This window comes from Notechis scutatus, chromosome 3 (genome assembly GCF_049901735.1).
Source record: "Notechis scutatus isolate UNSWTSFEM ecotype Mainland chromosome 3, rNotScu1.2, whole genome shotgun sequence".
NCBI classification, from domain to species: Eukaryota; Metazoa; Chordata; class Lepidosauria; order Squamata; family Elapidae; genus Notechis; species Notechis scutatus.
The window spans coordinates 184,254,308-184,326,396 of NC_142011.1; the positions used below are offsets into that span (position 1 = coordinate 184,254,308).

The 72,089-nt window shown below is 41.0% G+C and overlaps 1 protein-coding gene across 1 annotated transcript; it reads right to left on the reverse strand.

The window, feature by feature from the left end:
• Positions 1–26,310: 26,310 nt before the first annotated feature.
• On the reverse strand, positions 26,311–54,317 carry GDF6 (growth differentiation factor 6). Its single transcript, XM_026690667.2, has 2 exons — positions 53,827–54,317; positions 26,311–29,605 (listed from the first exon to the last, which is right to left on the reverse strand). Exons 1-2 carry the CDS (start codon positions 54,179–54,181, stop codon positions 28,644–28,646), a joined length of 1,317 nt encoding a protein of 438 aa, XP_026546452.2. The 5' UTR covers positions 54,182–54,317; the 3' UTR covers positions 26,311–28,643.
• Between the last annotated feature and the right edge of the window lie 17,772 nt (positions 54,318–72,089).

The following is a 72,089-nucleotide window of genomic DNA, read 5'->3' on the forward strand; positions in this document are numbered from 1 at the left end:
TGGTAAAAATGTGGTTTCCAAATTTTACTTGCGTCTGCCTTGTTTAAGTGTATTTTTTATTGAGTCTGATTGTTTGGAAAATGCACCACACAGGAAGTGTTTGGATCCCTTGTCATCCCATTAGAAAGCTCCAAGTGACCTTATGCACTTCAGGTACGGTCCTCCAACCCACAGGGGAAAAAAAGAGAGAGAGAGACAATAGAGTACTGTACAGTGTAATAGAAAACAACAGCTAACCTTTCACGGAATCAAGCTATTTTGGGATCTGATGCTGATAATCAATTTGAGGTGCAGTCTGGCGAGTATCCGATGCAAATGTATCCAGCATTTTTTCACCAACTGGGAGCAGTCAAGAAATGCAGATAAGTTAAAGTGCACTATCAATGAACCATTCATGAACTCAGATAGTACCCTGCTTGTGTACAAAGTAGTCACAGGCAAACCTTTCTGCTTGTCATTCTGGATTCTTTTTTTAATTAGCAGTTGTGAATCACCCTTATGCAGTGTGTCAGATAGCGGGAAGAGAGCACTGTGCCTTTTACAAATCAACATCAGGTCTACTTAAGAGGAAGGGGGGGAAACCCTGAAATACAGGAAGGACTCTGGATATCATTCCATCTGCAAATAACTGAATTCCATCCAAGTGATAATGTGAGCCCTTCTCATAATTCAATCCATTAAAAATGGAGACATTGAAAGTCAAGCTGCTATTGGGTTGCTATTTGAAACAGCTGCTAAGCAATGTCTGCCTCCATGTTTTTAAAATTACACTAAGCCTTGTGACTTACTGGAGTTTGATGGACTGGATCCTATCCAGAGTTATGTTACAGCTGAAAAAAAAAGACTCCTTTAGAAACAGCAGCAGAAATATCTACTCAGAAATATAGTCCACAGAGATCAGCGGGTTTACTTCCAGGTACATCTAGAGAGCCTTAATTGTTTAAAGACAGAGCCTTTGGTTTTCGAACCATTGAGCATCCCTTGGGCATCCCTTTCTGTCTCTCTTCCTCTTTTGTATTCTGCATGCTTGAATAAATAAATATATTCATAAGGACCCAAGACAAAAAAGAACTAGGATTGTAGATTTAATAATAGTAGATATAGTAGAATAGTAGAATTCATTTATGCCAGACGCATGTGCGATGCAACAGGTAAATGGGAACCTCTAAATGTTACTGAGCTACAAATTCCTGCAATTTCAGTAGCATGATAATGTCAGGGAATGCCCACACCTATAGCTCATAATCACTACTATATTAAGAGAGGTTCAGAAAACATAAGCATCTACTAAGGGAGCTCTGCTTGATCTCCATTTTGGTAATGATGGGAGTTCAAATACACATGTAAATCATAATCTCTCTAGGGGATGACCAAATGATTTACTGGTTGGTTATTATACTTAACATTGCAGATACTATTCTGCTGTTGCAAAAATACAACGCTCTGCCTTGAAGGTAGGATGAATTACAGCATTCAGTGGGTGTCCATGACTAAGATTAAGAGCCCTGATGGTGCAGTAGTTAGAATGCACTATTGCAGGCTCCGCCCATGGTCTGGAGTTTGTTCCTGACAGGCTCAGGGTTGACTCAGCTTCCATCCTTTCAAAGTTGGTGAAATGGGGACCCAAATTGTTAGGGGCAATGTGCTAATGTTGTAAACTCCTCAGAGAGGGCTGTAAAGCAGGGGGTCTCCAACCTTGGCAACTTTTAAGACTTGTGGACTTCAACTCTCAGAATTCCTCAGCCAGCCTGCTGTAAAGCACTATGGAGCAGTATATAAATATAAGTGCTGTTGCTATTAATAGCCATGCAGTCTGAGAGATGATGGGAACTGAAATCTAATATATCTAGAAGATTATTTCAGTCCTCATAGTTATAATAATATGCTATATTACAAAACAAATTAATAATAATAATAATAATAATAATAATAATAATAATAATAATAATAATAATAATAATAATAATGTTATATTATCTTCATTGAGGTCTCCAGTACAGGTAATCTTCCCTTAACAACCTCTTAGCAATCTTCAAAGTTAGGACAGCTCTGGTTGAGTGGTTCTTATAACCAGCTCTTGATGCTCCAGCCATTGCAGCAACCCTATGATCATGTACCTGTGATCCAGGTGTTCAGAACTGGCTTGTAATTATTATGACCCAGCAAAATCTTACAGTCACATGATCACCATTTGCCACCTTCCCTGCCTTCTTCCAACAAGCAAAGGAAATAGAGAAGCCAGCTGCTGGTCGCAAATGGTATTATGTGACACTACACTTCACAACATTGCAGGATCCACTTAACCATGACAATCTGATATGCCAGAACTGATATCACTAAGTGGTGCAGTCATGTGGCATTGTACTTTAACATAGACAGCAATGGAAATTCCGGTTCCGATGTCATTAGATGAGGATTACCTGTAGAATTCCAAGACCTTTTTTGTAGTTTGTAACAGACAGCCAAGACCCCATCAATATATACATAAAGCTATGGTTTTTAAACCTATATGCATCAGAATATAGAAGAAATGTGGCAATAAGTTTTTTTTGAAGGTTATATTCCAAAGGTATGTTTTAGAAAATTTAAGTTGCCTATTAAAATAACAATTGCCACATACAAGAATTAAAACCTATTCTTCTTCTTTGTGTATTCCTGCAAGAGAATAGCATCTCTTTTAATGACACGACTCAAAAATATGTCAAACTTGTTCTATAACTGAGTGACACAACACTATGCAGCCACAGAATGATTAACTGTTAACTAGTACATTTCTGCAAGCAAAAACAAGCTTTGGGAACTGAAATGAAATATGTCTATAATTACTGTCGCATTAGCACTTTGTGAATTATCCCCATTAACACCTACTGAATTTTACACACATTTGAGCAGGAAAATGTGGTTGCATCACCAGCAAAAATAAAATATTATTTCTTGCTCTCCGATTCAGGAAACATGTAGGGAAATCAATGAATGAGTATTTCTGGTCCTTTACATTTACAGTATCAGTAAAATTTCCCTGCTGTAATTAGAGCATGCCATAATACTTAGGTATGGAACCTAGATTTGCTCTTTAGTTGGTATCTACATCATAATGGGAGATAGTTCTTCGGGACCACTGAGAAAATCACGCCCTGCTCAGTGCAACTGTAATATGGATCATTTGAACTCCATTTATTCCATGTTGCAATGAAGTTTCTTAAAATGATGAATCCCAAAAGCTCTGCCAACATTAGGTTAATCAGGAGTCAACACCTCAAGAAGTTTGGAGTGCCTTGAAACAGCAATTACTTGCCAGAGCAGCTTCTTTTCTTGCCTGGCGGAAGTCCTCACCACCCTTGGTGCAGCTAGATCTGGGCTGATGGAGCAAGCAATCCTTTAGACTGCCTTGTTTCATAAGCAAGTATTGTCCAGTGATACTGAAGTTGGTATGGTAAAAATTGCATGGATTGGACCATGATTGAATTTGGCAGCACCCTGGGGGAATGTGTCAGCCAAGAACTTTTGGAGATCCCAATGGAAACATGAAGGAATTCAGTATCAGGAAATGGAAATCAACTGTGTCAAAACCAACAGAAATTTATCAACTGATTTTGGACTGTCACTCTAGAAGTCAAAAGTGGAAGAACCACAGACTCCCTTTTAAACACAAGACATGCAAATTCTATGGCACACTCAGGAGAACATGATATCAAATGTGTAATCACATAAAGAATTATTTAAGCAACTTTACAGAATGCCTCATTGTTAAAAGAGAACTCGTGTATATCATCACAATAGCTGAACAACGATTATTCCATATTTCAAGTATTTATTTGCCTAAGGCTACCTAGCAAATGCTCACGGCTCACTTCACGCTTTTAAACATAAGCCTGTTTTTCACTTGTATACCCAAATGCCTGAGAATCTGGAGGGGGGAAAAGAAACAGGTAGGTTCAGCTGAATGATCAATTGCCTATGTTCTATCTTCATATCTACAAATCAAAACAAGGATAATAGAATTGCTTGGAATTCTGGAGGCATCTCTACCCAAGGGATGTGTTCAGTACAATGAAGTTGTAGAGATTTCTGTGGCTTCCATCCCCTTCAAAAGCTATTTTAAAGAATTGGGAATGGAGATGTGATTAAAGATGATCTCTCCTCATTTCCAACATTTGCTCTGGGGGCATTCTTCAAACAGAAGGAACTGTACTAGAGATACAACCTCAGATTTGGGAGGAAATAATAAGTGCACCAGCGTGCCTACCATCCCTGTCCTACTGTTCCCATTTATTCATACTCATTTATTATGTATATACTTATACCTGTTTATACTTATATGTTTATATGTTATGTTCATACTTATACTTGTTTTTCTCATGCTTGACAAAAATGTAAATAAATAAAATAAAATAAATAAAACGAGCCCCTCTCAGTCAGGTAACACTGAATGGAGGTGATGCAACATCCCATTCAGAGAGAGATTGTGGTGGGGGGGCTGTTTCAACTACTTTGTGTGTGTGAAGGACAGGCTGTCTTCTTCTAGGCTCGTTTTGTCCCTACCAGTAGTAGCATGAGGAAGGTAAAGGGGGCCAAATCAGAACTGCCATTATGTTTGAAAACAAATAGAACTCTGTTACATTTGGGGGGCTGTGGGCATGTATGTGTGTACAGAAATATAAGAAATGCTACCAATATATTTACTTTCCGTCATGGAGGGAAGAGGGGAATTTGTGTTTAGGTATAAGACTGTAGAGTGGAAAGAGAAACTAAGTTATCAGTGGGTAAATGAACAATGCTTGGCTGACTACAAGGGCATCTGCAGTGTGTGTGTGTGTGTGTGTGTGTGTGTGTGTGATTAAGATGATAGCTATAATTGCATGGTTGCAATCATGATCTTGACTCCACCTGCTCTCTCCTCACTGACCTTCCTCAATGGCTAACAGATCTATGTATTCGGGTACTGGATAGAAAGGACAACTGTTGACTGGCTACTGGTTCTCTGCAAGTTCTGCACAAAGTATGATGATGTCTGAATGAAAATAGTCAAGACCTGAGAGATGACAATAAAAGGCCGCTGGTCTGGAATAGTCATGGAAATGATGCCCTGGAACCAACTGATTCTGTCTGCAAATATATATTTGGGGGAAATGCACATATTGTAACCTATTCCATAGCTCTTATGGAGATGCTCATTTCATTTCAACATTTCATTTCATTTCTCCTATCGCAGCACGATAGGAGAAAAGAAGAAAAATGTATTGTGTAATCTTGGTTCTTCATGTAAAGAAATTAAAATGAAGCAGCACATCACTGGCAAAGCTGAACCACCACCAACAGAACAAAGGGATACTGATTCTGTCACTTGGTCTTCCCCTGTAGACAATGACCCACATCAATGGTCTTTTGATCACTGCTCAGAGGAACAGGTATTCTATAATGCAAGATGAATCACATTTGAAAATTCAGAGAGTCAGAGAGAGCTTCTGGCAAATCCAGAGGACAGAAGATGCAACATGGACAACTTCTCTTTATAAGTTACCCCAGAGACTGCAGTACTGACAACTCCAGTGAAGAACTGCCCCAACTAGAGTCCTTCATGATGATTGATTAATGAGAGATGATCAATGTCTCCCCAGAGACTCCAAAACATAGGTTATCTTAAAATGTCTGGCCGAGAAGAAAATGGTTACAGGGTTTGTTTGTTTTTTTAATGACTAGAGAGGCAGAGAGTGAAGGGTTAAGCAGAATGTAAAGCTATAGATAGATCCAAAGAATTGAATCTATGTAGAGCTTTATTATTATAATATGATTGACATTCATGCATATCTTTATTTCGTTATCTATGACATCTCACAATCCTTTTTCAAAGTGGGTGTATGCTTGAGGGACAGTGGGAATTTAAGGAACTGCTATAACCAGGAGAAATAAATGAGGCAGCAAACCAAAGAGTAGACTAGAGAGAACTACAAAGGAACCCACAGTTTTTCTGTGTGATCTCTTCATGAAAGCAAATGGAAAATAAATGTGAAATTTTAAATCTAAGCTGCACCATGGAAGCACTGGGGAATGTGGATAGATAGATGTTAGATAAGTGAAGTGTTTTGGTCTCTACTCATTCTATAATTCAGTCTTGTTCATTATGCTAGGTACTTTCTCTAAGTCAACAAATGTACAATAAACATTCTTTTTCACAGAGGTATAATTCTCAGTGACTTGCAGAAGAGCCAAAGCTGCTTTTTCAGAAGGGAACTGGACTTGGTTTTTTGTTTGAAGATGCTTCTTGGTTGAGCTTCAGAAGCTTCTTGGATGAGAAGCAAAAAATCTTCAAAGAAAAATCCAGCTGCCTTTTGACAAATCACCTTTGGGACAACCATGACCTGGATGACTGAAAATCCCCATAGACTTGCAGAAGAGCAAAATAATATCTGCTCACCTTCTCCTTGGTGTAAAGCTATAGTATACTTTCTCAATTTTCCTCATCTATTGCATAAGCAAGCAACACTCATATTTTACTATTTCTCCAGTTATAGCATCAATTTCATCTGCAACCTTATCATTTTGCGACATTGTCAAAGCATTTCTTTTTTATCAATTTTTCTCGGACATGAACAGTTCAAACATGAATTTCAATGCTGTTCTTTGATGTATCACTAACATTTCCGTACAAATCTTTAAAATAGTCCTCTTAGCTTATTCTATCAGTGTCTGTCTCTTTTTCATTTTAATTGCTCCTTACTCTTCTTGACTCCACTTTGGGTTTTTTTTCCCAATATACATTATATAATACCTTTCAACCCATTTTTTCCCAACAATAATTTTATCCTATGTATTTAGAATATTTTTAAATTATTGATAGTCTCTTTCACTTCATTGTTCCACCATGCATCCTTTTCTATGCTTCTCTGAGCATAACTCCACACATTTGTGACACTCTGTAGCTCAGGTTTTTTTCCACTCTCCTCAAAGCAGCTTCTGCCACCTCTTTCCCAGCAGCATTTTCAGAGCAGGTCAAACTGGTCAATCTTATGAAAGCAAGGTCAGCCTGCCCATTTTTGTTTATGCATTACCCCATGGGTGTCCAAAATGGGTAAAATGTATAGTATAATGTCACAACACTGCCTTTGTCATTACAACAAAAGGAGCTAGAGACACACATGCTCATTTTGCCAATTTTTCATTCCATTTTAGTGTCCCATAAATACTCCTATCTGCTTGTCTGGTGTGTTATGGACAAATTTCATTCAAAGTGCTTTCACTTATTTTCCTTTTCTTTCCATTTACACTTTGTTCCCAAGATCTGCCCTGAACAAAATCAAATCTGTCCCACATTCAGAACTACCTTTGATTATTTTTTTTTACTAATTCTCTGTCACCGTGAACTATCAAAATCAATCGTAGTTTTTGATTTTTCATTGACTCCTTTACCTTATTTATGTAGGATGTGTAAATTCCCTTTAGTTTTTCCTTTTGTGAAAAGTCAGATCAGGAGGTCTTCAAAGCAAGAAAATTGGTGATGGTTTTAGCTTATCTCTATTTTCCTACATTTGCTAAAGTGAGTAGGATGCAGTGAGAGTAACCACTGCTTCCTTAACAGACTTTTAGTTCTGATTGGAAGAATATGCCTGGTAGTGCAGATCTATATAAAGGGACAAAAGTTTACTCTTTGAAAGAGGCAAAAAACAAAGAACAAACACTCAGTATGGTAAAAATCCAAGGCATTTTGAGGGTAAAAGGTACTCTTTCTGCTATTTGCTTTTCTTATTTTCTTTGCATAGATCTGTAAATAAAATACACATTACAAATTAGTATAAATCTTTACAGTGTTATTACCTGTTCCAAGGAGCACCCTCCCAGGCAAGCCAAATCAGGAAACAAATTCTACAAGAAATAGACTTTCACTTTATTGCGATAATACAGAATCTAGGACATCTGCCACTCTTTTCCTTCCTTCTTATACTAAAGAGAACAAGGAGCAATTGGTTCAAGTTTCTTTCTAAAGGTGTCTTCCTTTTTTGTGCCTAGATCATATTTTGTTAACAATTACATTCCTTCTCTAAAGTCATATTTGTGATTATCTTCATCACCACATATGAATTGTTTTCATTTCGCTCCATTGCCTTCGGAGGTATAAATATTCCTCTTGATCTCATAGTGGTTTCCACAGACCAGCACCAATTTATTTATTTAGAATATGGCATAACCTACATGGACTTACAAATGTAACATATATTTCACTTAAGTTGAAAATACAGTAAAATATGAATGTGAAAAAGATCTATATTCAGATGCCAATATATCTGATGTAACAAAAAAAAAACCATGGCAACAAAGACCAGCACCAATATGATGAACATATCCAAAATGTCTGTTTCATTGACACCCTCAAAAAATCTATTTGCATTTTTCCTCTTATTTCAAATGGGTGAAGTTCAGATCTCAACAAGTTCATCCTGTGTTTGTATTGCCATGCAGACTGTCTGCCATACCACCCACAAAGGCCGTCCAGCTCTTAGTGCTTCATTTAGCCCAGTTAATGAGAAAGCCTTGAGGAGTTTTCACAGCTCATCAGAATGTTACTGTCACAAGATTTATTCTACAATGCTCATCTGATAACACCTTGAACAGAAGAGTTTTGAATTTCTAGTGCATTTTTAAAAAACCATTTTAGAGATCAGTCTTCTCTCCATAGTAGTTTATCAGGTGGGATGTTTATGTTTATACCACTAAACAAATGTTTATTCCCAGGGGTGGGCTTCAAAAAATTTAGCAACTGGTTCTCTGCCTGGTTGCTGGGTGGGCATGGCCATGGTGGGCGTGGCCTACTGAGCCTCCATGGCAGGGGAGGCCTTTTTTCACCCTATCTGGGCTCCAGAAGCTTTTCTCGAGCCTCTGGGAGAGCGAAAAATGGCCTCCCCAGGCTCCAGAAGCTCTCTAGAAGCTGGAAACGGGCCCGTTTCTGGTCTTCCAGAGCCTCCGGGAGGCCCGTTTTCCACCCTCCCCAAGCCTCCACACGGACCCTGCACTTACCTGGGATCCAAAACAGGCCATGTGGAGGCTCCTGGGAGGGGAAGGGTGGGCGGGGGCCAGCCAGTCATTGCAATTACCAGTTCGGCGAACCAGATGTAAAATTAACATTCGGTTAGCCCAAACCAGTGCGAACATGTATCAGGCCACCACTGCTTATTCCTACACAAGTAGACAAATAAATAAAAGTGCTAGAAGCAAATGTCCTTCTCTTGTTACAAATTCACAAAGCAGTGAAAGCTCTTATGGTGTTGGCCCATTTGAAATGGAATGGCTGATACTCTCTAAGATCAGCTATCCGCTGACTCGGATTAAGCAAATGGCTGAAAAAGCTCTGCAAACTCAAATTCACAGCATAAAGACAGCATCACACTGAAAACATTGAAGAGCTGCAGATGGTGAAAACAATGGAGAGACCGTGTCATTTTATAACTTGTGGGGAATGAATAACAAATGGAATGGCTGATGGTATGATAGACCTCAAAGAAATGAAATCCAAATGTAAACTACTCTTCCCCCCAATCTTGCTATACTGTTCCAAAGTCCATTGGAATTGGGAGACCAATAAACTTAAACAAACAGTTTCACTAGGGCCCTTCCTGGGAAGGTCAAAGGAAGAATAGTTCATTCTGGAAGGGTATGACAAGAATATATATTCCTACCACCGGCATCTAAGGCATGAAGGTCAGCCCAGCTACATAACTAAAATAAGCACACACTTATTATATTGGGCAGCAGCAATCTGCGAAGATGCTGAAGGTGGCATTAGTGATAGGCCATTATTTCTGTGTGGAGAAAAACAGTGGTAAATGACTCCTGCCTTTTTACCAAGAAAATCACATGGATAAACAAGATAAACGATATACTGCCCAATGATGGGCCCCTCGGGCTGGATGGCATTCAAATGTTACTGAAAAGGACCTAAGAATCTTTCAGGCCACTGCTACTATTTAGGACACCACTACATTAAAGTTCAATTTTAATATAGACAGCCTCTTCAACTCTCCATAATCATCTTTGACTCCTCTTTCAAACCTGTGGTCCTCTCTGTCCAGAATGTAAACCTTGCTGCCTTCAGAAAAGTAACCCTTGTCTCTCAGATATAGATGGACCAAAGAGACTATATTAAATTTGAAAAGCCTTTCCTCAATAGATGGGGAGGATATGACACCACCTGTCTCGGTTAAAACACGGTCCTCTCAGCAGTCTCAAGATGGTTCCACACCCATTTGCACTCTGATTCAGGTGACTTTGAGGATACATATAATCCCCCCAAGAGGTCACAAAGACTCTCAGTGCTAATGACCAACCCTCAGAGTTGATTGACCCTCGGATTACTAAGGACCAAATTATTGGAAAGAAAATAAATTCTTCCATTCTCCACTGGGAAAAAGCTTCATGGATGAAAAGCCAAATGTTTTCAAAGGGGGCGGGACCCAAGAAAGTCCAGTTGCCTATTGAAAAAGGCACCTTTGAGTCATCCATGACTGGATAATTGAGAATCTTCATAGATATGCAGGAATTGATGAATTATTGACAGATGTATAGTAAACAACAGAAGAATCAGCAAAAGTTTTAGCCAAATGATTACAGGAAATCTGGAGAATGACATAGTGGATCACAGATTGGAAGAGGTCAATACTTAGCGGTATCAAAAAAAAGAAGACTTAACAGTGTATTTTGCAAAATAAGGTTTGGGATTATCAAAATAATTAGCAAAATAATGTTTGGGATTATCCAACACAGATTAGAGCCCTACATGGAAAGGGAGATGCCAGATGTTCTTGCTTGCTTTAGAAAAGGCCACAAAAAACAACCACAAAAAAGCATTGTTGCTCTACACCAATATGTATTTTATTGAATTTAGAAAGACTTTGATTGTATACTATAGGCTGTCAAATTGTGGAATGCCCATAAGAAAATATATTTATTTTGTGTATGGCATCTAAAGAAATCATGCTATCACTTATATACAAATTTAGTTTAAATAAAGCATCAACAAATATACTCTGTGTGTGTGTGTGTGTGTGTGTGTGTGTGTGTACAATACAATAAATGAGATAAAATATTAAGATAACACCAAAATAAAATAACCATAATATGGAATCAAAGAATTACAATGGGAGAGATATTATAATTGCTGAGAATATATTGCGCAAGACTACATTGGAAGAAAATTATTGTGGTTTTAAGGAAGGAATGTGGAAGAAACATCAATAACCTTCCCTATGCTGATAATGGTACAACAAAAAATACAAAAGATCCTCAAGCTCTAATAATAAATGACACAGGACATAGTGAAAAGTTTTGGACTTTTAGGAACCAGCTTTCAAGAAATACATATCAGGCAAGCACTTGATAGAGTAGCTATGAAAGTCTTGGAAAAGTATATATGGAATGTCTCTCAGAAGGAAACAGAATGATGTAGTCCATGGGTTTTCCCTGTGATACTCTTTGGATGTGCAAGTTAGACATTGAACAAGCATGATAGAGAAGAATATTAATGCTTTTGAACTTCAGTGTTGGGGATGACTCTTGAGAATGTCATGGCAGCAAAGAAAAGAAACAAAAGGGTCATAGAATAAATCACTCCAGAGTTATAATTTGTCAGGTAGGCCAGAAAAAGAAACAGAATGGATTCCAGGAAAGTTATTGATATAAGGAATAATAACAATCCTAAAAGCCTCTCCAAAGTTCACTACTAAACAAAATCGAGGAAGGGTTATGTTTATTTCTCCCACTTCTTTCAAACTCTGGAACTATGCAATATATTTTCCAAGTCCCTCCTTAATGCCTTTTTTTAATCCCACCCTGATTATTTTTTATATTTTTTAATAAATAATTTAAAGTGGCAAATAAATCTAAAACTCCTTCCTCCTATTTTCTGCACAGCAAAAACTCTGTGAGGTAAGTTTGGCTGAGAAAGAGTGACTGGCCCATCCTTTCGTCATTCATATATTGCCCAAGGAAACTCTACATTCCTGTATATCACTCAAGATAGAAATGATCAGGTTCAAATTATCCTATCGTGAGTGTATTATGCAAAGACCCATTTCCTTTGAGAAGCCCATAAAGCTGGAAAGGGAAGGGAAGAGCCAGTTCCAGAAGAATAACAAAATTAATGATCTAGCTGAGACAAGAAATGAAAAAACAACATCAAATCACAACCAAACAATGGGAAGAATAGATTTTAACAGCCTCCATCTTAATTGCACAGCAGCTCTGGAGATGATTAATTGTTGTAAATTTTTTCACACCCTGCTTCAGAGTCTGACTCAGTGGCCTCTTCTAGTTAGCAACATTCCTAGGACTGATTCCATGCTGAGTGAGAGAAATGGTTCCAAGCATTTCTTTTCTCTTCACTTACTGGTCATTAATTTCCAGCCTTAGGGAAATATGCACAGTGATCAGCAAGATCCTGGTTTTATTTGTATCCTGCCATAACGGGAAACACATTTGCTCATTTAATGAAGTCCCAAACTGGTTTGTCTTTGACAGGAGCCACAGGAGTGACAGAGTAGTTCAGAAGTCATGTGGAAGAGCAGAACAGATGCCAGGTGTTAAAATAAGCAAATGAAAAATGCAGAATTTATGGAGATCACCAACCAATTCCACCTACTCCAGCAACAAACCTACAGCAAAATGACTGAATTGCTCCAAATGAAGCAATGCAATCTGCTCGTCCTTCAAAAACTTTGTGCAAGTTCATCTAATAAAAGTGCATTTTAAAAAACATAAGTATATCAGGAAAAAAAAAAACAGTTGCTACAACTATGGAAGTATTACAGCAAAACTGCATAGTATTCCTTGCATGTTTCTGGCTCTTTTTTTTCATAAGCAGAAATAGATCTCGAAGTCTCTTTCAGGTAAAACCTCACTGGACATGGATGATTTAGCACATGAAACTAGGCTCTATAATAAATGCTTATAATAAAGCACTCTTTAAAAGGGCAAGATTGCCTGTTCCTTTTCTATTAGGTTAGCTGGGAAAGGAAGAAGGGAAGGGCAGGGAAGGGAAGAAAGGAGAGACCGTGTTTTCCTGCACCTTTCGGGGGGGCGGGGGGAAGGATTATTTTTCAATACTCAACATTCCTTAGTTTCTAGTGTCTCACTGGGCGTACTGAGTCTGCAATGGGCTGAAACTTTGCAGGGAAAGTGTTTTAATGTATTCCTATTCACCAATGTTTTGCACAAGATTACATTTGATTGTTTTCCTGTAGGTGCCCTTACAAACAATGATATCTATTAGGAGAGGGGTGGAAACACATCGGTTAGATCTAAGTACCTGTGGTATACTCTCTTCATGACTTCGCATGGTCTTCCAAAAAGAGATTAATCGCAGACATTCACCCTTACAAAGAAAATCCCATCACTTTTATTTTCCAATGATGTTAAAATTTAAAGGCATTCCTGTAGCAAACATGGACATGTCCATGTAATCAGGATTTGAGAGAGATTTGTTTGTTTGTTTGTTTGTTTGTTTTGGATTCAAGCTCTTTGTGGGCACTGTGGGAAGACAGCATTTAGATCAGTGGTGGTATTCTACGGTTCGGCCCGGTTCTGCAGAGCCGGTAGCAGCGATGAGCAGCAGAGATCGAACTGGTTATACAGATAATCAGAGTTGGAAGGGACCTTAATTTCCAGCCTTAGGGAAATATGCACAGTGATCAGCAAGATCCTGGTTTTATTTGTATCCTGCCATAACGGAAAACACATTTGCTCATTTAATGAAGTCCCAAACTGGTTTGTCTTTGACAGGAGCCACAGGAGTGACAGAAGTCATGTGGAAGAGCAGAACAGATGCCAGGTGTTAAAATAAGCAAATGAAAAATGCAGAATTTATGGAGATCAGAATTTATGGAGGTCATCTAGTCCAACCCCCCGCCCAAGCGGGAGACCCTACACCATTTCTGACAAATGGCTCTCTCCGCCGGTCTGCTGTTGGGCCCACCCACCTGCCCGGGCTCCTATACTCACCTTTATCCTCTGAATTTGAAGCGCAGCTGCTTTGTGCGCCATAGAATAGTGCCACGCGGCAGCTGCTGAAGCAACTGGGATTGTGCAGGCTTGCAGGAGGTGAGTTAGAACGCCTCTGCGCCTGCGCAAACGCCTCTGCGCCTGCGCAAGCACCTCTGCACCTGCGCAAAGTGCGCATTTGGCACACACATGCGTGCAAAGTGTGTATACACGGGCAAAGCGCGCCCACCAAGCCATGCCCACCGAACCGGTGGTAAAAACATTTGAATCCCACCACTGATTCAGAGGTAGAGCACCTCAGTTGGGACATGATTCTTTTCAGTAGAATGCAGGGAAAGAGGATATATAGGTAGTCCACATTTAACTACCCACAATTCGGACTAGCAACTTGGTCATTAAGCAAAGTGGTTGCTAACTGAAACCGCTACGGTGCTTATGTTCTTACTTCAGTTTTCCTTTGGTTTATAACCTCCAAAGGTCATAAATGTAAAAAATTGGTTGCAAGGTTACTGTTTTATCACTGTCGTTACTGTGAATGGTTGCTGTACGAAATAGTTGCTAAATAAGGATGACCTGAATGTTCTCCTAGCATTTGTTTGTTTATTTTTAGAGATTCACACAGCAGAATCTTGCAGTACATTTTGCCTTAAGGTTTTTCAATTGTTTTGGAGGATTATCTATTCTGAGGTGCTGTCTAATGTCCCAGGAATGGCATCAACCCAGTCCCAAAAGGGATGGTGAAAAAGCAAACTTACGAAGGGAGGAAATTTCAATCTCCCTCTTTCTCCCTCTCTCCCTCCCTTTCTCCCTCTCCTTCTCCATCCCCCTCCCTCCCTCTCCCTCGCCTTCCCACTCTTCCCCCCTCTCTCCCTCTCTCCCTCCCTCCCTTCCTCTCCTTCTCCTTCTCCTTCCCTCCCCGCCTCTCTCCCTGAAAATATTTTAGTCGTTCTTGGTCTTTTTCTTGTTTTCTTGTTTGAATATCGGGCACTCGCTCCAAGACATACAAGAACTAATATTTCAAAAGGAAAATGGATTGGGCTGTAACTGCAGATTTCTTTTAAAAGTATGCTGTCACACATTTGAAAGTTTGGCCAAGAAGAAAAGGATATTGCTGCTTCCTTTCTAATCATAGCCCTCGCCTTCGTTTTTCTAACACATTTTTTCCCAGAACTTGTTCATTTTGATCTGTAGCAGTTGCTCTGAATACTTTTTAAAAAACAAATCCACAAAGCATTATTCTGGAACATTTCATTAAATGGTATCATCCTGTTTTTAAAATGCTGCAGGGTTAAATAAACTTGACCCAAGGCATGAAAGCATTCATTTTTTTTATTCCCCTTTTGTTCAGTCGTATCTCAACAAATGCATAGGTGTGTACAGTCTGTGTGTTCAAAGATGTATATCCCATTCCTCACTAAAAACAAAATGCAGAGGATTTTAAAAATAATTAAACCATTTGGCCTTACCTCTTGCCTCTAAAAGCTGAGATTGAAATAGCAAGAAGAGCCATTGTAATTGCCTTGAAGAATTGAGAACTGGATGCAAGTTTGAAACCATAGTGATCGTTATCTGGGAAGAGGAATCCAAATCTCAGCTCCAGAAGTACATGTGCTCCAATTATCTGTAACCAACTCCTATTTTTTGGCCTACAGCCCTGAAAAATCACTGTTTTCACTCTTTTGCTTTCCTTTTTGTCATTTCAAAGTATTTGTTAACCCCTTCGTACCATACCAGGAAATAATACATTGTGTGTTTGATTTCATAGAAATGCCTCAAATTGTAATATAAATTCATGACTGCAGGATTCTTGCTTAAAAGTGTTGGAATATATGCCCACAGAGAAGAGCAAAAGCAAAATTTCTAGCTGACCTAAAATTGAAACATGGACATGCAGCTTTATACGAAAACCAAACTAAAACTGCATTTGCTTCTTAGATAGGAGTGACTTTTTAGCTCACAGAGTCGTCTCTGACTATGATTGCTGAAAACATGATTTCCCCATATTTTAAGACACAAATAGAGTATAAAGCAGTCCTCCTGAGATTTCAAATCCCAGAATTCTTAGTAATGGCCATGCTAGCTGGGGAATTCTGGCAGCTGACATCCATTTACCTGAAGGGAACCCAGTTGGAAAAGATTGGGTAGAATAGATAAAACAATTAAACCAAACCAAACAACAACAACCCACAATTCTACCCCAGAAGTAAGAAAAACAGAAAACCGAAACTTGGCTACATGTTTCAGATTTCTTTGCATCTTCTCTTCTCTCACTACAGCCCTCAAGTACATACAAACAATACAGGTAGTCCTCGACTTACGACCGCAATTGAACCCAATTTCTGTTGCTAAGCGAGACGTTTGTTTGTCAGTTTTGCCCCATTTTACAATCTTTCTTGCCACCGTTGTTAAGTGAATCCCTGCAATTCTTATGTTAGTTGTTAAATGAATCTAGTTTCCCCATTGACTTGGCTTGTGAGGAGATTGTAAACACGACCCTGGGACACTGCCATCATCATAAATAGAGTCAGTTGCCAAGCATTTTAATTTTAACCATGGAGATGCTGCAATGTTCATTAAAAGTGAAAAAAGATCCAAGTCAGTTTTTTTTCCAGTGCTGTTGTAACTTTGAACGGTCACTAAATGAACTGTTGTAAATCAAGGACTCCCTGTATTAAATGCAGGCCTTAGTCAATAAAGGCCACTTATCCCAATTCTAACTTTTTAGGGAAAACAATGGAGGTCGTTCTAAAGCAGCTTCCGCCAAAATAATGGTCTCTAGAACATTCAATTTTATCTCCCAGGCTGCTGGTTGAAAATTTTAGGAATGATAGTTATAGTAGATAGTAGAGTTATAGTATAGTTATAATTGTAGTAGAGCAAGACAGCTCCAAGTTGTAGAGGATTGTTTTAAACACTGGGGTAATGTCCCAGCGTATCTCAACTGTTCTGACAAATAACCAGGGAAGGAAACCTCCAAATGGCTACACAAATGCAGCAGCTGTGTTACAAGGAACCTCTCCCCCCCATACCAAAAAAAAAAGGGGGGGGGGAAATCCACCACACACCATCAATCCAACCCCCAAAAACTATTAGCTGTTGGCAGAAAGCCAGCAATCCATTAATGACAGCCTGGTATCTCTTCAGGAATGCAAAATGTTTAACTGAATAAACATTAAAGCAGGAAGCATTTGACTTCTGTCACCAGCCAAAAACGTCAGTGGGATCCTGCCTCCAAAGAGCTCTGAAGTGGGTACGGCAAATTCTGTGAAACTGATAAAAGAGCTATTTGGTACCAGGAGAAGCTGGTGAGATGTGTGCTTGCTCTGTCTTACAGAGCATGATGTATGAGGTATGATACTTTTATTGGATCAAGTCAACGGTGATACATAAAAGAGAGTAGAAAGACGGATAATGGCCGAGAATTCGCCAGGGATAATACTTCAAAATTAAACACAAAATTCCTATCTACCTTCTGGAGGAGCAAAGGAGGAAGCAAAAAATAGAAACCTACCCAAAGCCCTTCCTTCTGTATCAAATACGAAAGACTGAACTCAAAGCTACGTCAAAAATTTTTGGGTTGACTGCTTAACATGATTTTTTAATTATAATCAGTTAACCAAATGATTATATCTGAATAAATGTTTTTGAAACCATAAAGAGTGACTTAAAACTTCTAATTAAAATGCACCACTACATACATGGCGTTTTCTATCAGGGCAAATTTACAGAGAAGTACATCCCCACAATTAAGATTGAAGCAGTTGGTTAAAATGTTTTTAAGCAAGCATTTGGGATTTAAAGAAGTGATAATTAGATGTTTAGGGTGTACTATAGATGACACTATTATATATTATGATGTTATGGAAATTAAAATGGAAATTAATTCATAGCATATCATGTTATTTATTACATTACATATTTCACTTTTTTTCCACTGAGGATCACATGAGGTTGCATAAATTTACCTGTAATAAATAAAATAAATACTAAATTTAGAACCTATCTCTTGATCAATGGACATGTGAATTAATTGATTAAAGGACCAAGTAAAGGCTAAAGCTATAACGTTTCTTAGGAAGAAGCTATTCTATACATTTTGCTCAAATTTTGCACTTCCTATGGATTATACCCAAGTAGAATTAATAACAATGGCAATGGCACTTAGATTTATATACCGCTTCACAATGCTTTACAGCCCTCTCTAAGAGATTTACGGAGTCAGCATATTGCCCCAAATAATATGGGTCTTCATTTTACCGACCACGGAAGGATAGAAGGCTGAGTCAACCTTGGGCTGGTTGGAATCAAACTCTGGCAGTCAGCAAAATTACCCTGCAATACTGCATTCTAACCACTGCACCACCACAACTCTTGAAAATATTAATAGGAAAATATTATCACAGCAAAAATGTGCAAATAATTTATCCTAAACTTTGTTATCAAATATGTATGAATAGAGGACTATGCTGCCATCTGATAAGTAAGTTTTTTGAGTAGTACAAGCTACTAGAGATCACTAACTACATTCACATCTTGTATTAAACTACTATTAGTTGAACAAGTCACAACTGGATGGGTCACCACCTTAAGGTATACGTCATAAATTATGATAGGTGGATTGAGACAGCACATTAATCAAAATACAAATAAAATCTCAAATGGTGACTTTACAATCTGTCAATAAAAACCAAGGTGTTATCAGTTAAAAATAACTTGAAATATAGTCATTTGGACTACCTACTCAGTTAACTTGTCAGCATTTGTAGTAATGGACTGAATAATTCCCTTAGATTTTAAAGCTTAGAGACAGAATCCTATATACAGTAATAATGGTACTAATAGGTTACTCACATCTAAGGGAATTTTAGAAGGGAGAAGAAAAAAGAAACGTTTTTATTAGTACATTCAAATACTGAGTTCAGCAAAAATCAACTAAAGTATCTTTCATGCAGAATTCATGTTTCCATTTTTATAGCTTAATTCTTTTTTAATTTCTTTAGAGTTCAGCAATTCTAAAGCAGTGGGTGGACTTTTAAGTATGTTTTTAAAACATCTGTTCTGATATTCTACCTCATTTTTCAAATTTGGGGAGCTTATTGAAAAAGATAGAAACAATTTTCTGAAAATGCATTGAATTATCAATCACCAAGACCAGAGAGAGTGTTCTGTTTTTCCCAGACTGAAATATACTGTTTTAAAATTTCACACAGCTAAAATGGCAGTGACTTTTCTTTTATCACTGGATATAGGATTAAAAATCAATTTCCCATTTAAGGGCACTCTAACTGGGAGCAACGTTTCCAAGACATCTGTCTTTATGTGAGAGTGAAAAGAAAAGAATGGAAAAAGGGTTTCTGTAAAACATATTGGAATCTTTTCAGTTTCTTACATTCAGGTAGCATAGCTGACACAGTCCATATTTGCCAAAGTAAGGACTAGAAGCTTGCTTTTTCAAAAAATCAAATTAAAAAAGTCAACACGGCTTTTTTAAATGTTATTTCTAACGAACCCTGCATCAAAGGGGGTTTCCTGTTATGCAATTAAAATGGATAGTGTTTATGTGAGGATGAAAGCTTCTCAAAAATTATGTTGCTTTGCTTTCTCTGGACTACATGGCATTCTGTCACACCCATAGAGACATGCCAGAGATCATACTGTGTGGAGCCACCTGTCTCTTCCCTCAGGTTACTCACATATTTCTGAAACCATTGCTTTTGACTGCCTTAAAAGGCAGAATCTCTTTGATTCGGAGAAAAGAGGACGGGTGGACAATTATGTTCTGCATGCTGTGTCAAGCTAGGTCAGGTAATAGCCCTTCTGGTATGTCTGAAAACCTCCTAGTTCAATACACTGCTTCATCTCTTTGGCCCAGCTTCAGGAAATAATACTCTGTAATCTACTTCTTTAAAACCTCAAATACAACCATCCAGGTTTTTAAGAATTTTGGATACTATTTCATTCCTGAATATAGCTCAGTAATTCCAGAAGTATTCAATTTGGAGCTGAAAGTATAGTAAGATAGTAGAGTTGCTTTCCTGGAATAGTCGAGGATTTTTCTGCAAATTTTCATCAAAGGAGGTATGATTCTCATCCTTATTGAGAAACAAATATTCTTCATTTCTGAAAATAATTCAACAGCGCATACAGTATTATGTATATTTCACATCCATAAGTATGTGAAACATACTGAAACACTGCAACGCATAATAATAATCTTGGGTAAATTAAACCTCTTTCTTGAAGTCTTGGCACTCAGAATGAATGCATTAATATGACTGGCAAGTAAAGTGGTTTGTCTACATCATTTCCTCACAGAGCTTGGCCAAGCAATTTGGCTGCCTAAGAAGGAACAGCCATAGCAGTTTAGCTTTCTCCAATCCATCCAACCCATTTCTCCCACTCTGAAGAACATACATAATGTTCAAAGCTGAGCAAATAATTCTGGAATGATGAGACAGAAGATTCCAAATTTTTTCTCTCTGAAAGTAAACATATGTCAGCAGTAATTGCAATAACAATAAATTAAGTAACTACAGCATGACACCACTCTTACTTAATGGTAGGGCCAGCCTCATAGGTATTGTCAACCTATGTCTCAACTTGATCAGTTAGGAAAAAAAAGACCCCTGGATTATGATTAGCCAAAAGTATAGCCCAAGTGGTTACATAAGAGGCAAACTTGGATCTGAGATTTTTGCACACAAAAGATACAATTAACTTTCCTTGTTTCTAGCCAACCCCATGGTTATCAATCAATGTTCAATCAGGTGTCAACAAATTGTTTGGGAAACAGTTCCTGTCTTCCAAGGTGCTTGCTAGCTCCACATTCTTTTGGTGTGACCTTGAGACGACTGATGCTTCTCATAGGATGGTACTTCTTGGTTTCGATTCCTCTGAGTTCCCTCCCTGGTCCATACCATCACTGCTCCCTCCTTCTGTTACTGATGTCAGGCTGTCAGCTTGGGATGCATAGCTTAGCAGAATGGCAGCCATGATAGGTATGCTTTATACATACTGAACACTGTGCTCTTTTGTGTGAGTTTTATTTTAATAAGCCGCACAGGAGGAGTTCATCTATTATGCTCTTTCTATCTGAAGCACTACTGAATGTGCCACAAGCTCTCCAATAGAGCTAAGGCGTCCCTTATAATATATAAGAAAGGAATAGTCCTTAGATTCAATACAAGAATGATTTGTCATCTTCTTAGAGAAGTCCATGTATAGGATCACGACATAGCTAAAAATCTATCATCTCCATCTCATTAGAAATCTGTACAGGAGTTAAAGAGTAGCCCTGCTGAATTTTGAATGGTCTATTCCAGGGGTCTCCAAATTTGGCAACTTTAAAGACTTGTGGACCTCAACTCCCAGAATTCTCCAGCCAACAAGTCTTAAAGTTACCAAGTTTGGAGACCTCCGGTCTATTCTATATTGGGGCAACAAAATGTGAAGACTTAAATTCAAATTGTCTACCCAAAAGGTGATTTTGATAAGATATAATTTCTGGTTTCTCAACCTACATAGTATATTCCATTTCATTTAATCTTGAAAGGCATTTTAAATCCATTTTGGAAAAAAAACCTATACTAACTTCTCACCTACTTCTATTGTAACAACCAAATTATTTGGTTTCAGCCTCCAAGGTGCCAAGTAGAACATTATGAACACCACATGCATTTGTTATATCTTATGCATGTCCGTGCAAACTGACTCATAGGCTCATAACTGAGCATCCAGAATCAACAGCTGAATGTTTTCTAGGTGTGCCTCCAATATTACATTTGGTTTCAATGGAACATGATACTTAAATTTTAGAAATAATTCAACCTTCACAGCATCTTATTACTTTATCAGAATTTTTAACAGAGGGAACTGCTTTTCAAATCAAAAGCAGACATCCAACTTAGAGATAGGCAGAAAAATAACATTGCTTCTGAATCATTCTATAATCCCAGCCTATTTATCATACAAAAGTCTAACTGCAAGGAATGTGTCACTGCCTAAATGAAGATCAATCTTATCTTGCTTGAAACAATTAAATAGCATCATCTCTTCTCCCCTTACGTATTTTTTAAAAATGTAGAACTTGGCAACATTTGCTTTGTTATCTAATTCTGCAAAATTCAATTGTGTGCATGTGCATTCCAAACGAATTACAAAAAATTAGATCAAATACAGAACAAGAACCTTGCTTGTGTCCTTTAAGGAAATTTCTATTGTAAATCTTTTGACTGTGCCAATAGATTGAAATTAGGGTGGTCTCCATACAGTAAATCTAAAAAACAAAACAAAAATTTAAATAATCACAGAATTAGACTTCTTATCTTATTTTTGTTACTATCAAAACACAGTTTTTTTCTAAGGGAAAAAACTATATTCAGGAAAAATAAGCAAAGTAAGACTCACTCCAAAATCCACATGCATGAATATATATAACGTAAAACATTGTCGTTCCTGTTACTAATCACAGTTACTGTAGCTTAGCACAAAACTTTTTGTTGAATGGATACTTGAAGCCACACATCTTATCTTGATATACCTTCATAAATACTTCAGGGTCACAGAGGCAAATCCAGCAGAAGTGTAGACAAGGATGAGTTGGTATTAGAAATTGGCCATATCTAAAAGAGGAGGAAAGTAAAGACCCCTCACATCCCGGACATAAATTGTTTCAACTCCTTCCCTCAAAACTACGCTATAGAGCACTGCACACCAGAACAACTAGACACAAGAACATTTTTTCCCCCAAACCATCACTCTGCTAAACAAATAATTCCCTCAACACTGTTCAACTATTTACAAAGTTTTCACTACTATTACTATTAATCTCATCACTCCTTATCACCCATCCCCTCCCACTTGTGACTGTATGACTGTAACTTTGTTGCTTGTATGCTAATGATTTTATTGACTGTTTCCTAGTATGATTTGATTGCTTATTGTACCTTATGACTATCATTAAGTGTTGTACCTGATGATTCTTTACTCTTGACGAATGTAACTTTTCTTTTATGTACATGAAAGCATTTGCACCAAGACAAATTCCTTGTGTGTCCAATCACACTTGGCCAATAAAGAATTCTATTCTATTCCATTCAATTCTGTTCCGTTCTACTCTATTCTATGACGTTGGATCCTGGAAATTATTGGTCAAAAGAGATTATCAGGATTCCTTAGGATCAGTAAGTTAAGGACAAGAGGAATGTTTCTTTGGAAATGAAATATTTTACAGCAATTCTGTAAAAAAAAAAAATCCAAACTGCAAAAAAATACTCACACTTTGTATTATGTTTAGCAATACACTTTCTACAGAACAACAGGTAAGCAATCTGTAGCTTTCGAGACCTTCCCAGAGCCCTTTGAACATCCTAAACTAGTTTTCAGTGCTCAAATCTTGCTCCCTCTTCTGGTAGTGAGGAAATACGCATGCATACTGTATAAGATTTCATTTCTCAGTTTGCGTATATTGAATACAGTTGGATGAAAAAAACTAAAAGGGAAAATGTACTGATCAGAAGATCAGAGGTGACAATCTCATTTCAGAATTCTTTCATTCTGTACAAACTCCTTAATATTTTTTTTACAAAATTTTCTATACACATAGAAACATTATTTGGTTTTCTTAGCGCAAAACCTGGAAGCCACTTCTAGTTTTTGCATTTAGCTTTAGCATAAGGTCCTGGAAGAATTAATTTTCCCCTTGGCATCTCTTTTTCCTACAGCTAGGTAAATTGATATGCTTCATTTCTTTAAAAAAAAAAACACAATACAACCCATTTGAAGCCTTGTAGGAAAGTTTACTTTCTTGATTAAAATGTTTATTTTTACTATAGGAATCAGTTGGCCTTGAAAATATTTAATTTTGACTGGATAGTAACACATCTTTGCATTAAGAACAGCACCTAAGCCTATGTGTTTCTTCTTAGCATATGGCAACCATTCCCAGCCCGGGTACACTGTTGATAAGTGGATTTCAGTTTCCAGAATATACAGCTGACATGAGCCTCCTGCATCTGGGAAGTGTTTTGAGTTGAGGAATTCTGGTGTATGGGATCAGTATTTAGCACCGAGCATGGATAGTTCCATGATAGCTATCATCATTTCGACTTGGGTTGATTCATGCTGTGCTACATAAGCTGCTTTATATTATTGTATCAGGTGATTCATTCATCTAGCCTACCACTGTTTGCTTTAACTGGAGAAAGCTCTTCCACATAATTTTACCAGGTGCAGCTGCAGAGACAGTATCAAAAATGGTCTGGGACTGATATTGGAACATGCTGTTGTCTTTGTGGAATAGTCTTTTATCCATACACACAGGATATTTAATGCATTCTTATACTAGAAACTTTGTCCTCAAGAATCATCTATCACAAAAATAATGTGAAAGAACAGGTTACTCCCATGGCCCACTTCTGCATAGATACCCCAAAAGCTGGTTAAACTTAAATTTACCAGAACTTACGTTTCAAGCACATTTTTAAATTGCCAAAAAAGTCAACAGAGAAGTGCTTGATGCAGTCAGCTCCTAGGTATTTCTTGTCCTGGATTTCCACATTTGCACCATACAGCTAATACAAAACTCAGCTCAATGTCCCAAACAGCTCATAAAAGGAAATATATTTTGGGAAGGCATTAAAATGTCTTCAAAGGAAGAGAGAACACAACATGCATCAGTAGAGAATAATGGCAAGAATTTCCTGAGAATAAATGGAATACATTTATTGTTCTCTGATCTAAACATATGAATACACATTGCTATCATTCTTTTCTAAGAGGTGTATTGCCGAACATCTATTCTTGCTACAAGAAAAGAATGATGCTCTAGTTCTTATATTTCTATGAACTACATTTAATTTCTTCTACATACTGAGTATATTAAAGATGCCTAAATGCCACTGATGTAAGATTTACTTACTTATTATTTGTACCCTACCTTTATTATTTTTACAAACAAGCAGCAAACATATACACCTTCTTCCTATTTTCCCCACAACAACAAACCTGTGAGAAGGGTTGGGATGAGAAAGAGGGACTGGCTCAAAAACACCCAACTGGATTTCAAGGTAAAGATGGTTTGTAGCCTTAACCTCGGGGTATCAACCTCGGGGTATCTCCTGCTTTGTAGCCTTAACCTAGGGGTATCAAACTTGATCCCGTTGTGGGCTGTATCAGTATTTTGTTTGCCCTTGGAGGCACCAGGTGGGTGCAGCCTGGTCATCACGGCCAGCTGGATGGGCATGGCCAGCGTAGGCCAGGGTCAGGGCGGCATGGGCTGTCTCTGGGATGGCCCCATGGGACAACTCTGGGCCTATTGTGGGCCGAATCTGGCCTTTGGTTACGTGTTTTGACATGTCTGCTTAACCTATTCTATTTTTGAAGGAGATTGGCATGTTTAGCCATCCTCATGTTGTACCCCATCAACATATATGGAGGCTTTGCTGTGAGTAGTGAGTGCTAACCCAACTCCAGGGATTCTCCACTTGGTTCAATAAACACATTTCTTCAAAGGTCTACTCCAAAGATAAGTACTTGGTAAATTACAAACTTCCCCTCAAAGTCTTCAAGATTGTGCCACAAAAATTTGCTTGTTGCCAAATCAACATAGCTCTGTTACAGATGTTTCCCCCACACATCACCAAAAAAAAGCCGTTCCCGCTTGCCAGGGATGTCACAAGCTGTTGTGTGAAGCGGTAATGGCCTTGAGGAGCTTAGATTCTCTCTACCAAGGCAATGATCAGATAAAAGATGCCTGAGCCCTGGCCAAGAATATAATGTGAGTAAGTGTCTCAGACAAGCTCTTACCTGAGTTCACAGGAGAAAGGAAGACAGAAGGAAGCATGCTCAAATTGGAAGCTTCTGTTTCTGCAGCTTTATAATAAAAGTAGCACTGATTCTATATGGCATTAGTTCTCTACTCTAGCCTATTTTAAATGGTTGAGCCAAGCTCACCTTTCCATTATGAAGACACTGAAAACATGGGTTTGTGTGTGGGGGGTGGGAGATACTGCCTCTTTAAAGATGCCCACTTTTTTCTGGCACAACATTTATGTATAAGAGTTCAAGTACAAGACTATACAATCAAGGCATCCCTGTTTCAAATATGAACGCTTGTTCATTTTCACAAAACACCACTGCCCTGGGAAACCAACCCTGAAACAGTATTGGGTAGCTATTTACAACTTTTCTTTCCCATAAAAGAATTTTTGTGCACCCTCAGGTCTAACACATCTGTAAATTTTTCTGAATAGTGGCATTTCTTAAATAGATCAAAGAAGTCTAAACTTTAAAATGTTACACTACTCTTAATAAAAGACAATCCAGAAGTATTTCAAAAAGTTTTATAAAATACAGAGGGAAGTCTTTTGAGGTTTCGGTTGTTTCAAACTTTCTGAGCGCATTTTTAGAATTTAGAGTCAACATTCTGGTAAAATAAATATATGGGATTATTTAACTATAACAGAAAAGCAACATTTTTATGCAAAAAGTTTAATAATACAGTCATAGTTTAATACCATCCAGTAAAAGTATACTGTAAAAATGTTCTAGGCATGGATTGATCTTAGAGGACATTACACAGCAATCCCATCCATTCTAACTCAGAGATAAGCTCGAACTATTTAATGGCATTTATTCCCCGGATGAGTGCGCAAAGGATTGCTGTGCTGTAAACATTTGAAGTACAACCCAGCAAGGTGTCCTGCTCAGAGCATCACTGAAATGAATGGGAACCAGGCCTGATCGGTGAGTCTTCCCAGAAGATCAAGCCTTTGCAACACAGTGAGGTAGACGGTAGAAACAAAGAATTCTTCATTAACACGTGGTTTTAAATCTTGCGGGAGCATTTTAGAGTGGAAAAAAATGGTAACATTGCAGACATACAAATGAAACATTTGGTTAATGCTTAAATCTGTACAGCTCAAATATATATTTTAAAAAATATTAGACACTTGAGTGCATATAATGCTCTGGGCATTAAGGGGAAAGGGGAAAATGTACATTGCTCACCTCCATTTTTGTACTTTGCAGTCTGTTTTAAATAAATATTTACAGCTTCAATATGAACAACACTGTATCCAAACCAAAGTGTGCACTTTCTTTTAAATTATTGCTCCTGATGAAGGTTTTTCCTTTATTAGCATTTTATATTATTTATCTATTATATTTATACACTAATACGTCTTTCCTCCACTTTCCCCACCCTTCTGAAGTTCTATGAAATCCTGAATCCACAAGAGAAGGAAATGTCTCAGGAATATTTCCAGGTCTTGTGAGGTGCAGAGGTGCAGAACCTGATTTGTAGAGCAATTTGTTTAATTGTCTCCCTCAGCATCACATCTGCATTAACTATAAAACCCCACGGCAGCTGGTGCCCTTCCTGGAACTTTTGAATTTTGAACATTTTGAAATTAAGGAGCTCTTTCACAACCCTCTAAACCTCCCCAAGTATGTCCCTCCTGTAGCTCTTTTCACAGCTTCTAATTAATACATTTAAAAGATCAGCCACCTAACTAATAATTATAGAGTGGAACTGATTTTTATTTACGTATTTATTTAAAAGAAGGAAGTCTGTTTCAGGATGGAAATATCTGTAAGGGAAACACCCAAACAATTCCGGATTCAAGGATTGTCACGGGAAACCTTCTCCACGCTTGCTTTTCCTAATACTTTTCTCTCAAAAGAGAGCCTAGAAGAGAATACCAGGATTACATTCTTGGAACGGAATCCTGCATTGGAAGTGATGCAGTTTGCTTCATCTATTTCTTCCTTGCCTCCAAGTCAGAAATTAGAAATCGCGGATTGCCGCTTCAACGCAGGTGAACTACAGGGGGGCAGGGAGAAAAAGTAAAAGAAGTCCGTTTTAAAACCTGAATGTAAAGGCCAAGTTCTGCCAACAAGAGGAGGGCATGAGGCTAGCGCCAGTTACGAAAGTGACCCACAACACGTGTCTTTGCCTGGTTCCCACAATTCAATTTCTGACACCCACGTTGCCTCTCTTAAGAGGCTTGCGTAACTTCCCTGATTCTCCTTTTTTTAAAAAAAAAATTTCTTCCAGAAACTACAAGGACACTATACTACGAGGAAAGGGGCAGTGAATTATCCCAGAAAATATTGTGTTTCCGGATTCAAAATCAAGGCTTAATTTATGCTAAAAGGGTCACTACTATTTTGGGTCGTTCCAGCCTCCAGTCGAGGAGAGACGTCGATCGATCAACCTTCAGAGCAACTTTTGCCACGTGTTTTCTGAGCAAAACCGGGCGGGGGGCTGGACTAGATGACCTACAAGTTCCCTTCCAACTCTGTTCATCTGTAAAATCTCCCATCCTAGGAGAGACGGCTTTGCCTGGACGCGGAAACACCGAGGCTGTTCCCAAAACGGCACCCGCCACTGTACTTTCTCTCTCTCCCTCCCGGCTCTTTAAGGAGCAGGACCTCGAATCCCCGAAGCAGACATTGCGCAGGCGCAGTCCGGGGCCGTCCATTCTTCCCTCCCCAGTGCAGGAGGAGGATTCGCACGTGGCGCGCTTCCGTCCGCTTTCCCCTCGCGTGCCTGTCTCTCTCTCGCGCGCGCGCTCTCCGCCGTGGAAGTTTCCCTCCCCCCGAGGCTTTCCCCGTCCGCCCTTCCGCTCCAAGGGGCAGCCGGGGACGGAGGCGCGCCGCTACCTGCACCCGCAGGACTCGACCACCATGTCCTCGTACTGTTTGTACACCACGTTGTTTCCCGCGTCCGTGTAGAGGATGCTGATGGGCGTCAGCTTGGCCGGCACGCAGCAGCTGGGCGGCGTGGCGGCCGGATCCATGGAGTTCATGAGGGTCTGGATGATGGCGTGGTTGGTGGGCTCCAGGTGCGAGCGGAGCGGGAAGTCGCACACGCCCTCGCAGTGGTAGGCCTCGTACTCGAGCGGGGCGATGATCCAGTCGTCCCAGCCCAGGTCCTTGAAGTTCACGTGCAGCGCCTTCTTGGTGCACCGCAGCCGCGTCTTCTTGCCGTGACGCTTGCCGTGCCGGTTGTTATACGCGGCGCGCTTCAGCCGGCGGGCCTGCAAGCGGAGCTGGACGGGGGCCGGCGCTTCCCAGGGTAGCGCGGCGGCGGCGGCCGCCTTTTGCGGCGGAGAAGGCCGGGCTCCGGGCTCCGGCCGCAACTCGGCAAAGAGGTTCTTCCGCCTCGACTTGCTGAAGACCACCAGCAGCGCCTTCTCCTGCTGGGCCCGGGCGCCTCGCCCCAGGCCTAGGGGCCGCAGGTCCAGCAGCTGCGGGTGAGGCTGAGATCGAGTCCCCCCGACGGCCCGCAGCTCCAGGCAAAGTTGCTGCCGCTTCTTCCAGGGCCCGCGGAGGGGCGGTAAAGCTTGGCCCACATCAAACACCTCCCAGTCGCCGCCGACGCCACCGGGCCGGCCGGGCGCCGCCTCCTGCAAGTCCAGGGTCCGGGAGTCCAGTCGGCGGCCCGAAAGGCAGGGCGAGACCTGCAGACGGGCCAGGCCTGTCTGAGCCTTGGAGAAGGGATCGCCGGGGGCTTTCCGAAAGAGACGGAGCTCGGCCCCCACCAGCTCCTCTTTGTCTGAGAGAGTCGATACATCAAACAAATATTTTTGTCTCCTTAAAGCGCTGGGCGAAAGATCGTCTGCAAGATAAAAAGACATAATTGCAGTCAGTTTTACCTCTGGAGGGAGAACTTCAACGGCCGAGGGGAGGAGGGGGGAGCCTTGTCCAGGTGTGGAGGGCATTTTGTGGTACCCTTGTGCAAGAAGGAACAGGGAAGGATCTCCAGAAACGGAGGACTCTTCTCCAGCAGGTTACTAAAACAGGGAGGTTATAGGAAGCCAAGAGGCTTCCTAGAATTACAGTAGCAAGCAACCCACAGGTTTCCAAATGGAGGGGTTTATATCTAACAACTGGTGCCTTTTTAGTGCAAAGTACAAAAAACCTCCATGCTGTACTCATTTGGCTGTGTAAAAGTTTATCTGACATTACTGCTTTTACTGCTATAAGCCGGCTAGAATACTGGGGATTCAACCTGTTTACATTTGCTGTTCAAATTTGGCATATTCTATATTTTCACAACTACCAGGCAGATAGGATATTAAGGGATGAATCTATTTTTTTAATTGTAGTGTGTTTCCAAGGTGAAGACCCCTTTCCTAAATTGGAATAATGGAGAGTTAAAAGACACACATAATGACAGCATCTTTGGGGCAATGTATGTTCACTTTTCATTGCTTAAAAATCTAAGTTCCTATTTGTGGGTTACAGCAAGGTACTGTAATCACATTGGGATTTTTTTTTATTGTTTTAAAGCAGGCTGTGTGCAAAATGCAGGCTATGAAAAGCAAATCGGGTCACCTCTTTTTCTACTTACCAGTTCAAAGCTTTATAGGTTGGCAAATACAAAATTTCTCCCTTTCTCCAGGTTTTCCCTCAAGAGCTAGTAAAACCTGCGTGTCTTTTGGGAGTAATATCACCAACAAATATTGCAACCATGAATCTCCTGCTGAGGTGCAGCTGCAATAGTCCTGTTCTTCTATTGATTACAAAGGTAACATTCCTAGTCAATATATGTTTAAACGAAAAGCTCTGGATGAGAGGACTTGGAAAAATGGGAGTAGAGTATCAAAAGGATGCTTATGATGGGAACCAAAATATCTTCAGATAAGCTAGCAAGAGAAAGATTGGTTTCATATGCTGTGCTAATTGGTCATTTATTTTGCTCGGTTCTGACTTTGCAAATGTGAACCAAATGATGTTGGCTTCATCAGCAGATTGTGACTTTAATGCCATGTACAAATGCAACCAAACTGCCAGTAACAAATATGTTGGTCACCCAGTAGTGTTTCCTGTTAAAAAAAAAACATGGGAAGAATAATTCTCTTTCAAAGATAGAAAAATGTTCTGCAGCTCATTTCTTTGGCTTGTGGCTTTTATCCACCCCTGCAATTTGATGCTTTGATTTGAATTCCACAATCAGCACCTTTGCAATAGGCCTTGAAGCCTCTCCTAAGATTGTGTGCTTTACGTGCTTGATGCTATGTCTTTTATTAAGAAGTAGACACTGCCTGTAAGTATTTGCAAACTAGGTTTTTGGCTGCCATACTGGGATCTCAGTACATAATTAAAGGGGCCAATGGCAGCTTCAGTGGCAATCAGGACTTGCATTGTGCTGATCAAAGGGCCATTTTTACCAACATTGAGGCAAAGCAGGCCAGCTAAGGGAAAGGTATTAACTTTAAGTTGTTGGAGTGATTAAAAATGCCATGTCTATTAGGCAAGGAGATACCTAATGGTTGGATGCCAAAGTCATCTTTTTAATCCTTGATGGTGGTTGGGGGGTGTTTTAAATGTCTTAGAAAGTCTTGCATGCGGTTGTTAAGAGACAAGTTGACAAATGCCCAAGTTTTGCGTGCATAAGCGGCAGTGCAGCATTTGTGATCCTATGATTATCTTATCAAATTATATGGGACTTAACTTCCAACTGGTGCAAAGTGCTTTGCAGTCTTTCTTTGAAATCCACTGTGAATTCTAGCGGGAATTACCCCCCTTGGATTCTTGAAGACCTGTTCCATATCTTTTAGAAGGATAAAGGTAGATATTGATTGCCAGTTCTTTTCTAACACATTTTGATTGCAACTCTGTACTTGTTCCCCTGCAAATGTACTTGGGATATATATATATACACTGAGATGTGTAATATTCTTAGGTTAATGTTTTGTGATTCCTCCAAGGTAGTTTCTCCATGTTATTCTCAGAAGGACCTTGAAAAGTAACTGTCTCCAAACATCAATATAATGTTCGTATTGTGATCTCAGTGTCAGTCCTAGTTTTTTTTAAAAAAAAAAAAATCCTGGCTTTTATATATATATGTATGTATGTATGGCATTCAGCTTTGTTCGGGTATTTTCCCACGTCATTGTAGTTGTGCTTTTAAAGTTGTAGGCAGAATCTCATTTGCCATCATCAGGCTTCTGTATTGTGTTCGTCCAGATGGCAGATGAGATTCTGCCGAAACGTTCCTACAACTTTAAAAAGCACATGTAAGTACCCGCGAAAACTTAAGAAAATTATATATATATATATATATAAAGGCCAATCTGTTATTTCAGAAAGCTGTCAGATTTATTTATTTTTAATTCAGTTTTCCCCTTTATTTTGGTCACTTTAACATTTACTGTATAAATAGTACTTCATGCACAATATTTTACATTTATGTGAAAAATACAGAAATTGAATTGTCTTTTAAAAAATAAATTTACATATATTGTTTGATTTTAGATATCTTTTAATGCATTTTTGAACAGTTTTTCTTGGTTTTGCTCTTGAATTGTCTTTGTAAAACAAAGGTATTTTTTTTATCCTTATGAACCTGTTTCAGACTTGTCGCCTTTTCTGGTTTGTCCTTTATTTTTTCCAATAAAATATAGTCACCCCACTTTTATAGTGCTGAAATGAAAAGGGATTACTCAGTCCAGATTGCTGGATACCTATTTCACTGTGTAAATATGAAATTATTGCTTAATTATATTTGAAATCAATAACTGCATTTAAACGGTATTAAAATATAAATACAAGAGGCATTTGAATGAAATGTAAATGCAGGTATGCTTTTAAATGTTGTCAAACAACACCATTGATCTCAGTGAAGCTGATTTATGAGTAAACATGTATCCAAGATTCTTAATGGGTTCTATTAAATGCTCAATACTGCTGTTGTGATAACAGAGGAATTAGTGTATGAAATATTGATGACTTTTCATGTCTGAACACCAGATTTCTTATATAAAATTATGATTTAAACTAGACCACTTAAGTTTAATGCTGGGCAGGGAAACTCCTTTGCACTTCTTTGTATTCTCAGCGATGAAAGACAGTTAGCTTTAGAAATTCTTTCCAAGGACAAGACTATTTTTTTTAAATGCTCAGAGATGTCCAAGAGAATTATGTTCCTTCACATAGCCTTCTCTGCAGCTGTCTGCAGTTTCTCTAGCTTCTCACACTTCATTTCCAAGGAATGGCATGAGTAAGCTGTCCCAAAGGGCTTTTTTTCTGATTTAGAACCATGAAAGCTTCAAAATTATAAAGATATGCCTAACAAGTAACACCAGTAATAGCACCTATTGTCCCCTCAATATTATGTTAAAAGTACTACCAAAGAAGAACTTTATTTTGGATACTGAGTGATGTCATCATATATGCAGAGTAAGTTTTAGACTGTATAAACTAGAGGAAGACAGACAGAATCCTGCAGAGTTTATCTAATCCTTTTTTAGTATTCCATACTGTGTACAAAGCTCAAGATGTCATCACCAGGTTGTAGTTTAACAAAATTAAAATGTTAGGTAGTATTTCCTCAATCTTTGCAACTTTCAGATGTGTGGGCCAACTCACAGATTCCCCAGCCAGGCAACAGAGTGATTACTGAGAATTCTGGGAGTAGAAGTTTACACATCTGGAAATTGCCAAAGGTGAGTAACTTCTCTGGGTTAAGAGAGAGTGATTGGCCCAAATCCGTCCAATGAGAACCCTTTTATTGCTGTTCTAAACCTCACTTTGCCAGCTCATCCTTTTTCCAAATTCAGGCTTTCTAGACCTGTTGGATTGCAACTCCCATTATCCCTGGCATTTAATATAGATTAATGGAGACTCCTAACCCTTGCTACTATTTGATCTAAACCAATGCTTGGAAGTGAGGTTAAGAAATTAAAAGACAGATTTTATTATAAATTTATATTATACATTCATCCAATGGTTACATATTTTATATTATATATTAATCTATTGATATTCTATTACGAAACTTCCTAATCTGTTTCATTGCCATGTCAAGAATATCTCGTATAAAATGATGGAATAATAGTTTAGTCAAATGAATGATTAATAACTGATAAGTATATAAGCATATGCTAGATTGACAATTGGAGAATCTATACAACTTGTGAGTAAGGACTATGAAAGGATAGCACAAAGGATTTGAAACCAGCTGACACACTGTATGTATATAATTGGAAGATGTTTTTATGTTTTTATGTTTCTGTATATGTTTATCTTAAAAATCTTTAAAAAAAAGAAATTAAAAAATAAAAAGTTAAATTAAAAGATAAAAGAAAAAGTTCCTGTTTTCATAATCCTTCTCTGTGAAAAAGGACCCCATGGCTGTTGGGCACATGCCCTCTATTTGGTTGCTAATATACCTATCAACCTGCTAGAAAGAAATGGGTAGCAGCCTTATCTGTTACCCAGATTTGAAGCAGATAACGTCTTATCCTGAAAGGGCAGGTTTGGTTTCAAGAAGACATTAGATGGCAGACACAGGTGGTCCTCAACTTATGATCATAAGTGGGACCAGAACTTCCATCACTAAGCAACATGGGTCATTAAGCAAGTTGCACCAGATTTTGATCACGTGACTTGGGAAGTTGAGTGATTATAACTGCAGAACTGGTCATAAGTTACTTTTTCAACAACATTGTAACTTTGAACAGTCATTAAACGGTTGCAAATCAAGGTTTACCTGTACCACCAGCTACACCACATGATTAAATGCAAGCTAGCTACAAAGATCTGGAAGTGGATTTGCACATGCTAAGAATTATCGGCACACTTCATTGATAATGACACATCTTCCTCATCCTTCTAACAGAAATAGAAAATTAGGATAGCATTCTCCAAAATAGCACCTTGCAGATGGATTCTGACTAACATCCATCATTCCAAATTAGAACAGCTAGAAGACAAACTCCACCCATTAGTACAACTTCAGCCCCAAGGACTAACTGAGTCAGACTAAATGTTCTCCTGATCCAATAGTTTCATCCCTGGTCAAAATAAACTGGTCAAAAGACCTCAGAGAAGGTTTTGAAGATGCCCCCAAACAAAGGCATGTTCTTCTGAAATCAGAGGTCTTACAAGCAATTTTAAGGATCTTTGCTTTGACTCCCGAATATCTTTCTTATGAGCCAGATTTCAGTATGAGTAACAAGCTTGAAATGAGTCGTGATCCAGGCTACAATCTTAGCAATCTATTCCAATGGGGGTAAGACCCACTGAAAGCAATTTCTTCTACTTTGAGTTGATAAGTTTATTATAAACTACTTTGTAGGATATGATTTGCGTGGCACAAATTCAGCCACTGGAAACAGTCTATATAAGAATTAGCTGTTAGTGAGTTTATGAGAGGAAGACCTGTTTTTGAAAACAGGCGACAGCGCTTGATGTATCTTGTTGGTCTTTTGGGTAGACAACCATATTATAGTCTGACCTTGCAGGAAGATTACCACACTGTTAGAATAATCTAGCAAAGTATTATTGGTGATAGGAATTGGGATAAATAGAAGAAGTGTGAAGAGGATTGGAAGGAACCAATCTAAAACACGGGAAATTTCCTGACTGAGAACTATTAAGTGATAGAACAGCCTCCTTCCTGAAACTGGGCACTTCATCACTGGGCATTTTGAAGGAAAGATTGGGTAGTCATTTCTGTGAGATGATATGAGGATTCTGAGAGAAAGTTTGACTGCAAGATCTCTTCCAATTGTATGATTCTGTGCCCTGATCTTCAGAAGTCCCAATTAATGCAATATAATTTTCTCTCATATAGATGTGCAATCTCTCCATAAGCACAAAGATTTCAGTTTGCATGTGATTGCTACAAAATATTTGCCAACTATTGTTCTTACCAGGGATGATGACTCCTTTCCCCCAGCACACTGACATCCTTTTTACCATAAACTTCTCGTCTCCTTTTTTAAAATTTAACCTTGTATTGATTCCGCATTAACCTGAAACATTTGGTCTAAATCATCTAAGTCCTAGTAGAAGCTTTGTTTTCTATCAGATATTAATCTGTTGATTTAGTAATGGATATGTTTGTGAAACCATGCAAAGGAACCAGTGGCTAGGAAATAAATATGAATGTATGCAGTGGTCTTTGATTTAAAATTGTGTGTGTGTGTGTGTATTTCTCAAATTTCTACCCTGCCATTTTCACCTAAGAGACTCTGGGGGATTTACAAACAATGTATTATGAAGGAACAGGTAGTAATAGTTGTTACACAATTTAGAAAGTTTTACATGGCCTGGTTTTGAAGAATTAATAGACTGCTCACTGCATGTATCTAATTATCAAAGTAAAAATGCAAAATATGTACAATTATGTAAGTATAAGGTATGCTGGCTCTCTGTCTGGTTTTTGTGCCTGTGAATGATGGACATCATATGTTATACACCTCTGATGTTTTGACAAAGATAGATTAATTCTGTATCTGTAAACCTGTAACAACTCAGTGCCTAACTATGCAGTCCTTATTAGCATGTGTAACAATATTTCATGGCTGACATTGGAGAATAACTCATCAGTATCCTGCTAGTACCGGTATATATTAATCTCCCTCCAATGATGCCACTCTTCCTGTTAGAAGAAGTCACCTGTTGGCATGAAAATATGCACAAATCAGGATCTTGCAACATGAAATGGCAGGACAATGCATCTATCCTGATGCCATTTTACAGTTTCTTCAATTCTCCTATATGAACAGGCGAAGCATTGGTGTTTTTTCTCTGCTACTCTGTTTTTATCAGTAAGCCTCTCAGATTTCCCAGCTTTGCATCCTCTAAATGCATTCTTTATGTCCCATCATCCCCAGAGAGAGGTGGCGGTAGAGTGATGGGAGTTAAAGTCTAAGAGGCTTGGAAAGCAACAGCTGTTTATAAATGTGGTTCAAAATCACATATGATTATGCAATAATAGCAAGACACATAATTGTGTCATAATTGCCCACACAATTCCACCTTAGGCCTATTGTAGAAATGGGTCAATCAATAATACACAATTGGTGGGGAGAACCCTAGAAAAAGAAGGTATTAGCCAAATCCCCAATTAGATCCAGGGCAAATGCTGAGTTGTGGAAGTCTGACAGGCAGAAGTTAGAGAACATGACCACATTTCCTCATAGGGAGAAGGTACATTTGTGGCAACTCCCAGGAGCAGGTCATCTGACCTCACTTCCCAGAAAGGAGTGGTGTTTTGTGGATTTTGCACAGCTTGTAACTGCGGTGAGACTCTGCCAGCTCAAGCAGGAAAAACTAGTTAAATTGAGAATGTGGAGAAATGGAACAAAACTGCTTTAATTTTTGGCTCAGAGAAAAATAAAGCTGGAGTCATGTGAAGGGTTGCCAGGACAATTTGATGCCAATGTAAATTGAAAATGAAGCAAGGGCCTAACTCTTGAATTGCCTTTGGTTGGCCTCATGTATCCTCATTTATTCATTCCTTTGGCTGTCCCAAACAGAGCTTAAGGAAGTTCAATATTTTTAAAGCAGATTATAAAGGCCGAGACCATTGGCATCTGCAGTGAACCAAGGTTAGGTCAAAATGGTGACATGTATGCAGGGTCCTGCCATTTTCTGTCACTTCGCCCACCCTATGGCTGCCCATGGCTAAGAGTATTTCAATTGTATCGGTGGTTAAATAGGCAGATGGATTAAACAACATAACAGTCACTAAAAAACAACACTGAATTTTTTTAGTCTGTTTCAAATTCCAATAATGTTTCAGATGACCTGATTTGCATCCAGCTGGACTAATACGAGTTTTGTTCTCTCATGTGCTAAGATTCATAGCTGAATCCATAAATGAAACAAGATGTTTGTTTAAAGACATTGAGCAAAAGCTTTGGAAATAATTTAATTTTTTGCTGTTTTTGACATAGTTTGCTGATAAGATGGATAAAGAGAAAGGGGAGGACCAATCCCTTAAAACTTTGGAAATGTGGTTCCTATCATAAGGCCACATGACACGAGTAAAATAGCTCTATATTGGAAGACAGGGACTTTTTTGCTAGGCTTACTTCAAAAACTGCTCATAAGTGGCTCGCTTGGTCATCTGAAGCTGTAATCTCATCACATTATCTTAGAATAAACCTCACCCAACATAATAAGAGGTTTTTTGAATACAGAAGTTGAGGAACAGCACTGAAATGAATGCCAATATATATCACCAGAGAAAAATCCTATAATTGGACTGCATTATTGCTATTCTCAGAAGTTGGATTTAGATTTTCTTAGATTTTGTATATATAGAGCTGTGATGGCGAACCTATGGCACGCGTGCCAGAAGTGCCACGCCCAAGCCACGCCTACAGAGCCAGTAGTAAAAAAAATTTGAATCCCACCACTGGCATGCGTGTGCGCCCCCCGCCAGCCAGCTGATTGTCGGGTATCTGCCGCGCATGCGCAGGAGGAGACATGCACGTGGGAGATGTGCGCGCATGCACAGAGGCATGTGGCGTGCAGGGGGTGCATGCACATTTGCAGAGTCATGCGGTGCAGGGGGGTCACACATGCATGTGCAGAGGTACGTGTGCAGGGGGTCTCATGCAGATGTGCAGGGGCAGGAGGCGTCGCACATGCATTGCATCATGGGTGCAGGCATGCGAGCACGTGCACATGCGTACATGCGCATACTTTTGGCATGCAACGTGGAAAAGGTTAGCCATTACTGATATAGAGCCAATGACTCAGGCCCCGGACTTAGTCCCAGAGAGGAGAATCTAAATTTGGGTTCAATATTTGTGCTGTCCAGCCAATGTATGGGAATTGGATATTTAGTTAGCAATTGTGAGCTGTCCCCTTAAGGGAATGCATCATGGTAAATGTAGCTAAGGTATCCTGGGAAATGTAGTCCATGTCACATGACCACATCTGTAATCCTGATTGGTCACTAAATTGATCCTCGATGGCTTGGGGGAGGTTTCTTCACTCTTGCCTGAACTCACGGACTTGTGGTAACTGTTCTACTTCTACCGCTATGAGATAGGAGGAAAGGGATAAGGAGATAACCAACTTTTTATCTACAAGACAGATATATAAAGGATTGGACATGGCAGACACAATCTACCACTGTACAGAATACAGAACAATATTTGAAATGGTCTGATGGATTTAAAATTTTCACTCAGGGCAAGAAAAGCAATGAGTTAAAACAAACTCACTGGAGCAATTTCAGTAATGTGACCATCCCTTCAAGCTCCCTTTTTATTAAATTATTGTATTCAGTAGATAAATCTCATGTAGCCTGTTATTTATTTATTCTCTCCCCTTCTGCTCAAACTAGCACTTAACTCAATGCAAACTATTACAAATGTAAAAAGCAAGCTAAAACTTGGATACTTAAACCGCCTGGGGAAAATTGTGTCCGATTTTGTAAATACCCAGAGAGCCAAAGTAGCATGAGAGGTCAACACTTGAATCCAATAACTGAGCCTCTAATGAAGGAATTGGGATAGCTCTTCCAACAGGTCTCTCCTGGAGAATGCATTGTCAGGATAGTTCATAATAAAACTGCCTGTCCGTCAGGCAGACCTCTAACCCCCTACAACTTCACAGGTTAACACCAACAATTTATTTTGTGATGAGTAAAAAAAATAAGACCCAGTTAGCAACCAAACAAACATCTTGCATAAACTGCAATTTTTGAAAATGTATGTACATCCTATAGAATCTGTGGAAACAGTAAAGACAATGGAGGAACAAAATGGGATAGGGTGCAAAAAGAATAAGAAAGTGAGAAAGGCACACATGATGGACATTCTGTTTCTGGTTTTCTTAAGGTCAGAAACTTAAAAGGGGCCTGGTTGAGACTTCAAATCCCAGAATTCTCAGCCAGAAAATCCCAGAGTTGGTCATTCTGGTACATGTAGTCGCAACATACCTGGAGGGCATCAACTTGAAACCAGGCTGGTCTGGCCTCTGTTTTCACTCAGGCGAATTACCCATGATTATTCATACGTGGATCTAAAATGCAGCTCTTGGCTGTAATACCATTGTGACTCCTTTAAAAGTGGTGTGTGTGTGTGTGTGTGTGTAAAACAGATATCTCTACTCTTTTATTCCTAAATCCACTAAGGCAGAATTACATTCCATTTATTTCAGTTGACCCTGCTTGCAAGAAAGTAGCTTAAGGGCGGCTGGAAATACATATGATTTATTTGGTGGAATCCTAGTTAACATGTTAAAATGACATCATACCATAATTCTCGCCTTGGCGAGTCTCTCCTTCCCCGCCCTGCCTTGCTCCCCACTGCACTCCCACCCTCCTTTGCTTAACTTCTTTGGATACCCTGGATTCCTCTGAAGTTGTGAAACACTTCATTCTGGTAAATTTAGAATGGCCTGCTGCCCACAGGGGAATCACAGGGGTGCTGGTTTCTTTTCACCCTCTGTAGGTTTAGTCTGAAGTAGTAATTCCTCCTGAATTCAGTGCAGCTCTTCCTACCTATCAGTTTTGTAATCTGATCCTACTCAAGATTGAATCAGTAGTCAGTCCCTGAATTCAGCATTGCAATTGATTGATTGATTGATTGATTGATTGCTGATTGAATCTGTGTCATCTGGTTGAGGTTGACCATGTAGATAGGCCTTGCTGGGGTGATTTGTCTCCAACCTGGCTCTTCAAATCTTCCAATAGTGCACCCATTTTTGCTGTAATCAAGCCTAGCTACCTTGCTTTTGGTGCTGCTTTTCTTCTGTTTCCTTCTACCTTTCCCAGCATTACAGACTTGTCCAGACAGCTAGCATAATTGTCCAAAATAAGACAGTTGAAGCTTCAAGTAAGAACTCTGATTTGTTCTGTGATGTATTCCTCCCTCCCTCCCTCCCTCCCTTCCCTCCCTTCCCTCCCTCCCTCCCTCCCTCCCTCCTTCCTTCCTTCCTTCCTTCCTTCCTTCCTTCCTTCCTTCCTTCCTTCCTTCCTTCCTTCCTTCCTTCCTTCCTTCCTTCCTTCCTTCCTTGCTGTTCATGGTATTTCCAGGAATCTTCTTCAATTCTAAGATTCAGAAGCATCAATACTTTCTATCCTGGTTTCCCCCTCAGTCTAACTAAGGTTTCATACTGTCACAGAGAAAGCCAACACTGCTTACTTCTGAGTGAGCATGCACACTCCTTAATTCTAAGAGTGAAGATGAAGTTTCTACCCTTCAGCGGAATATAATTTTATGCCAGCATTTTATTTTGCTGCTCATCTACCATCATGGCCATCTTCTACTCAGAAATAATTGAGATACAAATCTGTAAACTAAGCAGAGTTTCAAGTTAGGACATCTCGGTGATGGCAATGAAGCTTAATTTCAAGGAAGTACGTTTGGAACAATTTGTATTTACATTTGTGGCCCATCCTTGGACAATTTGGGGAGAAACATTTTAAGCAAGCCATAGACATTTAATTTTTCACGAGATACATTTCCAACTTAACCTCTCCCTCCCGTTTTCCCTCCTCTCTCTCCAAAAGCTCTTCAGACAGATGCCATAAACAATGACCTGCTAACAACTTCCCCCCACTACACATTGTGAGAACAGAGAAAGTCAATCATGTTTTGTTGGATGAAACTTAATTCTGCCTAAACTCAATGAAGGGTGAACTCCTGCCTTCATTTTTCAATAGTTCATAGAATTGAGCCTTTAATACCAGTTGAGATAGCAGCATCAATTACAACTGAAGTTGCTCCATGGATATATTAACTGTGGGCAAATATCTTCATTCCTTGAACATCTTGAACATCTCAAGGGTGATGTTGGAATGTTTTTTCAATTCCCTACTGGAATCCCTTTTGTCTCCTTCCATAATTGTTTCTGCTTTCCAACCCAAGGCAAGCTTATGGTTAATGGAAGGGTGGGGATAAAAATAATATTTCTATAACAGTATTTCCTGAAGAAATTAATCCTTAGCAAAACTTCTCCAAACTGTCTTTTCTCTGAGATGTTCCAGTCCGCCCCTATATTTTCAACTACTAAAAAGGAAGGGGGAAAATATTTTTTTTAGTCCTCTACACACAGCGGCCTGAGCATAAGCCTCATTGAACTTCATATTTCACTCCCCCCACCCCCATGTAGAAAATACAAGATTCCACTGCTAGTTTCTGGTCTGTTTTTTTCTTTGCAGAGGAGGTGGTATTTTGCCCCTGTACTAGAATTAAACCATTTAAAATACATATTAGCTGCCTTTCTCTTTGAGTTAATTTGCAGGGTTTCCTTGTACCCTGAGGGGCCTCACCACAACTGGCTGAGAGCCTAGTTGGCAAGCCACCTCATTCCAGTCGCTTGCTCGCTTTTCTCAAAGAAAAGGCAAGGCCTGGGATAACTTTATCCTTAAATCAAATGGATGGCAAAGGACTAGCGCTAAAGGTTCCTGCCCCGCTCGCTCGCACCTTCCCTCCGCCGACGTCGTTCTAATCAAAGGCACTCGAGCCCCACTCCCGCTGGAGATGCCAGTTTACTGGAATGCCAGATACCCAGACCTCGACGTTTTATTTCTCTTCGATGGTCTTTCCCTTTCACGACTCTCGGGAGTGGAGGATGCCTTGGCATTGCCTGCGCTTTGAGTTCTTGGCTCCCCTTTTCCTCGAAGCTCAAAATGCGGCGAAAGAACCGGCCGCCTCTGGAGAAGAGCCTTTCCCAGCCTCGCTTCCCATTAAGCGCCTCGAAAGCCCCGTCGGGGCTCTTCGTTGTGACTGGTAAAGGAAACGCCTTTTACGGTAACAGCCGTGACCAGGGGAAGTAATTCCCCCCCCCCCTCGACTGCTGAAACCGAGAGGGCCCTAGTCTGGCTTGGATGATACTGGCCTCCCCAAGAAAAAAGTGCACTATTCATATTAGTATTGGATTTCTGTCCTTTAAAGTAGTGCTATATTTATTTGGCAAAGAAAAGACACGTCAAGGGGAGCGCGTTTTCCTCCCATCGCCCCATTTCGAAGCGGCTGTAAATCTGCATGCCGTCACAAATAAGTTTCCCGCTAGTGGAAATCTCCCCGGCCCCAAAAACACGTGATTTAAAATGCCACCTTGAAAGTTGCCCTAAAGAAGCTGAGTTACAAGGCAAAGGGGAAGGTGGTCTGCAAAGCAAAAACGGCCCTTTCTGGAAGAGGGCAGAAGCAGACAGGGCTCCGAGGTGAACCAGCCAGCGAGGGAAAGCGGCACGTTTATTTTCCACGAGACACACATAATATCTGTTCTAACCGGACCAGGAAATATATTTTATCATCTCTGGTAAAGTTACAGAATCTTTGAGACGAATGAAGAGATGTTCAATGGAAGAAAAGCTTAGAAATACCTTCCCCTGTTCAACTAGATACATACATGATAGATAGATTAATGATAGATAGATAGATAGATAGATAGATAGATAGATAGATAGATAGATAGATAGATAGATAGATAGATAGATAGATAGATAGATAGATAGATAGATAGATAGATAGATAATGGATAGATAGATAGATGATAGATAGATAGATAGATAGATAGATTGATTGATTGATAGATGATAGATAGATAGATAGATAGATAGATAGATAGATAGATAGATAGATAGATAGACAGAGACAGAGAGACAATCCCTGCGAATACGAGGCTACTTCCCTCTCAAATGTCTTCTCTCCTCTTTCTAAAAATCTCTCCCATTAACAATGGTCAGCACTGATTTTCTCTTTTCTCTCCAATTGTTGAGAGAAGAAAGACCTCCACTATTTTTGAGCTTTTCCTAGATTCGGAGGAGCGAAGGCTGCTGTTGCTACCATCCCTGCTATTTTCTCTGCTCTGTGCAGAATACCGCCGGCTTGTTGGAAAGGGCTCTTCTCCACCTTTCCCCCCAATTCACGCCCTTCCTGCCAGTAAGTCTTGGCGGAGCTTCAGTGGAAGAAAAGCTTAGGAGGTAAATTTAATATTTGGAGAAGGAGGATCGCCGAACTAGGCAGCTGGAAACGAGGGGAGGTCGGGTTTTTCAGAGTTAACAGCCTATTTACTCCCCGTGGGTAGAAGACCAGCATATCAGCTATAGTTATACAACTGTGTCAACGTTTCTCTCACATGCGTAGGATTTCTGCCCTGAGTTGATAAGTCATAGGAGACTCCATGTAGAAGAAAACATTCTACACGGGGTGTAGGAAGGTGACTTAGGAATCCTTTCTACCGCCGTAGGACGCCTGATGGGAAGCCTTCTCTTTCTTCCCCATCCTGGACTCATGGAAAGAGACCGGCTCGCTCGAGCCCCCTGAAGACGCCGCCGAACTCTAGGCTTCTGGCCAACTTCTGCACTGACTTCTCTCCGGACAGAAATCTCAAAACAAGGGGATGCACCAGCACCGGAAGCTGATAGATTCGGGCCGGTGGGCCTTTGGAGCAGGGCGGCTGGGGAACTTCCCCCCGCCCAGAGAAGGAGCAGGAGGGTGGACCAAGATAACAGGCTGCCGGGCCCTTCTCCAGGGAAGCAAAGCCCGAAGCTACCAAAGGGCACTTCCTTTTCCCGGACCATTGTCACTTGCCAAAGCAGGAAACAAACAAACAAAAAGGAAGGGGCGGATGACGCAAGATTTGACCTGAAGGATCTCCATTAATTAAAAAAAAAACAAGGAGGTTTGATAAATTCATTTGTCTTTCCACAGCTAAAGTGCCAACAGAAAAACATGCAGTTTCTTCATTGCAATCCGCTTTGCTCCTTCCTTCCTTTCTCCCTCCCTCCCTCCGTTTCCTTCCTTCCACCTTCCCTCCGTTTCCTTCCTCCCTTCCTTCCTCCTTCCCTCCGTTTCTTTCCTTCCTTCCTTCTTTCCTCAAACTTCTGCATCTTGTGTCCGCAGTAGAGGAACCGAAGGTTTAAGGATGAATTAAATATATCTAAAGCACCGTCCCCAAGTTTCCATACCGTCAAATTGTACCTTCCTTTAATGGGTGCGCGCGCGCGCGCGCGTGTGTGTGTGTAACTGAAGCTGGCGGGAGAATTGAAAGCGTCACTTCTTTGATTTAAGAGAATCTTTATTGATACCTTCCCACTAACCACAACACGCTGTCTCCTATAGATACGTATAGTCTTAGCGAAAAACGAAGCCAACCAAGACCAGTAGAGGCATCAAATAGTAAATCCTGGCTAGTTGGGCCGTTTCAGAAGGAAAAAACTTCAAAGACCAGCCTCAAAGGCCAAAGCCTCTCAAATCCCCGCGGATTCAAACCAGTGCGAGTCAACCAAAGGAGGACAGGCCTCAGTTTCCCGAATTCAGTTTCTCTGACAGGAGCCTCGCTGGCCCACCAAAGACGGTTGGGGCAGCTCCACGTTGATCTTACACTTTTAGAAAAGGAAAAGAAAGGCGGGGGAGCGTAAGAAGGGGGGGGAGGGGGAGGCGGAGGAATCATAAATCTGAATTAGGTATCAGTCAGAGCAGCTGCCTAAGCGGTTTGCCCAAGAAGTTGAAAAGCACATATTTTAGAAAGAAACCCCACCGACTTCGGGCGCGCTCGCTATGGGGAAAGAAGAGTAAGACCGCGTCGGAAAAATGCAGCCCGCAAAACGGCCTCCAAGAATTCAGACACAGCCTGAATTCAAGGCGGCTTCAGGCGGAATCAACGAGCTTAGGGATCGAGCGCGGGGCCGCAGCGTTGAGAAGAGGGGCGGTTGTCGAGGCGGCGGCCTTCTTCGTCCTTTCGAGGAAATGCCCAGGAAGGGACCCTCGGGGTGGGTGCAATCCGGCCTGAAAGGGAAGCTTGCGGGACCGGGCTTTGACTTTTAAAAGCCGAGAGTTTGGTGAGAGCAGCAGGTGCTTCGCCGTTCGCCAACACCGTTTCCTTCTCCCCAGGTCTTTTTTTTTTCCTTCGCTCAGAGCGAAAAGGCGCCAGCGCCTTCTTTTTCAACTAAGATTTATTTATTGATTATTTTTATTTATTTTATTTATTTAGTTAATTTTATTTATTTTATTTAATCCAGTTGTTTATTTATTTATTTAATTTTATTTATTTCTTTATTTACTTATTTACTTACTTACTTATTTAATTAATTAATTAATTTGTGAGTTTTAACAGACCTGATTGGCGTAGACTATTCTGGTGAAATAAAACCAAAAAGAAAAAAGAAAAAGAAAAAAACCCCACACCCCGTTCCTTCGTTGTTTAAACTCGTTTCTGTCTCCAGTATAAACAAAAGGATCTTTTCTCGTACGTGCGATACTCGCAAATCGGGAGACCGGCGGCTCCTGGAAACGCGCCGCTAAAGATCTCCCCTCCCACGGCATAGCTCCCCCTCGTCCCGCATTTAAGAGAAAGAGAGGCGGGAGGGAATCCCAGAAGAGAAGGGCGCCTAGTTGGGAGCGGTGAAGTGGGTTGCTCTGAATCTGAATCTGAATCTCTCCCTCCCTCCCTCCCTTTCACACACACTCACACGCACCTCATTCTCCAGGGTGGTTTAAAACGGTGCAGTTGCTTTTTTAGGCATACCTGGCGCCAGGGTGATATGTGGCTTCACAGCGTTGGGCTCACCATTTAAAAATGGAATTGAAACAACCTGGGTTGACAAAGTCTAAAAGGAACACCAATTTCTCTCTCTCTCTCTCCCTCCCTACCTCCCTCTCTCTCCTCTGTCCCTCCCTCCCTTCAGTTTGGAGGCTGTTGGCTGGGACTGATGGGAGTGGTAGTCTAACGCCTGCTTGAATGAAATTGGGTAAAGGGCTATGGCATAAGAGTTGTGGCGAAAGCATCCTCTCAGCTACGTCGCTCCTTCAGAATAGTTGGGCAGAGGTAGATCGCTGGCCGAAGAGCTAATCGATCAGCGGAGAAGATCTCCAACCTGCCCCGAATCACCTTTTCCCTCTTGACGGAACGGGGGTCGTTGCGAAAGGAAATCTCCGCCTACAAAGAAACCCACCCTCAACCCCGCGAAACGGCCTCTTCTCAGGCGAGCGATACTGCCTCTCTGCGTCCCCAAGAATTTGGAAGGAAGCGCCCAGGGAGGCAAGAGAGATAGGCTCGGATTACGAAGGGGCTTCGTTTACAAAGCGCTGGCTTCCCTTGGGAACCTACGAAGCCTTCTGAACGGACTTCGTGGGTACTGGTCATCGAGGCCTCCCCAACTCTCAGAGGTGAAGGCCAGGCCAGGAAATCGAAGTGAGACAATAGTCCGCGTTGCCCAAACAGCTGGGCTTTGGGAAGGAGCAGGTGTTTCAGTCCCCCCCAGTAGAGTACCCCACAAAACGAGCAAGCACATTTTAGCCCAGATGTCTTCAAACTTGGCACCTTTAAGACTTGTGGATTTCAACTCCACAAGTCTTAAAGTCGCCAAGTTTGGGGATCCCTGTTTTAGTCGATCGCTGTGCAAACCTAAATTTCGGGGGTGACTTTTCTTGACATGGTAGGTTCCGAGGCCCCAATATTGGTCTGAATGAAACAAGTTTTCCAAGACTGATTCTGGGCATAGGCAGGCGCAACACGTCACACCAGTGGGAACTGTTAAGAGGTTTAACTTAAATGCTGACTGGGGAATTCTGGGAGTTGAAGTCCACGCATCCTAAAATTGCTACGTTTGATGTCTGAGCTCAATATTTCGAGGCAGCCCAGAAAAACAAAAATAAAAGCCCCAAAGGAAGTGAAAAAGAAAGAGGAAAAGATTTGTTGACGCAAATCGGTCCACACTCACCCTCCCCACCCTCCCACTCCTGGAGACACCACTCGGGAACGATCCCAGTCACCTCTACCCCCAACCCTAATTCCGGGCAAGCCTGGACATGCTGATCGCGTGGCAAATTCTTTTTGCCCTCCACCCTGTTCCAAAAACTGTAGGCGGGGTCCCACGCACTTACTCCCAAGGACAGTTGCCCGCAGCGTGACCCCCTGAGAAGGACACAAGTATAAACAGGGCTCGCTTGTTAGGAATACGCTCTACCCATCTGAAGGAGGCTTACACTCAAATCAGCTAGCTTAAATTCGGCTCAACAATGCCCGCGCTACAGACGGGCCAGCTACTTGAGTGGTCTTGGGTCCAGAAGCGATCCATGGGAGGATGGAGGGGGGGGGTGGAGAAGAAGAAGGACTCTTCTATTATGTTCTCTTCTCCCCAATTTTCTACTTCCTTGCTCTATTTGAGGTCTTCTGCCCCACTCCGGCCCTCTGATCTCCACTGCGTTCTTCACAAAAGGCCCCGTTCAACAGACCTCAAGGTCACTCAAGAACTGCGCGCAACCATCACGGTGACTGGAGAGGAGGCGCGGTCAAGAAGGCCCCACCGGCCAGTGCGAGGATTCCCTTAGAAACCCGCCAAGCGGGAACCGCCTGGCGTCTCCCCACCAGCCCCGACCATGGGGAAGGGGAGGGAAGTGTAGCCCACCCATTCCGCCTCAAGACGTCCAAGAGCAGCTGCCGGAGAACGTCTCCCAGCTCGGATCCCTTTAGTTCAGGGTGGATCTGGTCCGGGACAAAGCAGTCTGCTGCTCCGCCCTGGTGTCCTCTATCTAGAAGGACATTCAGCGGGCTGGGAATAATGGGATTGAAATCTCAACCTAGCCGGTGGATACGCTGTTGGAAAAGGCTGGCTTATTCTATCCTAGCAAACGCGTCAACCTGCTTTGCTCTCTCATGGTGAGAACCCCAGACCAGCCACGAATCTCTCTCTCTCTCTCTCTCTCTCTCACACACACACACACACACACACTTCCACGGAGGGGGAAAGGAAAGCCGAGCGCTTTACTTTCAAATAACCCCAACCCGCGGAAGAAAAGAGCGCAAGGATGTAGGTTTCTTGCGCCAGCCAAGGTAGTATTGGGAGAATGAGGGCGTCCCAGAGGATTTTAGGAGGGCAGAGTAAAAAGAGGCCTCTGCTTTTGAGACTTAACTAGACGGCTGTACGCACCCAACTGCCCGGAGGTAAACCGGAAGCTTACCGTTTACTCCCCGCCCCCAATTTCTGAAATTTAGCACCGGTTTTCAACCCCACTCCTACACACACACACAGACACACACCACGTTTTGGTGCAACCTGCTATCCTTAAAGGCACCCCTGAACCCTTCCACCTTAGACTCTTTGGCGGGTTGAAGACCCTGGCAGTTATTAAGTATCTTTTCTTTTCTGTACACTGACAGCATTTGCACCAAGACAACTTCCTTGTGTGTCCAATCACACTTGGCCAATAAAGAATTCTATTCTATTCTATATTCTATTCTATATTCTACAGTATATTCTATATTCTATTCTATTCTCTAGTCTATATTCTATTCTATATTCTATTCTATATTCTATATTCTATATTCTATTCTGTATTCTATTCTATTCTATATTCTACAGTATGTTCTATGTTCCATTCTATATTCTATTCTATTCTATAGTCTATATTCTATTCTATATTCTATTCTGTATTCTATTCTATATTCTACAGTATATTCTATATTCTATATTCTATTCTATAGTCTATATTATATTCTATATTCTATTCTATAGTCTACTATATTGTATATTGTATATTCTGTATTCTATATTCTATTCTATATTATTCTATTCTATATTATTCTATTCTATATTCTATATTCTACATTCTATATTCTGTTCTGTTCTGCTCTGCTCTACTCTACTCTATGGCAGTTTCAGCCAAGGCACCATGCCACCCGGTGCCTGCTAGGAAGCAGCGGACCTCCTTGGACTGGAGTAGAGAATCTGGAGACTGCAGTCCTTTAGGCCAATTTTACAAGTAACAGCTCGATGAGAAAGCCCCACCCCCCATTGGCTTCAAGCAAGCCAAGACTAAGGCAGGGGGTCGATCAGGGAACTACAGTGATGAAGGAGGATCCGATCTTCAGAGCACCCCTTAGCTCCGTATCTTTGCCGCAATCAAGCCTCCAGCGCCAAGTAGGGGGAACCCAAGATTCCTGGGATTTTCTCCAAAGGCCTTGGAGGGGATCTACCCTAGCACAGCTTCCCCCACTCATCCCGATCCCCCTAATTTGAAGCGAACTTCCAACCGACAGCCATGAAGCCGAGAAACGGGATATGATCCAACGCGGTTCCCAATTGCCGCGCAGAGCCTTTCTTGCAGGGGGGGGGGTCCCCAAACTTGGCAACTTTAAGACTTGTGGACTTCAAGTCCACAAGTCTTAAAGTTGCCAAGTTTGGAGACTTCTGCTTTCTTGGGGTGGTTCTTCTTCCCACACTGTCTGGAGGACAACTGACTAAGTAACCGGCCCATTGAACTGCAGTGCTGCACTTCTGGCCAGGCCTGGGTGATTCCTCCAACGGAGGCGAAGGGCAAGGGAGGCCATGGACTGACAAGCCAGGGAGCTTCTGCTGTTTTGCTGAACATAAAGGACATGAGGAGAAGCGTTGAAGAATAAAGACTTATTTGGGTGGAGCTGGCAAGCCTGGCTCGTTTTCTTTGCCCGATGTCTTTGTCTCGTGTGGTGCGCAGGCAGCCTTCCCGCTTTAGCCAGAAGCCCGGGATTGCTTAGTGGTTTCCTGTCCAACCGCTAACTAAATCTGCCCCTGTTTATCTTCTCAGTGCAAGCAATGCCAGCCAGGTGCTGCCACCTGCTGAGGCAACCAATGAGCACTGTTGCTTTTCATCTCTCCCGGTGTGATTTAACCAACATTGTTAATCACAAAGCCACCTTCTACAACTCGAAAACTTTGGGGAAGCGCGGAAAGACGCTTTTGAAATAAAATAAAATAAAATAAAATAAAGACCGACCCTTCTGGTTGCTGCTTTTGTTGCTGTTGCTCCCGGGAGCGTCTGCCAAAAGTACCTGATTTCAAGTTTGCCTTTTTCTTCATCTGTTGAAATGGCACTTCAGCCATTTCCCCGCAGCTCCAAAGGGAGGTTGGAGAATTTGCAGGAAGCAGGGAAACAGGCTGCAAGAAGGGGACTTTTAAGAGCCTCTTAAAAAAATAGTATGGGCAATATAAGCAGTCTCAGCAATTAACATCCGAAGGGGAGAACTAAGGCGGCTAACCTGGAGGGAGATGGGCTTTAAAAAAAAACCTGTCTTGAAGAGGAAGCGTTGGGGGGGGGCGCTTCGGAGGGCGTCTTCCCTTTCGCAGGGACTTGGAGTCTTGGACTGATCTGGAGCTGTCGGCAGCTCCCGCTTCATTAGGACAGACCAGACACTTATTTGATCTGTTATGACAGCAGCGCTCAATTAGATCGCGTTGCTGAACCACTCCAATCAGGAACTTAATGCTCAGAAGCTCCAGCGCCAGGTCACAGCCTTGACACATCAAATCAAAATCAGGGGGCGGGAGGAGGCCTTTCCCTCCGTCCAACCAGGAGGCTTGGAAGCGACGCCTTCCCTCCCTCTCTCCCCCTCTCTTTTCCTGCTCAACCCCCCCAAGTTTCCTAGTCCTGAAGACCCCGGGGTACCATCTTGTTTTGCTCCCAAGAAGGGGCACTGGGAACAGCGGTGATTTGTGCAAGCAAGAATGAAAACAAGAGTATTTTAAAAATGCAAAGCAAGGAAACTGTGTTTTGTTTTGTTTTGTTTTGTTTTGTTTTGTTGTTGAGAAGCTTTGAAATGAAATTATCAGTAATTAAAAGCAAGAGAGCTGCGAACCTTTCCTGGGCTAGGCTATGAGCGCAGCATCTCAGCTTCAAAGGCCTTCCTATGAAGTCCTGCAAAAAATACGTCCATGCCAAATCCATTCTTAAAATGCCACTGATGGGCACCACCAACAAATCCAAGGTTTGCCAGGAGAAGAAAAAAAGAGAGAGAGAGAGAGAGAGAGAGAGAATGCTGGCGCTCCCAAGAGAGCTTAACTCTTCCCCAGAAGGAGGGCAAAACCAATTCTTCCAAAGTCCCCATTTTCTTTCTTACGAATATTTTTTTTTCTTACGGATCTTCAAGGAGACGAAATTCAAGTCCACTACCCAAGTCCTCCTGGGTACACCGAGGTCTCCGCTGGACAAACTAATTGCATGGATTCTTCCTGAAATTCTTCCGGATTACCGCAATCGAATTTTGGAGCTGCGTGATAAGCATCGTGGACACCAAGAGGTGGTGTAAAATGAATGCTATGGCCCGAAGTAATAGCAACAACTACTGCTTGACCCCATAAACAGCACAGAGAGGCAAGCGGCAAATCCATGCCCCAATTCGTCTCTCTTTGCCTCCCCTCCATGGAGTTGTTTCAAAGCCGCCTCTGCTTCCTCACCTTCAATTTTAGGACACCACATTCTTGTTTTAGGCGGAGACCCAATGATTCGCAGAGACCTAAAAGAATTTCTATTTTGGAACTAGAGCGCTTTTATTTATTCGGAATCTCAGCTTTCGGGACAGCTCATGGATCTCACCCTGGATCTCGTTATAGGTCTGGACTCTGGAGAATGGGGAGGTGGGTGAGCGGTAAGAAAAGGTGTGGGTGGGTGGGTGAAGGGTTCGGGAAATCGCAACTCCGCAGGAGAGCCGTTTAATTAACTGATAATTGATAGTTGGCGCAGCTAAGCGTGGCAGAGTGGAGCCCCAAAAGATCGCCAGAGGTTTCTGAGCAGATATCTCTATTTTCCCTACAAAGGAGAAGTCAGACGGTGAAGCACGAAAAAGTAAAGAAAACCCGCAAGACAAGCGCTCTACACAGCGATCCCAAGATTTGGTTTGGTCTGCGCAGACTTCCCGCCCTCACATTGGAATCTCAGAAACTGCGCCTGATCTCTGCAATTCAGGAAAGAGAAGAGAGAAGAAGGGAGAGGAGAGGAAAAAAGAAAGGGAAAGGGAGGGAGGGAGGGAGGGAGGAAGGAAGGAAGGAAGGAAGGAAGGAAGGAAGGAAGGAAGGAAGGAAGGAAGGAAGGAAGGCAGGCAGGAAAAGAAGGAAGGAAGGCAGGAAGGAAGGAAGGAAGGAAGGAAGGAAGGAAGGAAGGAAGGAAGGAAGGTTTCCCCATCCATCCGTCCATCCCGAAAAAACCCGAGACGCGCAAAATCGTCCAAAAAGAAGCGCTTTTCAACTCCTTCTCCCTGCTTGGGCATAACCTTCGAAGTCGGAAGAGCCGAAGTCGAATTCAGCCTCCCGCGGTGCAATCTTGTCTCTTACCGAAACGCAGAAAGGGATGGGCATCGGGATCGGGGCCAGACAACGAAGAAAGCAGGTCGGGAACCGGGACCCTTTCCCGGTAACGCCGACGAAGCACCTTCGCCGACTCCCACTCTCGACCGAGCAGTTGAACGAGTTGCATTACTACTACTGCCACTACTACTGCCGCTGTGAATGTGCCACCGGGCTTAGTGAAAATAAGGAAGCAGGGCAGGAAAGTGCGCACTCGAGCCAGATTAAGCTTCCGCGTGTAAGAAACCTAGCGTTGCTTTTTTTTTTTCCCTTTGCCCCAATCCTGAACAAGTCAGCCAATAAGGCGCTGCGCTTTTTAGGACCAAGCACCAGAGTCCGTCGTATCTGTGCTTATTCCGAAAGGCATATATGCTACAACTCAAGGGAGCCCCATTTTTGGTGCACCATTGCACCCAAGGAATCCTAAAGCTGACTCCCAAACCAGGAGATCCAGCGAATAGGACACCTTACACACACCCCGGACAGAGAGAGGTTCACAGAGGGTTTTTCCCATTCGCGTTACGCTTACGACCTCCGTCGCTCGCAGCCAGCTTAGCCTATTGTTTGGCTAAGAAGTATGGGTGCTGTTGTACTCCCCACCCACCCAGCCCATCCCAAAGCGGTCAGAGAGCAGCTGTGGGTGAGGTTACCGGCCGGCCCAACCCCGGATAAAGAAAAAGAACCGGCCCGGTGGCGGTGCGTAAAAGCCTGCAGACGCGCTAGAGATCTAGCTGCTCTTTTGGCAAAGGTGCCTGGGGACGCGACCTCTGGAAGCGAACTAGAGCGCGCCAAGTTATAGTCCAGGGGTTCCACCTTGGGCACTTTAAGCCTGGAGGACTTCAACTCCCAGAATTCCCCAGCCAGCAAAGCTGGCTGGGGAATTCTGGGAGTTGAAGTCCTCCAGGCTTAAAGTGCCCAAGGTTGGAAACCCTGGCTCGAGTAGATCGGGCGGAAAGTGGGGAGAGATCGCGGATCCAGCCGGCTGGCCGAGCAGGGTTTGGGAAGAATCCCGTCCGCGGTGCTTGAGAGCTTCTTACCTCGGCCCCGGTCCACAAAGCTGGTGATGGTGTTGGCCGCTTTGGAGGACTGGAAGAAGCTGGCGTTGATGCCCAGTTTCTCGGCGATGGCATAGGTCCGGTAGAGGGAGAGCATGTACTCGTGGGGCTCCACGCGCGGCTGGGGGACCGCCGGTCCCTTTTTGGCCGCCTCCTCTCCAACCGATCGGGACGCGCCGCCGCTTTCCCGGCAGCTCCGCTTGCCCTTGCCGGACTCCCGGAGAGACGGCGCAGCGGCGGCGGCGGAGGGGATGGTGGCCTGCTGGCAACAGGGAAGATCCCCCCAGAAGAAACCCGCGAGGAACACGGCGGAGAGCAGAGCCCGGGCCGCATTCATAGCGAGCGAGCGAGCGAGAGCGCTGGCCCGGAGCAAAGCGCCCGCCCGCCCGCCCGCTCCGCCCAGCCTCCTCGCTCGGCGCCCACGGCCAGCACCAGCGAGCGGCCAGCCCAGCCCGGCGCAGCTCCCTCCGGCCGTCTGCGGCGCGGCGTCCCCAGCGCGAGAGGCCAGAGCCCCGACGGGACACGCCCCCGCTCCTCGCCGCGCCTCCCACCCCCCGCGACACAGCCCTTCCTCGGTGGCGGCCACGCCTCCCGCCCAGAAGGGGAGTAAAGATGTAGTTGGCCTGAGGCAGAGCTGGCCGCCGGGTCTCCAAACAGCGCCGGAGGCTCTGACAGAGACAGAGACAGATAATCAGAGTTGGAAGGGATCTTGTAGGTCATCTAGTCCAACCCCCCCAAGCGGGAGACCCTACACCATTTCGGACAAATGGCAGTCCAAGTAGAGAAGGTTGTGCTAGAAGAAAAGTCCTCCCAACCCTTTACCCTAACTCTTAACCCACCCATTTTAGAATAGAATAGAATAGAATAGAATAGAATAGAATAGAATAGAATAGAATAGAATAGGGAATGGAATGGAATGGAATGGAATGGAATGGAATGGAATGGAATGGAATAGAATAGAATAGGGAATGGAATGGAATGGAATAGAATGGAATAGAATAGAATAGAATAGAATAGAATAGAATAGAATGGAATGGAATGGAATGGAATGGAATGGAATGGAATGGAGTGGAGTGGAGTGGAGTGGAGTGGAGTGGAGTGGAGTGGAGTGGAGTAGAGTAGAATACAATATGGAATGGAATGGAATGGAATGGAATAGAATAGAATAGAATAGAATAGAATAGAATAGAATAGAATAGAATAAGGAAAGGAATGGAATGGAATGGAATGGAATGGAATGGAATAGAATAGAATAGAATAGAATAGAATAGAATAGAATAGAATAGAATAGAATAGAATAGAATAGAATAGAATAAGGAATGGAATGGAATGGAATAGAATAGGGAATGGAATGGAGTGGAATGGAATGGAATGGAATAGAACAGAACAGAACAGAATAGAATAGAATAGAATATGGAATGGAATGGAGTAGAGTAGAGTAGAGTAGAATAGAATAGAATAGAATAGAATAGAATAGAATAGAATAGAATAGAATAGAATATGGAATGGAATGGAATAGAATAGAATAGAATAGAATAGAATAGAATAGAATAGAATAGAATAGAATAAGGAAAGGAATGGAATGGAATGGAATGGAATGGAATGGAATAGAATAGAATAGAATAGAATAGAATAGAATAGAATAGAATAAGGAATGGAATGGAATGGAATAGAATAGGGAATGGAATGGAGTGGAATGGAATGGAATGGAATAGAACAGAACAGAACAGAATAGAATAGAATAGAATATGGAATGGAATGGAGTAGAGTAGAGTAGAGTAGAATAGAATAGAATAGAATAGAATATGGAATGGAATGGAATGGAATAGAATAGAATAGAATAGAATAGAATAGAATAGAATAGAATAGAATAAGGAAAGGAATGGAATGGAATGGAATGGAATGGAATGGAATAGAATAGAATAGAATAGAATAGAATAGAATAGAATAGAATAGAATAGAATAGAATAGAATAGAATAAGGAATGGAATGGAATGGAATAGAATAGGGAATGGAATGGAGTGGAATGGAATGGAATGGAATAGAACAGAACAGAATAGAATAGAATAGAATAGAATATGGAATGGAATGGAGTAGAGTAGAGTAGAGTAGAATAGAATAGAATAGAATAGAATAGAATAGAATAGAATAGAATAGAATAGAATATGGAATGGAATGGAATGGAATAGAATAGAATAGAATAGAATAGAATCTATTCTATTCTAGACTTACAACCACAACTGAATCCAAACTTTCCATTTCTAAGCAAGCCAGGGGTTAAGGTAGTTTGCCTCCATTTTACAACCTTTCTTGACACAGTTATTAAGTGAATCACTGCAGTCCTCCGTAACATGGGCGTGAAGTGATTCTGACTTCCCCACTGACTTTGCTTGTTAAAAGGATGCAAAAGGGGGTTGCGTGACCAGCACACTGCAGCCGTCACAAACACAGGCCAGTTGCCAAGAATCTGAATGTTGATCACACGATCATGGGGATGCTGCAACTGTGGTAAGTGCAAAAAAAAAAAAAGATCATAAGCACTTTTTTCATGGCCATGGCAACTTCGAATGGTCACTAAACGAATAGTTGTAAGTCGAGGACCGCCTGTATCTTATCATGGCAACCTGCAGAACTAATCTGCCTGTTATATTTCCCTCCGTGCTCTAACTGAAGGGTTTCCACCAGTCAAGCTGCCTGGGATTTCATTCCAGTTTGACTGTAATCACCAACAAGGCAATTTTGCTTTAATATTTTTAAAGGTGTTGAGAATCGTCTTTGGATCTGTGGCTACACCAAACATCTAGGACGTTTGTGATGGCTAACCTTGTCCATATCGCGCTGCCGAAAGTGTGTGACTTTGTGTGCGCGCTGGCTTGCCTGCACCCATGATGCAATGCACGTGCGTCCCCCACCCTACTATGCATGCATGAGCACCCTCTGTGCATGCACTGCATGCCTATGCGCATGTGCATGTGACCCCCACGTGACCCCCATGCATGCACATCTCCCACATGCGCATCTTCCCCTGCGCATCCATGGCAGATACCCGAAAATCAGCTGGCTGGCGGGGGGGCGCATGCGCAGTGGAGCTCTTCCGGGTGACCTCTCATGTACCTGGCAGAAATGGCTCTGCGTGCCACTTCCAGCATGTCTGCCATCACAGATTTAGGACAATGTTTCTCAATTTTGGCAACTTTAAGACATGCAGACTTCTGACTAGAATTCTGCAATTCTCCAAGTCCGCCCATTTTAAACCAGAGTTCTTTGCAGGAAGCAAAGGAGTTTTTGCACTCAAGCCTGGTGGACGTTCGAAATATCTTGGTTGGTGTTTGGAGACTCTTTGTGTTTGAAATATTTCTTAGTAATTTTATGTAATGTTCTTGGCAGAGTTGAGAAACAACTGCTGCTCTTAGGATGCCAGGTACTCGAACAAAGGTTTTTAAATAGGACTGTGATCTTCCATGGGAAAAGGGCACCAGGCCAAAAGAGAAACCCAAGGTTGGGGTTCATGAACGAAGGTGAATATTTGTGTCCCTGGATAATATTGCAGGATCCAATCAGAGTCCGTCACTGAGATCAGAGGTTTGGTCTTCTGAGCTTTCGTTCCCTGAAGAAGGGATCCAGCGTGAGTCCAAAACCTCGGAAGACAAAATGTCTGAACTCTGTGACCGACCCAGATTGGATCCTGTAATCATACTCTAATCAGAACTACATTTCTGCTTTTCCAATATGTAACACCAAAAGAAGCCTGGGCATCATGACACTGGGTGTGACCAAGGACTCAAAGGTTGCCAAGCAGATTTACACTCATTCATTACATGACCTGTTATGGTTCACCGGCCACAGGCGTGGATGGCTGAGGTCTCGGAGAGTGAGGACTCAGATGAGGGGCCTGCGTGTGATGCAGGGATGGGGCCAGGACCATCAGGGAGTGGAATGCTGCCTTCGGAGGTTGTGGAGGCTGGCAGCAGTGATGAAGAAGTCCCCGAGGAACCTGTGCCCAGTGCACATGCGCGCAGGGATGCTCGAAGGAAAGAGCAGCTGCAGCCGCATGGGCGACTCAGGAGTAGGGTTGCAAGGCAATGGCCCCTCCCTCAAGAGATAAAAGCCTGCTGAGAAACAGGAGTTCTTTGCAGGAAGCAAAGAAGTTTTTGCACTCAAGCCTGGTGGACGTTCGGAATATCTTGGTTGCTGTTTGGAGACTCTTTGTGTTTGAAATATTTCTTAGTAACTTTATCTAATGTTCTTGGCAGTCTTGCACCACCTTGGCAAGGCTCGTTCCTATTAGAGACAATGAGTTTGAAACAGCATTTTAACCATGAAGGAATGGAATTTGTAAAGAATCATTAAAAGGTTTTGCTGTTACCTCTGTTTCGTGTTTGTTTCCTTGGAACAAGGTTAGGGTCAGAACAGGACCATTCAAAGGGACAAGAGCATTTAAGAAAGGGACTTATGACCAGTTCTCACACTTATGGCCATTGCAGCATTCCCCCAGAGTCCCATGATCAAACTTCAGGTGCTGGCAACTGTCATATATTCATGGTGCTTGCAGTGTCCCATGGTCTTGGGATTGTCATTTGCAACCTTCCAAGGGAATTTCTGACAAGCAAAGTTAATGGGAGGATCCAAATTTGCTTAATGACCACATGATTCACTTAACAACTGTAGTGATTCAATTAACAGCCATGGCAAAAAATAAAGGTTGCAATTTACTTAACAACTGCCTTGCTTAGCGATGGAAATTGCAATCCCAATTGTGGTTGAGAACTACTTCGACTTCAAATTTGATATCAATATTGAAATCAAATTGTATCTGATAGAATCGTTTTTGGTCTCTAATCCTGGGCTGAAAAGAGAAGCTGATTTTGATTGGGAATCTTTTTGACCCCACTTTTTGACAGAAGAGCTTATTCCAGGAAAGTGCTGATGAAAAATTGCGTTGCTTGCAAATCTGACAAATGTCAGATTTGTGTTACGTTATTAATGATGTCAGTCACACACCAGTGATGTCACACCACCCTGTAACATCCCATTTTGATATGATCTCTAATTTATTGCACATTTTGTTATTCTTGAAAAGCAACAACCCAGAATATATCTATGCACCTGAAATGAAAGCAAAGGAGAATCCTGCAAAGAAGGTCAGTAAATGGTAGTAAACAAGAAGGATATTTCCATAATTGAACTGGAGATGAAGAAATTATTCTGTTGCTCATCACCACCACTTGTTTTGACTTCAGAGTCAAAACAAATAAATACTGCAGTCCTTTGATTGTAAGGAGAACATTGCAATCTGCTAAAATCCTATATTGATGGATCCTAGAACAGCCCCTTTTAACATTTGGGAGAACAAAAAAATAAATCACTTTTCCAATTAAAAGAGGTAGAATTGAAGAATACTTTTGAAGAAAAAAAAAAAAGACTGTAACCAACATTTGTATATATCGAAGAGTTTTATTTTGCTTTACTTTTTAAAGAAAAGGTGGTCTGATCCTAAAAAGATAGGTAAAGATAAAGGTTTAATACACATACATGCTAGTCATTTCCGGCTCTAGGGGGCAGTGCTCATCTCCATTACAAAGCTGAAGAGCCAGCACTGTCCGAAGATGTCTCCGTGGTCATGTGGCTGGCATGACTAAATGCCGAAGGCACACGGAATGCTGTTACGTTCCCACCAAAGTGGTCCCTATTTTTCTACTTGCATTTTTACATGCTTTCAAACTGCTACCCTGTTTCTCCAACAATATGGCCTCCCCCAATAGGAAGTCCCAGCATGTTTTATAGGCAGGAAATGAAATTAAGCCCCTCCCCCCAAATTAAGGCCTATATTAAAACATGCGAAATGGGGGGGAATGGTGGGGGGGCTTGCCATTAGGAAGTACTTTTGTTGCACACCTGGATATGGTGCTGCCTGCATTGATCCCGATACGAAGTGCCCCACCAACGCCGAGGTCAACATCCAAGCCGTCGCCGCCGCCCGCCCACCCAAAGATGCAAGGGGGGGTCACCCCCCGAAAAGACGGCCTAGCCATTTTTTCAGGGCTCAAAAAAAAACAACCACCCTGATTTATTATATGAGAAACACGATAGGTTGGCAGAAACTGGGACAAGTAACGGGAGCTCACTCCGTTACACTATGCTAGGGATTCGAACCACTGAACTGCCGACCTTTCTGATCAACAATCACAGCTTCTTAGCCACTGAACCACCGCGTCCAGGGGTGGGATTCAAATTTTTAACAACCAGTTCTGTGGGCGTGGCTTAGGTGGTGGGCATGGCTTGGTGGTCATGTGACTGGGTGGACATGGCTTCGTGGTCATGTGACTGGCTGGGTGTGGCCAACTCAATATCACTCACATAGAGGCACGCATCTCCTTGCCTGGCCTCTCATGACTGTGGGGATGCTGCAACAGTCATAAGTGTGAAAAATGCTCATAAGTCACTTTTTTCAGTGCCATTGTAATTAAATGGTCACTCCACACAAGCAAAGTACCAGCAAAGGAGAGGAAAAAAACTCCAGAGAAGTTCCTGAGACAAGAAGTCTAGTCCTGCCAAGAACGTAATAAAAGTTAACGGAGAGGCAGGTTCTGTAAGCAACACCAGAATGTTTCCTTCCTGCCTTCCTTACAGGATTAGGCCAGTATTTTCTTCTAACAACCAGTTCTCCGAACTGCTTAGAATGTTAACAACCGATTCTAGCGAATAGGTGCGAACTGGTAGAATCCCATCCCTGACCGTGTCCCCTAAAAAGATAAAAACTACTTTTTGAAGAGGAAAACTTACTTGGTTACACTTTCTTTACTGTATTGCACGGCTAAGGGGAAAAAAATTAAAGCAGATTTATTGACTAAATGACACTGGGGGAGGGGGGAAGTATGTTGAAATGAGGCCCTTTAATAGCACAATAGTTTTCTTCCTGATAAATTGAGAAGGGGAGACATTAAGCCCACCTCTACTCCCCAGCCCCACATTATGCCTCCCTTTCACCTGAATGTGTATGTGTTATTAATGAGAAGATTCCGAATATTTGTCTTCCGCATATTTCTTCCAGTTAACTCAGAAGATTGTTTTGGAAAGCTCCAGAGATAGCAAAACAGTTACAAGAATTTTCACTGGCAGCTAATGTGAGCTAATAACATCCATGGATTCTGCCCAGCTTTTTATCTGAATCTCAGGATTTCATTGTCTGAATTTATCAGCCCTCTATTTCCCAAAGGGAGATGCCAAGTTAACTGATCTTCTCAGCCCCAGCACAGGATAGTAAAATAGTTGGAACAATTGTTGAAGGCAATTTTTTGACATGATGGTTAAGCATGGTTTGGTTTAGACAGAGCTAATCTATTGGCTACAGATTGGTACAGTCCAGTGACTGCAACTGAAAAACAATCCCTATTTTTGGACCCTTATTATCTGGATCTAATATATATTGTCCATTTACATATTTATTTATTTGTTTGTTGGTTTGTTGGTTTGTTTAATTTTATACATTGAAGCTATACTATATACCTGGGGAAGTTTTGAAACTATAATTTTCTATGAAACCCAATATAGAAATATCATTTTTTAAAAAAACTCAATCAATTAATCAGTGGAGTTGAAATGTTATGTACTTTGCAAACTTCAAAGAAGCAATATAAACAGGTAACATTACATAGTGGATTTACAAACTGGAAAATGATAAGCATGTGGTTACTTTGCACCAGATCTCCTGTATGCTCTTATTTATTAGTACTTTGGGGAAAGAGCTTTTCAGATTCAGAGTTGATTTACAAGAGCAGAAAATGTCACAGTCCCCATTAATTTGTCATAATTTGTATTTCTGCTTAGAGAAATACATATAGTTATCTAAATTCAACCCCTGGTTTACTATCATGTGTGACTTACCCAGCTGTTCAGCTAACTCTACAAGCAGTGTACTTGTTCTGTATTCAATTCCCCAAATAAGGCATTGTCTGTAAAATTATGGTGTAATCTCTTTTCTTGAATTTGTTTCTGACACCATAACTTCTTCATTCATTGGGGAACGTGGCTTTGGATCCTTGATTTACAACCACTTCCACAATTCTGCGGAAAGAGAGAGAGAGAGAGAGACGAGGAGAGACAGGGGGGGGGGAGGGGGGGGACAGAGAGACAGGGGGGAGGGGGGGGAGGGGAGAGCGAGAGAAGAGGAGGGAGAGAGAGAGACTCTATGTCTGAAACTAGAGGACTTTTGTTACTGTTTTTCTCAATGGTCATCTATTCAAAGGGGTTCCCTTGCTGTGCTGCTGAAGTATGGTTCATTAATTTAGACTTCCATCCAGGGATGGGATTCTACCAGTTCGCACCAGTTTGGGCAAACTGGGAGTTCCAGCAATCATTTGGTCCCTGCCCTAGTCTGTCCTTTATTTCCATGCTTTGCAGCCCTGCTGATTTGCATGGCACAGCAGATTTCCGTGCCTCAGCTGTTTTACTCACCGAGGCTGCAGCAGAAGGTAAGTATTAGAGCTGAAAATGGGCGGTTTTGAAACGCTGCCTGCGTGCGCAAAGCATGCGTTTGGCACGTGCTCACCAAACCAGTTGTTACACTGGTTGAATCCCACCGCTGCTTCCATGCCTCTCCCTCTCCTACTTTCCCTCTAGATTGTATCATCTTATCGAAATGTATAGAATACAGACTTGGAAGTTAGCTCCAAAGTAACCCTCTACTTGCTGCAGGAAATCCAGTCTCCCTAGGAAATGATTATCTAGACTCTATTGAGTCACATACCATTCATGATAATAGCATAAACTAGATTCTCACTGCAATTCTAGGCACCAAATATGGCAATCTATTGTCTTCCGGCTGTCCAAGATGACTACTTTTCCCAGTAACCCTTGCCAGTGGTTTTAATGGCTAGATCCCTTGAGAACTATAATTTAGCAACATTTGGAGAAATATATTCCTCATTTTTTCTGTATACACTTACAAAGGAGTAAGTCCCACAGAACTTCATATATTTATAGGTACCGTAACTGTGGCTATGATAAGACGAGCAGCTTAAAATATATACAGTATTCAAACTCTATGCTGAAACAGGACCTAGCTTCCCATTGTGACTCTGCATACTGGCTCTGCCTCTTGAACTTTCTAAGCTTTTCATGTTGAGCAGAAGGCTCACTAATGATGTCTACTTCTGTGTGCAGGAACGAATGCATCATGCCTTCTATTTGCTTGCTACCTGTAGAAAACATTTTCCATAGTGGTTTTTACGAGCCTTGTACGATGCATTCTGAGTGGTGACTATCTACTTAGCCTTATACCACCTTGGAGATGAAAAGTAATGCTGCCTTGCAGCTCTGTTTCTATCGGCACAACCACCTCACTCCCATGAATGGAGATTACCTTGAAAACCACCCCTTGAAGTGGGAATAAGGCAGGGGTGGGATTCTACCGGTTCGGACCGGTTCTATAGAAGTGGTTGTCATGATCCCGAACAGTTCGGAGAACCAGCAAATCATGCACCTGGCTGGCCTCTCCCCTCTCTGTCCACCCCTCCCCTCCCTGCCCAGTCAGTCCTTATAATGCACATGCCCGACATAACTGACTGGGTTCTTCCTTGCCCAGTCACTCCTTAAGGTATTTCTTTTTCTTCTTCTTCTCCCGACCATCAGCTGTTCCTATGATCAGCTTTGCCAGGATTCCCCTTCTGTCTTACTGCTTCACCCAGGAGGCTTCCCTGAGACCCAGAAAGGCAAAAAATGGAGGGGGGACATCAGGAACCCTCACCACTCTCCATTTTTTGCCTTCCTGGGACCCAGGGAAACTTCCTGGGAGCCAAAATGCCCTCCCCAGGAGGCTTCCCTGAGTCCCAGAAGGCCCCAAAAATGGTGGGGTGCTGCTGCAAAAAAAGCCATGCCCACCCACCTAGCCATGCCCACAGAACCAGTTGTTACAAATTTTGAATCCCACCCCTGGAATAAAGCAGGGAAAGGTGCTGCATAGGCTGCCTGATTGACCACTATTTGTAGAAAAGAGCTTATTTGCAGATCAGGCCTTGGAATGTCTGCTTCTGGAAACGGCTATCTACCCAGAACTGTATCAGCACCATGGCTCTAAGGCTTCAAAGAAACACAACCCTCAGAATATTGGAAGCCATGGGAGAAGGAATGGTGGCAAGAGGCAATCTGGCTGATGCAGGGAAATGGGGGCAGGTCAGTGGCTGGACTACCTTTGTTTGAAGTCTCAGCTTAACAAAGAAAAGTGACAGCTTTGTATGTATGTATCCTGCTGTAAAACGTTGTTCAAAACCCTGGAAAGCTTCTCTTAGCAGCGTAATATAGTTATGAACAGTAAGGTGGAGGATGTCTGCAGAACTCCATAGATCAGAGACCTAAACATAATACAATTCTTCACCATCATGTTCTGGCCACAGCCTGGGAAAAATTGCTTTGCGGAGTTGAAAAATTGGAAGCATGTTAAAGCAAAGCTCTTAAGCCCCAAGTCACAGGCAAGCTAGAAGAACCATAGGCTTGATGTTTGAAAGCAGCTCAGAAGTCCAGAAGGATGGCTGCACTTCCTTCATCTAATTTCCAATATAGACCATTCACCAATATGATCAAAGCAGTTTCAGTGCAGTTTTTCCCAGGCTGGGTCCAGAACTGAAGTTTTCTTGCAATATCCAAGTCAAAAAGTATATCATTATAATCAATTATAATCAAAGTTATAATTCTTATACTTGTGCAATAAAAAAGGCTAGAAACCAACCTCTTCCTGGCAGGAGTTTCAGTTTCTGCATCTCTGATTAACAGATTGATCTGGTATCAAGCTTGTGATCATACAAGAACTAGCTTTTATGCAATCTTCTTGATCACTTTTCCCTGGAATTGAATATCTGAGACTATATAAATGTTTCAGGTAGAGGAAGATTTTCTTCAGTAGTGGTTATATAATTGCCTGTTTTAGACAGGGAAAAATGCATCTCACCACATGCTATCTATAATATCAGTCTCATTTGAGAGTTGGTAATCTGAATGGGTGAAGGCCAGAAGTTGCCTCTGTACTTAATCTCTCCACCTTCCATATGCTAAACAAAAATTCAAAACCCCCAAAACTACACAAAAAACAGGTTCTGACCAGTTCTGGAGAACCAGTAGTGGAAATTTTGAGTAGTTTGGAGAACTGGCAAATACCACCTCTGACTGGAGATTTTACAGTATCCTTCCCCTGCTACACCCACCAAGCCACTCCCACAGAACCGGTAGTAAAAAAATTTGAATCCCACCACTGGAGAGATGCTAATATCCACCCACCCAGATTCAATAGGTGTATTGAGCAATTGATGAGACTGTGAAAAAGATCCTGCTGTGACAACATGGTCATTGTTTGGAGAACTTTAACCCAAGAAAAACTGTTTGGGATAGGCTACAAAAGTTTTTGGAATAGGCTACAAAACAGGTTCATCATGGATATTTTTGAAATTGATAAAGATTTTGACATTTCCTACAATGAGACTGAGGCTGTTAGGATTCATTGAGTCAACCTTGATTTTGTAATTGCAGGAATGAGTCCATACCATTTTCTTGGCAACATTTTTCAGAATTGGATTGCCAATACTTCTCCATGGCTATTTACAGTTACTTCATTTTTATTTTAGTAGATTTTTAAAATATTATATTTAATATTTTATTGACCATTTAGAGCCATTAAAATGAGTGGTATATATATATATATGTGTGTGTGTGTGTATTGAATGAATATATCTGCATATTTTGCAAGTATATTTCTCAACCATGGATGATAAGTTGCACACTGGAATGAATAAGTGGTTCCAACAATGTAACACACTGACAACTACATTTTTCTGAAAAGTAATCATTTCTAAACAAATGTGTCATGTGACATGCTGGCACGGAATAGTTACTTAAAGTTCCCAATGTTTGCGACATAATACTTAATTATATCTGGAACAGATTAAGTTCATTACAAAGAACACATTCCAGAAAATGAAGGCAGTGGGAGAAATTTAGACTTGCATGTACTGAATTCTCGACTAATATATTTATTGCCATAAAACTTGTATTACAATGAATTAGAATAAATTATAATTAATGGGCACTTGGACAAAATGATTCAAAGTTGATAAAGAAGTGATTCAATCCCAAATAAATGATAAAAATCCAATAAGGCCAATAAACATATATTTAACATACAGCTATATTAATTCATAGTAGACTCTTTTTCTTCCCAAAACCGTGACACATCTCAATATTGCCATATTTCTAAAGGTTTATTCTGAACATTTAATAATTATATTAACATCCTTATGCCCAAATATTTAATAAAGTTTAGTAGACATTCTGCTTTTATCTCCTAATGTTCTTAAACTTTTCATTGCTGAAATATCGTCTCAGGTTCATCTATATTAACCTGCTTATATTTTAAAAATCCTGCTTTTCAGATAAACTTTTCATTTTAAATGCATGTTTAGAGCCGATATTTAAAATACTAGGTACCAGGTGAAATACTCTGGAGATATAATTGTTGGAATTTTAATAATTTTAAAAATTGATTTTGAAACCATCATTTCCTCTAATAGTAGCTTCAGGTAGATAAAACATCTGGAGCCTCCTAAAAATAAAACAAAAATATTTGTATGCTTGGGTTAACTTTGAAGTACTTAGCATTGACATTTAAAAAAAAAAAAAAAAAAAAGTATTCTAAATTATATGTTTATAGTTAAATCAGTTTATAGATGCTTATTAAGTTTCAAAAAAACACATTATACTTTTATGTTTTTATGAATAAAACATTTTATACATATGTTTATTAGAACATTATGGTGGAGGTGGGACATGGATGGACAACAAGAACTCATAATTGTTTGGGAACAGGCAGAAATTGCAAGATAACAGCCATTTTCTGTTTTTATAAAGATTCTTGGAATAAATAAGCTGAACATTATTCTCCTTTTTTGAATTGGTAGGAGACACACAAAGCATAATTCAGTTTATCCTTTCCCAAACTTTGATCTCTATATATTGTTGGACTGTAGCTCGCATAGTTCCCAACCTGTAATCCAACAACAAGTAGAAACTCGGGGTTGGAAACTCTGTTCTAATGGTTGACTGGAAGGTTATTGTTCTGTCTGAACTGGCAGATTATCATTCAAAATTCCAGGAAAATAAACAGATTTTGTTGCCTAGTGAAATATTAATGAGCCAACCCAACCATTAGATCAGATCCAAAGATTTACTTCCTATGATTAATAGCTACAAACAAACTTCAAATCCAGTGTATAAACTATGCCTTCAGCCTAATCTAATCCTTAATTTTTAAAAATTATTTTATTTGCAAAACAAAGATTCTTTTGAATTCATGGATCATTAAGTTTTCTAATGGTTTTTCAAATTAACTCCATTTTTAAATAAAATTATGTTTTCAAATGTAAGGCCTCTGATGAGCCATTCTCCAAAAACACAATTTAAAGAGGGATAAAAAGATATCTTCATTTGAATATTCAAAATCCAAATGTATGAATCTTTTGTCTAGCTCAGTATTTAAAAGTATAATCTTAAAAATGAAGTTCGCAGCTGAAATTTTCATTCCAAATGATAATACACATATACACACAGAGAGAGAGAGAGGGAGGGAGGGAGGGAGGGAGAGTGATAATTCAAAAATTAAAACTGTGTGGAAAGGGAATTTCACGAAGGCAGTAGTGTCACAAAAAAAAAACAGGAAAAGCCCAAGGGGAACATCAGGTCAGCCAGAAAACAAACTTACATAGGAAAAGGAATCAAATAAAAAGTATTAAAGAATCCCTATAGACAAAAGCCTAAGTAATTAAGAAAACTAGACAAATAGGAAAAGGAAACAAAAGATAATTTAGAAAACCCTTACAAACACAGGACATACCAAATAAGCAAAACAAACAGACAAAAGACACAAAATATAAATTACAAAAGGGACAGACAGGAGATTGCCACAGAACAAATATGAAAAACTATCTTAAAGCTAAAAGAGATTACAGAAAACTAATAATACAATCTGGCCACCCCGCGGAGTTTGCCTTCCGCACCCCATGGAGTTCGCCCTCCGGCGGAAATAAAGACAAACTCAAACAGGATTTGAAACATTAGGCACAAACACAAACACTCACACAAAATCAACTTACAAAGGGAGAAAAGGGTATAAAAAACCAGGGACTTAACATAAGAAGCTAGCTAGCCCAGGAACGCGGACTTCTCGCTGCTCTGCCTTCCTGAAAAATAAAAAGATCCAGCTTTCAAGCAGGTGTCCGTATCCTTGCACCAGAGCTCTCCCAGCGGGAAAATCGAATCCTCGAAAGAAAGGCATTTTGACACCTTTCAACAAGTGATATGAACTAGAGTTTAGTTTCTAGTTTTTCTTTCAAATGCAGGTGGCTTGTCACCTTGTTGTCTAGTAGCCAAAACCATAAATCCAGAGACCTTCTTGCAGGAAATGGGCAGTCTAGAAACATGAAGTATAAACAAATAAATAAAATCTGGAGTTGGTTCTACTGCTCTGGGGAAACTACAGGTTAATATAAGGTCAGATGTCTATGGAGGTTCTCAGTTATCCAGGTCATGGTTGTCCCAAAGATGGTTTTTCAAGAGGCAACTGGACTTTCTTGCTTTCTCCTTGAAGGAATACAAATCCTACCATTCCCCTTCGTCGACTGAAGGGTCTGGATGGGAGTCTTCAAGGATACAAGGTCCTTTGAAGCACTAGTCAAGGTCGTTTACAAGCGTTGAAAGGAATAGTTTTGTTCTCTCTCTCTAAAACGTGTGTATACAAAATCTGCATGCGCGTATAAATGAAAATGAAGGAGAAGGGGCGCTTGTTTCGAGTACAAATCGTCGTGTTTCGTAAATGTCTTGATAGTGATTAATCCAAGAATCTACTGAGTTTATAGGTGGTCTAGAGGGTTTTTATTTTGTTTCTGCGGTTTTGGCTTTGGCGTGTTAGTCCTAGTGAATGCCTGGACTAGTCCATGAAGTTTTCTTGGACAGGTTCTGCCCAAAGTCAAACGAAGTCATTCTTTGTTTGCAGGTTCTTCTTTTTAATAACAGAAGGAGTTATATAGTATCAAATTTCATCACCTAAGGTCCTCCATGAATAATATATTTTAAAAGTCCAACACTGAGGAAAAGGAGATGGAAAAAATATTTACCGGCTAATCCATGTGGGGATCATGTGATCAGCTGCTCTTTTTACAGATAGCACAAGCACAGTGATTCATAATTATTTTATAAGTTAGAAATGTTATATGGGTTTGTTTCATCACTGATTTCCAAAGTTCAGAGAGATTGTGTAAAATGTGTCTCATCTGGACACAGATTCTATTTTTCAATAGCAACATCAATTGGGTGACAGCTTTTTTCAATTTGAAGGAATTATTAGAGATTGGTGGAATTATATCTCCATCTTGTGGACAGAAGATAAATGAAATACTCATGTAAAAATGAAACAATTTCCTTGATTAAAAAGAAAGAAAGAAAAAGGAACAGCACAATCTGGCTATTAGAGCTGAGCATAACTCAGAAAGTTACTCACAATTTTGATTTATATATCAGACTTCTTTCTTTCCTTTGGTGAGTCCATGTTTCTACTTTTTGGATCAGGGGTGTTCAACCTTGGCAACTTTGACTTGTGGACTTCAGCTCCCAAAATCCCTAAGCCAGCATCTCTGGTCTGGAGCACTAGGGAATTTCTTTGATAGGCTTTCAAATTCTGTTACAAGAAACTTGCAACAGTAAAGATCTTCTTTGCATTGAAGAATCCAATTAAATTAAAATCCTGGGGCACAATTATATGGTCTACCTTTAAATTAAAAGTATTAGTAAAACATCCATGTAAAAAAAATCTATTTGGTTTAGTTCTGCTTGGCCTCAAGTCTATGAATTGGAAGAAAAGTATTTTGACATGTGACTGCTGTAATGGTTGGGCTGTAATATCCTTTAGTAAAAAGGACAATGAGTAGAAGGCCCACAATTTTGATATGGGAAAAATTAAGGAAAACAAATGACGGATAATCTACTTTTCCAGATTTTTGTGCCAGGAGCAAGAAGAAAGGGTTAACTCTGTTAATTCTCCATCCCGTTTTTCACAAGGTGAATTATTTTGACTAAAATGTCTCCCATGGATCCCCTTTCCTTACTGGTGTTCATGTGACATGCCAAATCCACCCAAAAGTTTGTTGAACATGTAAAAGCAGGGTCCATCTGCTTTGCCAACTAGAGATTTGGGTGCTTAGCAGAGATTGTGTAATTAGTATAGAAATTTGGTCTATTCCTTAATTGAGCTCTTCTCCCAGTTTTGAAGAGTCTGAGGAAGTTAGCGTTGACATGTTTTCACAAGGGAAGCATATTTTAAAAGCAGATTAAATGTTTTAACAGTTGAGAAATCATGTAGTCTGACTATATGTCCAACAGTCCCTTTTAAATTTGAATATATTCCCTTTTATATATTTAAAATAATAATTATTGCTTGATTTTCACTTTTAAGTGGTCACTACTGAAAGCTTTGGGATGAAATAAAGATTTATCATTGTGGTTTTTAAATGCTTTAAATTTCTATGAGCACAATATAAATGCAAAGAAAGATATGTGGAATAACTGTAGCCAATAATTACTGGAACTCATGCCAGTGATAAAACAGCAATTGCTTTGGCTGGACTGCGCCCATGTCTATGCAGCTCAGGGTGTATAAATCATTTCCATTATAATGCTAATCTTGAAGCCAATTTACGAATTACGTATCTCAGAGTTGGCTACGCCCAGGTTAATGCTGGATGTAGAATGTTAACTTCAAATAAATCTTTTTTAGTTTTGGGAGTGTGGCTCAAGGCTCATGATTTAATTGGAGTAACTGCCGCAATCCTGACACATATATACCTGCTTTGTGATCAAGTCAGTCTTGATCTATCCAGTTACGTGACTGATAATCTCTTCCCAGAATGTCACTGCCTCTTCTCCTACTCTGGACTTTTATTGCCTTTTGCATATGAAGGCCCCTTGGCTGTATTTCAGGGGGATGTTTACAGTGTCATACATGATGCTTTCAAGAATAATGCCAGTGGTGGTTGATATGGTCTTTCTCATGTTCTTCCAAAATGAAATGCATCCCATGATCATTTCACCATTGCAATGCAATTGTTCAAATTTACTGTTAAATAGCCTTCATAGATCTTATGTGTGCTAAACAAAGTTGGTGATAACGTAACTGTTATAACAGTCAACATTTTCTTAACACAGGACTGTCAACCTCCTAGTCCAGGCCAGATGCGTCATGCACTGGCCACGCCCACTCCTGGTTTAGCAAAGGAGGAAAAGTCCTGATACGTCATGTGACGTTGCTGTGACAATGTGAGTTTGACATCCCTGCCTTAACATATCTCCAAAGCTTAACCTATCCTACTTTTGCCTTGGCTTTCTTCAATAGGTCAGAATCAATAATGATACCCTATTTAAAAGATAAATGAGATATGGCATTATTCATCTGCATGAAAAATGGATATTAAACAACTCTAGTACAACCCCCATTAAGCATTTGTAACTCAATACTAAGATAAGACATATATAGATAATTCTCCTTGGAGACAATGAGCTATTTATATACTTTACCTTTTACAACTTCACAAATCAGTAACACTGTAATGAGAATGTGGTTTTAATTTGAAAATTATGTTAAGTATCTAAAATAATATGCATGACTTAACAGTTACAGATTTTACCAAGAGTTTGTTAGTGTTCTGACTTACTTAAAGGCTAAGCAATAAAAGAAAAAGAAAAAACTAAAAGCGATTAAAGAAAAAAGGTCTTGAAAGGAAACAGTATTCCATAATTCATTTTGCATGAGATTTCTTGACATCAATATACAACTTAGTTGTAAATTCACCTGTGGGTCATAAACTCTGAAGGTGCTGTCATCGTGTGTGTGTTTAAACTCATAGTAGCTGATGGACTGCTTTGTTGATTTAAAGTATACTTCTGGCTAATACCAGAATTAAGAATGTGTATATACAGTAAGAAGCTGCTTGTTATGCATTTAATATGTCATCTCTTATTAAGTCTTATAAAGATAACAATCATGACACCAGAAAGCCATATCATTCACTTCATTATCTTTATTACAAATGTTTTGTTATTGAAAATATAGAATTTCCAATCTTTTCTTTTTTTAATTGATGTCTCTCTAGCTCAGTGTTTCACAATCTTGGCTACATTAAGACATGTGGACTTCAACTTCTAGAATTCCCCAGTCA

Bases quoted from the DNA above. Each gene is read 5' to 3' on its own strand.
- GDF6 (XM_026690667.2), bottom strand. From the start codon at position 54,181: ATGAATGCGGCCCGGGCTCTGCTCTCCGCCGTGTTCCTCGCGGGTTTC. The intron at 29,606-53,826 runs GTAAGAAGCTCT...TTTATCTTGCAG, and splicing joins CTTTGTGGACCGGGGCCGAG to ACGATCTTTCGCCCAGCGCT.